Genomic DNA, 72089 nt, shown 5'->3' on the forward strand with positions numbered 1-72089 from the left:
AAAAACAAACTAATAACTTACTAAACTTACTTTTTCTATGCTAAGGGAAGGGGAGGGTTTTGGGAGGAACTTAGGGCACATTTTAAAGGTCTAACAGCTTATATTTGCATGTTTTACTTCACTGCATGTTTTATGATTTTAAATTTCTGCTGGGGTTATTTGACCAAGGAGTACTTGCCCCCAACCTGGGATTTTGGTTTCCATTGAATTCTCTCTTTCATACCATTCCCCACCACCACCCTTGCCACCAACAATCCACACTGTTTCAAGAAGCTTCCAGGTCCAGGAGGAAAAAAACACAGATCACTGCCACAGAATTTTTCCAATTATTTCAGCATTGACCCAGCATCCTACTTTTTTCACTCATTTTCCTGGAGGGCTGTGGCATTAGCTAATGTGTTTTTGATTGCGGATTTGCTTAGGCAAATGAACTAATGAAAAGTTTCAAAGCGCAATGCAAACAGCTAATTATGTATGCCATGATATTTTTATGTTCCTAATGGAAAATTATTGTGGGGGAGGGGGAGTGAAATGGGTTTCATCTTTGTTGTTTGTTGCTTCCCTGCTAATTAGTTGCCATTTAATAAGAGAGATTTGATGTCTCAATAAAAGCTGGTGGGAGACAAATTAACTCCAATGGTGTCGGACGTTTGCCCCCACTGTTTTTAAAATGAATCTAGGTGGTTGGTGCTTTATTGTAATGTGTTGACGTAAGATATAAACTGCCTAGTCCTATCACTATTTCATCGCTTCATAAGTCACTTAAGGGTGAAAAATTATTATCGATATCATCTGCCTGTTGGGCAATTTTGGATTTTGCATTGGGCCTCAAGGTTGCCTCACAGATAATAGATGCATGGCACTCACATCATCTGCAAAAGATTCAACTCACAGAAAAAAGCACCCAATCAAGCATGAAAGAATGGGGAAACCCTGAAGAACCTCCACTGTTGGTCTCATAAGATACCACAGTTTCACTGTGCCTCATTCTGAAGGAAACATGAACCCAGGGTAAGCAGTGGAACCCCTGGAATCTCACACCTCTCAGAGATTGGGGTGCTGGACAACAATGCATTATTAGGACCCATTGTAGTTCTGATTATAATTGTAAACCTTTCGAGTTTCCAATGTTGTGTTATTAGTAGCAATACTCTACCCATTGGGCAAATAGTTATTGTACAGTCGCAGAAGCAAACAGAGCAAATTTATGATTGGTTCAGTAGTGTATTAATATCATTTGTTAAAGACGTGACAAAAACAAATAGGGCCTAGCTTCCCCAAAGCCACTTCTTTGCAGTTACATAATAGGCCTGTACATCTATAAAGCAAATTTTGCAGACCACTGGGCCATGCAATAGAATGTAAGTCAATTTCTTCCTGGATAATTGTTCAAAACAAGAATAGCTTATATTTCATATGTTAGAATTCTTCTTCTCTGAGTTCATGCACAGTGTTCTGAATGACCAATTACTATCTCTGGACTATGAAAGAATGAATCCAGAATGGTCGATTTGGATAGATACTGTGACAGAATTTAGCATATCTATGGCTGAAACAATGCTACAAGTGAGCTTTGGAAATTGACCTGATCTCTGATAATGCAATTGTCTGAGATAATACTGTGCAGTTTTCTGGATATTTGTAATCCTCTGAAGTGTATAAACGTAATTTTTCATTGTGGTAAGTTTAAATTGGCTTGGCTGATGGCTCATGAAGAGATGGGAAACTGGAGGGAACCGATATAGAATGCAAGCTCTGAATAACAGTGAATTGGAATTAAATTGCAACATGCAGATAGTACCCCAATGGTGGGCTTAAACCTGGCTAATACCTGGAGTGGGTGGAAGTTGGGAGTGATTTGGGATAAAGAAAGAAGCAGACTGGGGAAACTTGAGTCCAATGAAGAAAACAAATGCTACCAGTGCCAGCTGCACACTGCAGATATCCTTAATTTCCTAACTTTTTGGAGGCACAGGAAAAAATGTTTATGCGTCTACAATGGTTCAAGTGTTTTAATGTAGTTAAATGTAGCCTCAAGTGCAAAACTCTGTCTATTGATGGTAAATCATCTATGCCCCAAGACTGATCAGAGCTGCATGCCCCATAAATGAGCTCAGAGTCTGATCCCTTTTCCATACTTGACATGAGCTCTGGAGTGATGTCACCACTGGGTTATCTGTTTCTTATTTATGTAGAGATTTGCTAAATATCTCCCACTTTCAACTTCTGGGTCAAAACCAACAGCTGATCCTTCAGAATGTTAGTCTATACAAATATTGTCCTTTTCAAAGTCCTATTCTGTGCAAGTGCTTCCCCGGACTACTGTTCCTTCACCATCATTTATTTTCCCAGCTGTTTACCCTCACACTTTCCAGGATTAATCACGTGAATGAGCCATACCACCAAATCAGGATTCATACAGTGAAATGGGATGATGTCACAATGCTATGTAGCCAATGTATTTGGCTTTAAGCAATAAAGTCACTGACTGCAAATACGTAAGGGCAACTGAGAGTTTAAATGCTAGGAAATGGCTGGAAAGCGGAGGCTTTTGGTTTCGTTTTGCCCTACTTAAAAATGTTTGGGGAAAACAGTGAGTAATTTCAGTTCATCCCTCGATATAAGTAACACAGAAATATGTTCTGGCCATGAAATTTGCAGTGTTTCACTAGAGAAATCAGGTCTATGTGAGCAGCAATTGTTTCCTTCCTAGTGTGGAGCACATGGGACACTGGACAGATGGAACAGAGTACCTTAAGCACTCTTTCTAGGAATGCATCTTAGAGGGAATTGGACCCTTGGTCCATCTACCTCAGTATTATCTACATTGATTGACAGCAGCTCTCCAGGGTTTCAGTCAGGTGACACTGCCAGAACCACCTGGAGATTGAACCTGGTAAATTCTATGCATGCAAAGCATATGTTCTACCATATGTGACAGCTCCTAGGGGCCGAGGCAGTTCCCCACCCCCGATGTTTTTTCTTAGGGAGCCAGGATCCCTCAACGTTCAGAGGGCATTCAGCTCCACCCCTCAGCTCCTCCCTACATTATGCTTGCAACATCAGGACATTGCATCAGGCCCCCCTCAAACAACTTGAGAAGATGGCACCTCTGAGCTCTACTACTATGTTATTACCTTTCTCAGAGTTTCCTTCCATTCCTTCCAGTGGAGCCTAGACAGCTGACGATTCTCGGAATCCGTGTTCCTTGCAACATGGTGTGCACAGAGACTAACAGAATACTAATCTCCTCATTCATATTCTTTTTCTTAAATCACAAAGAAATATTAAATAAATAGACACAGCTGTATCCCACTCTCAGCTATTATTTGTCCTAAAAACAAACAAACCTACCACCTGAACTTCAGCAAATGATCATTCACTAAACTTGTGGCTTCCCCCACTGGGTCCAAACATTCAGCACACATCAGAGCTTAAGGTCATGATACTCAGTGTGGTTTTAAACCCCTGGAATGTGGGGTAGAGGGTTAGGAATGCATTTTTGCTTGATCAAATGACCTGTACTGTATTGGTACTTCAATCACATCTTCCCAAGGTTGAATTTCTTTAGCACTGTCTTTGAAACTCAGCAGGATCCTTTAATATTAATAAAGCACAACATTCTGTCCATAGTATAGGAGATTGCTTTTTAAAAGGGGGAAAGAGAAAAAATATTGGTGCATAATGCCAACCCATTCCCTTTAGAGACTGTCTTGATCTGAATAGCATAACCTTCCTTGTAACACTTAATTAATCTTCCAATATAGTGTTCTCCCAAAGACTGTTTTTCCTTCCCTTTAGCAATGCAGTCAAACTAACCTTGCAAAGGCTGTACACATAATAATATACTTGGCTACTCCCTGGGCTCTTGCAGAACCAAAAGACTTGAATACTGCCTGTATTGGTATTGCTACATGCCACATCAATCTCCATGAGTGCTGTGACGTTCCAGAACCCAGGCTCTGTGTTTCCTTTCAGATATATGGGTTATTGACACATATATACAACCTGAACCTAGATGGAGGTGTTCACAGCATTAACACCCCAAAAAGGTCTTGCTTCTCCCATAGCCACAGCCTTGGAGTCGAACAGAAATCAAACCTTTCTCTCTACCCTCCGCTTGCTGCTTTTTCTCCAGCTTCTAGCTCACACAACAGCAAACTCTGCCCTCAAACTCAGGCTTTGTCCTATCTCAGAGCTGGAGAAGGGCCCCCACCCATTTTCCATCTGGCACCCCAAAAGGCCCTGCTTCTTTCATAGCCATAGCCTTGCACTCAAATGGGCAGGCAGCCTCATGCCTGGGCCAACTCTTCAACATACATCCATGTTAACTCCAACCCGCAGGTCTAAACTAGGCATCCCCAAACTTGGCCCTCCAGATGTTTTGGGACTACAATTCTCATCATCCCTGACCACTGCTCCTGTTAGCTAAGGATGATGGGAGTTGGAGTCCCAAAACATATGGAGGGCTGAGTTTGGGGGTGCCTGGTCTAAACCCTTGGCTTTTATCCCTTGTGGGAGGGAGGAAGCTGATTCAATTTGCACTTTTCACACCTATCCCCTTTGTTGGTCTGAACTTGTCCCCACCCCACCCCCCGCAAGAAGCTTGCCTGATTTAATTGGTGCTTAACGCATGTGAGTTTCTAGGATTAAGGAAGGGTCACAATTTAAGAAATCTGCCTGATTTAATGAGCTTTCACATATGCTGATTAGAGAGACTTTTCAGTGGGTCCACCACATCTCTTACTACTTCCTAATATACCCTTGTTAATATCTTAAATACACATGATTCTGACTATTTCCCAATTCTATCACCCTTAATTAAGAATTCAGGGAGTCTTGTACCCAGAGATTAATAACATTCAGTTCTCCTTCATCTAGCTTTTATTCAGGAGATCTAGAGCACTCTGAAATATTGTTAAGAGCTTATGTTCTCAAATGTGATGTATCCAGACCTAAGCTTGATGAGAATTATACCCAGTCCTCGGAATGTCCTTACCCCTAAACCCAGAAGCGTTGGAGACAGGTTGGGTCATTCTTTGATGAGAGAAAGCAACTCTGCTCATTTTCAAAGGCAACTTCTCTTCCAATAAGATTATCATATCTCACTAGTCTATATTTATTTACAAGGGGTTGTCACCACTTGTTGCATTGGTCAGCGACTCCTCCAACCCACCACCCTCTGCCAAAACCAATACTTGGCCAAATCTCCTCCTGTTACACTTGACAAACCCTCTCCCTTTACAGCATTTCCCAATCCCTCCCTTCTCCTCTAACAGCTCCCTCAATCCCCCTTGCTCCACCCCTTACACTTAACCCAACCCCCATCCTTTCAAATATCACCCTACCTTCTTTCCTTCCCAGGCGAAGGAGCTATTGGCAGCTATGGTGGTGTCAGGAGCTGCAGTGATTGAGGGGGCGGGGTGAAGGGCAGACTTTCTCCCCTTTGTTTCCCCACCACCAGCAGAGGCAGTGACAGGGGAAGCACAGCTTCTGTTTTCAGGAGAGAACAAAAAGTCTTCACTTTAATGCAACCTTTCTTTTGACCTTCCCATAACAGCAGCTGCAATGATCTCCTTTGCCCCCCACCATTCCTGCCAGCAAATGCTGCCATAGCCTGCCGTGCTTGTTCTTTTTTGGTTAGGGCTGCCATATGTCCGGATTTCCCCAGCAACCCTATATGTGGTTCACCTGGGCTACCTTCCCCCCTTACAGTCCACTCACTGCAGCTGCCTCCCCCCACCCCACCACTTGCTTACCACCTTGCCTGCCTGTCTGGACTGCTCACCTGTTGTTCTATTATCACACTGCAGTTCACATGGTTGCCTACTGGTGGCCACATGAATTGCAGCATGATGACAGCCTTACAATTTTATAGTATACTAAGGTGTGTGTGTGTTTTCTTTTAAAAGTGTCATATATCACCCTTCAGCAGAGCTTCTGTGGTAATTTACCAAAAAAGAAAGAAGGAAAAAAGATACTGGCATTTCTGAGGAATAAAAGCATAGTTGAGGATTGGGCAGGGAGAAGAAAACAACTTTATGGTGTTATAGTAGTAATAAAATCCAGAATCTAGAGTAGAATGCCAATGAACAATTGCAACTCTAGCTTATCCAATTATATATTTCCAATAATTTTATTTAAACAGTTTGGTTTGCTCCATTTGTTTCTATTCATAAATCATCAAGACCCAAACCCATGCTTTTTGGAAATATATTTTGTTATTCAAGCTTTACACCTTGTTCAAACAAATAATTGTGTAGTCTTCCAGCACAATCCCCTCACGTGTTTAATCGAGTTATTCAAAATGGCATTTGGTGGTTAATAGCGGCTTAGCCTTTTCTTTCTCTGGGTACATTAAGGAATATTCTCTTCTTGTCTGCTAGAAGCTATAGAAACTCTTGAAATGTTCAAAGATAAAACACAAAAGCGACAAGATTTTGGTGCTTCTCCTGGCCTCTTTTCAAGCTCCTGCACATCAAATCAATGGAGAATAACAATTTTGTTCACTTGAGCAGTCGTGCCAGTGCTATTCCGCTGCCTATGGTTCAAAAAAGGGAAACACTGTTCGAGTTTATCATCCAGCTGAATAAACAAAAGGAAGCAATGCTGTCAATTCCAAACAAAAAGCCCTCGGGCCAAGAGAGAACAAAAGGCCAAGAGTACATTCGAAACCTTAACATTTATGGGTACTGCTGCACGTCTGCCTCTCTTAATACTGCGACTGAAAGTACTTCTCAGAGCAAATGACAATCCCATATTCTGTAGACTCTGAGAGCTTCCTGCTTCTGTTCATTGCCAATACAATTTCTTTCATGCTGGCCCTTTGTCCAGCACATTATTGCTAAGGACCAATCAGGTCAGCAGAGCAGATAGCTTTGGTGACCCATTCCTCTGACTTCCATCACAAATCATCATCCCTCTGCTCTTCCTGTCTCTCTTTCAGAAAACTCCAATAAGTGATGAGTTTGAATCACAGTCACCAATTAGGGGGGGTGTTAAATATGCGGATGCCCCTTCAACAAGGTGAGTCATGGCATATATGTCATCTAAAGTGAGTAAAAAGAAAAAAAACCTAAATATGTAGTCAAGAAACTGCAGGGAGAAATAGAGCAGCAGCAACATTCTTCCGCATTCAGTTTGTGGCTCAGGCTGCATATACACCATACATTTAAAGCACACTTCCCTCCTCCAAGAATCCTGGGAACTGTAGTTTGTTAAGGGTGCTGAGAACTGTAGCTTTGTGAAAGTGAACTACAGTTCCCATGATGCTTTAGAGGAAGCCATGTGCTTTAAATGAGTTTCAAATACATGGTGTATATGCAGCCATAGTCAATAAAATCATATTTTTGGAAGAGCTCTATGGGTGTTTTGAAGCTCAACATCAAAAAAACGAAGATCATGGCCACTGGTCCCATCATCTCCTGGCAAATAGAAGGGGAAGAAATGGAGGCAGTGAGAGATTTTACTTTCTTGAGCTCCATGATCACTGCAGATGGTGACAGCAGTCACGAAATTAAAAGACGCCTGCTTCTTGGGAGAAAAGCAATGACAAACCTAGACAGCATCGTAAAAAGCAGAAACATCACCTTGCCGACAAAGGTCCGAATAGTTAAAGCTATGGTTTTCCCAGTAGTGATGTATGGAAGTAAGAGCTGGACCATAAAGAAGGCTGATCGCCGAAGAATTGACGCTTTTGAATTATGGTGCTGGAGGAGACTCTTGAGAGTCCCATGGACTGCAAGAAGATCAAACGTGTCCATTCTTAAGGAAATCAGCCCTGAGTGCTCACTGGAAGGATAGATCGTAAAGCTGAGGCTCCAATACTTTGGCCACCTCATGAGAAGAAAAGACTCCCTGGAAAAGACCCTGATGTTAGGAAAGATGGAGGGCACAAGGAGAAGGGGACGACAAAGGCGAGATGGTTGGATAGTGTTCTCGAAGCTACCAGCATGAGTTTGACCAAACTGCGGTGGAAGACAGAAGTGCTTGGCGTGCTCTGGTCCATGGGGTCATGAAGAGTCGGACACGACTAAACAACAACAACAACAACAACATGGGTGTTTCTAAATCAGTGTTCCTCATGCTTCCAAGTTTTTTACAGTACACACAGAATATTATTAGCATAAAAATGCCAGCCCTTATATTTTACCCTTTCTATGGTAGATCTGATTTTTAAAAAACCTATTGCCAACCACCTTCTTGCAATATCTTAGTTTCCAGTAGTAAACGCCCCCTCCCCAAAGGTCTCCTGGATGCCCTATTAAAAGAAGCCTGTTCCCCAAACATTTGATTATGGAAAGACAAGAAGGAATCTGCAAAAATGTGCATAGCAGGACTCTGGGAGGTGCCACAAAATTATTTGCCCCTCTCTTTCCCAGACTGCCATATCCTACCCCTCCAATCCTTCCTAACATTTTTTTTAATTGAATTTTAATGCATGATGTAAAAAATACCCTGCAACAGTTCCATCAGAATCCAGAAAAGGTAACAGTTTTGACATTTCTTGATTTATGATGGCATCCTCCCCTGATTGCCCTACCCAGTCGACATTCCCCAGTGAATTACAATCAGTGATGGAAAGAATAAAAATAGTTTTAATGTAATGAGAAAATTAAATGGGGGGTGGGTAGGAAGAGAGAAAGGGAATGGGGGCTTTAAGCACATGAGATTCCAGTAAAAGATTAATGTTCAATTAAAGAACCGTTTTAAGAAAGGCAGCCAAATTACATTGAATTTCTCTGATTTATCCTTCTTATAATACGTGATTCATTCTTGAATGGACAAACTTCCAAAGGTCTTCAACCCAATTCTCAGATACAGGTGCAGAACATGATTTGCAGAATGATAAAATTGTATGCTTTGTTAAAATTTACAAGTGGCACTTTGGAATCCAAAGACTGGCAGGTTTGAGATATTCCAGATTGGAAGGATGTATCCCAGTATCACATGATTAAATGACAATTCCCCCCCCCCACAGGAAGATAAATGTCCCCTATTATTCACAATCTTGGGCCAGCTATACTCACACACACATACACCAGCTTTCAGCATCCTCCGAGTCCATTTGACAAGCTTCAGCTAGTAGGCATTTTGGTGATTGTCAAGCCAGCCATGTCAACAAGTTTGATATACGCGGGTGGTGCTGTGGGTTAAACCACAGAGCCTAGGACTTGCCGATCAGAAGGTTGGCGGTTCGAATCCCCGCAATGGGGTGAGCTCCCGTTGCTTGGTCCCTGCTCCTGCCAACCTAGCGATTCGAAAGCACGTCAAAGTGCAAGTAGATAAATAGGTACCACTCTGGCGGGAAGGTAAACGGTGTTTCCGTGCACTGCTCTGGTTTGCCAGAAGTGGCTTAGTCATGCTGGCCACATGACCCAGAAGCTGTACGCCGGCACCCTTAGCCAGTAAAGCGAGATGAGCGCCACAACAGAGTCGTCTGCGATTGAACCTAATAGTCAGGGGTCTCTTTACATTTACCTTTACTTTTACCATACAAATATATGGCAAAGTGATAGAAATGCAACACCCCACACTAAACAGTCCCAAAAAATCTGGAATTGTCAATTGTGCTTCAGTTCCACTGGTCTATTTGTGAATCTGACCTGGGTGTTACATTTCATACATTATGTAAACCTATGGTAGGTTGACTTCCACATCTACAAAAACACCTCATGAACCATTCTATTTCCCATACATACTAGTGGTGGATCTTGGGGTCTCAAATTTCAGTGGTTCCCTGTGTGACGCCAAAATTTGGTGCCAATCCCTCTGCCAGTCATGCTCAATTGAAAATAATAGTTTTACAATGTGCCCCAAAGGTGCAGGTCCAGTGTGACCAACCAAATCATGCTCTTCTAAATTTGCCTCTGCAGACACATACATACAAGCATACACACAAGGTTCAATGCAAACATTTAATAAATAGATGAAAGAATTCAAATTCTTGAAATATCACATGCTCATTAGGCATGCTTCTCATGCAGTTATATCCTTAACTGAATGAGAAATCACCTGTAATGTCCAGCTCATCATCATAAAAAGTCTATGGAACCTGCAGATATATGATGTGTAGTGGCATAAAATCAAAGTCATCTGCACTTCAGTAAGGATCTCAAAAACCATTGTCTGGCATTCTTTTATTTTAGCCTTAGGGCTTTCTATTGAAGGAAGGGATCAGTCTGCCCTTCCTGATGTTTTTTCCTCCCCAGTCTATGTGCTTTTGCTCTGTGTCGCACTTTCCTTTCTGTACTTTGCCCTGTGCTGAATAATTGACTTGACATCCACTTCATGGCTGCAATGCAAACAGATCCTTTTGTGTTCATTCATGTATATTAAATTTCACCTGAGCATCCCTGTTCTCTGTCCCTTTCCAGATAATTAAGAAAAGCCAGCAATATAAATTAGCCTCTGGGGCAAATTAATCTCCCTAAATACCAAACATCTGTATTTTGCCAAGTCCCAGGATTTAGCTCCTGGTTTCAAAAGCCTTTAAGAAGTGAAAGAATTTGAATGATGCACAGAACTGGCTTCTCTAGGGACATATTTTTTAAGTGTGATTTTTTAAAAAAGAAAATTCATTAGTTTACCTCTAGGAATGCATAAGTGATTCAATTTTTGCAACTTCCAGTGCAAAATGATTTGATCTTGCATGGCTTTAAAAGAGGGGTAGACAAATTAATGGAGGATAAGGCTATTAACAACTTATCAAAGAGCCATGAGATACCTGCTTTTTCTGCTTTGAGCTTTCTATTTTTATCTAGCAAATAAACCTATTAAACTAATCAACTTGGTGTTTCTTTTATTGCCTATCTGATTCCCAAATAACCCCTTGGCTCTTGGCATGACTTCTCTCTCCCCTGCCAAATTACAGACAAATGGCTTACAGGGACATCAAATAAAGTGTTGTCATAAGATTAATGGTTGCTGCCTTCTAGGATCCTACCTGCCTATTGTTCTAGGATCCAAGCTTAGTACATAACAGTGAAGATGCCAGAATTAGGGGATGCAATAATTTCTGAGGAGCTGAATTTAATCTCCTCTGAAATTTGGTTTATGAAAAGCTTGTCCTCCTTATGTAAGGATTGCCCAGCCAATCCTTAACTTTCCCCCAAATTTACGTGACTGTAAAAAGGTAAAGGTACCCCTGCCCGTACGGCCAGTCTTGACAGACTCTAGGGTTGTGCGCCCATCTCACTCAAAGAGGCCAAGGGCCAGCGCTGTCCGAAGACACTTCCGGGTCACGTGGCCAGCGTGACATCGCTGCTCTGGCGAGCCAGAGCTGCACACGGAAATGCCGTTTACCTTCCCGCTAGTAAGCGGTCCCTATTTATCTACCTGCACCCGGGAGTGCTTTCAAACTGCTAGGTTGGCAGGCGCTGGGACCGAGCAACGGGAGCGCACCCCGCCACGGGGATTCGAACCGCCGACCTTTCGATCGGCAAGCCCTTGGCGCTGAGGCTTTTACCCACAGCGCCACCCGCGTCCCATTACGTGACTGTAGCTACATCATATAGAGGATGTTGTGGAAAATTTATTCCTTCCCTGGCACATTGAACACTGAAAAGGAAGAGTCCAAAAGATCAGTGACTCAGGGGACAGTGGGTTCTGAATAGTTTGCTCCCATGTGCTTACATTCATGGCCCCTTTTTTCTGCAGATCATATCCTGGGTCTTAGAGAGGGGGGAAATGTCAAGGATGACAAAGTGAGGGTGGGAATGGGAAAGGCAAGTAGGCAAGAGAGGAAATGTAAGGAAACGCAATTACAAATTTTACACAAAAAAAGCAATGGGTGAGATTCAGCTAATGAGTTCCATCAGCAGAAGCCTTGTGCAATGACTTCTGCTTGCACAATGGGACTTTCCCCTTTCTCCTCCCTCCGCATGCTCCCACAGCCCCCACTGTTGGCTTAGGGGAGGTAGGAGTACCCCCAAAACACCACATTAGGGGAAGATTGGGAGAATTATTGCAAAGGGCAAGCCAAAATACTTTCTCTCATGGAAAAACCAGAAGAGCACAACATTTTATTTCTCCCAATGTTCTTAAGAGGGCCAAACCATACAAATGAAATAACTGTCTCTCTAGCTGCTGAGGGGCTGCAGAAAGCAATAAATGTAGACATACTTCAGAGTAGCAATATTGTCAACAGATAGTGTCAGATTACAGCAGGCTAACTATTACAAGCAATTGAAGGGGAAAGCAATGGCATTAAGGGATAAAAACACCCTCAAATGTAACCAGCTTGTCAATAAACGTGTCTGTGATTATCAAGACAATCAGATTGCAAAGGGAGCTGACAGTGAGATGATAGAAGGGTTTTTTTTAGGAAACAGGTCCCTCTTGTTTCAAAATTAGCAGATTTGCTGGTTTGTAATTGGCAGTGATGCTGCCTGAATAAACATAGCTTCATCCAGCGTCTGCTGGCTTCAAGTTAATTAGCCATGAGTTCTCTTTCTTGGAACGAGAGCTGTGCGCTGTGAGCTTTCCCAATTGGAGCATTTGAACATGGCTGGAAAATTGCTCAGGTTGGGAAGAGCCCAGACTGCCCACTGCTCCTTGTCTAATACTCCATTCTTCAGCACAAGGCTGGTCTCTCAGGGGTGGAACCATGTTTAGGCCCTCATCTTGGAAAGTCCTCAAAACATTTGATTCTCAATCTGTTGGAGAGCGTTTTTAAACAAAATTGCTGCCAACCCCTCCGCAACAAAACCTAGGCTCTTCCTTACCAATTCACACTGTTAGGCAGCATAATACCGTTAGCCATCTTAACCCATGGTACTTTCATTGCCTGTATATGGACTCAAAGGCTGTGAAGGAAATCTCATTTCAAAATACCTTTAAAGTGGACACACACTCACACTGGTGGCCAATATCTTCTCGGATGAGAGAGAAGTCATCTCACATTGATGCTCAGTTTCTTCTTGGGCTCTTCTGGACCAAGTTGATGAACCAGGTGCTCTTCCTAGGTCATCAACATACACACATATAGTAAGAGTGTGCAGCAACCACAAGACTCGCCCATCTGTAGCATTCGGAACCACCTCATCTGTTTCATATCTGATCTGTGTCACACAGTTCAGTTCAGTATTTGGGTCCAAATCTGATCTGTTGAATCTGAATCTGTTTCACTCTCAATGATTATAAGAATAACAGTGACCTCATTGTGGGAGTTTACTATAGATCCCCAAGCCAAACGGAGGACATAGATGATGCCTTCCTGGAACAGATGGCCAAGCATGCAAAAGGAAGGGAGATAGTAGTAATGGGGGACTTCAATTACCCAGATATTTGTTGGATGTCAAACTCAGCCAAGAGCATAAGGTCAAACAGATTCCTCACTGGCCTTGCAGACAACTTCATTGTCCAGAAAGTGGGAGAAGCAACAAGAGGAACAGCCATTTTAGATCTGGTCCTAACCAATGTCGATGACCTGGTTAATGGGGTAGAAGTGGAAGGATCATTAGGCGCAAGTGATCATGCTCTTCTGAAGTTTACTATACAACGGAAAGGAGCAGCCAAGCATACTAGGACTCAATTTCTTGACTTTAAGAAAGCCGACTTCATAAAACTTAGGGAAGTGCTGGGTGAGATCCCATGGACAGTAATACTAAAAGGAAAGGGAGTTCATGATGGCTGGGAGTTTGTTAAGAGGGAGATAGTAAAAGCACAACTTCAGGCAATACCAATGAGACGGAAACATGGAAGGTGCCTAAAGAAGCCAGGGTGGCTATCTAAAGAACTTTTAACTGAGTTAAGATTAAAAAAGGATGTGTACAAAAAATGGAAAAGGGGGGAAACCACCAAAGAGGAATTCAAACAAATAGCCAGCACGTGTAGACACAAAGTCAGAAAAGCTAAAGCACAGAATGAACTCAGGCTTGCTAGAGAGGTTAAAAGCAACAAAAAAGGCTTCTATGGGTATGTTCGTAGCAAAAGGAAGAACAAAGAAACAGTGGGGTCACTCAGAGGAGAAGATGGTGAAATGCAAACAGGGGACACAGAAAGGGCTGAACTCCTCAATGCCTTTTTTGCCTCAGTCTTCTCCGATAAAGAAAACAATGCCCGACCTGAAGAATTTGGAGGAAATGATTCAGCAGAGGAAACACAGCCCAGAATAACTAAGGAGATAGTACAAGAATACTTGGCTAGTTTAGATGTATTCAAGTCTCCAGGGCCAGATGAACTGCATCCAAGAGTATTAAAAGAACTGGCAGATGTGATCTCAGAACCACTGGCAGTCATCTTTGAGAATTCCTGGAGAACAGGCGAAGTCCCGGCAGACTGGAGGAGGGCAAATGTTGTCCCTATTTTCAAAAAGGGGAAAAGAGAGGACCCAAATAATTACCGCCCAGTCAGTCTAACATCAATACCAGGGAAGATTCTGGAGCAGATCATTAAGCAAACAATCTGTGAGCACCTAGAAAGGAATGCTGTGATCACCAATAGTCAGCATGGATTTCTGAAAAATAAGTCATGTCAGACTAACCTGATCTCATTTTTTGACAGAATTACAAGCCTGGTAGATGAAGGGAACGCAGTGGATGTAGTCTACCTTGATTTCAGCAAGGCATTTGACAAGGTGCCCCATGATATTCTTGTAAAGAAGCTGGTAAAATGCGGTCTTGACTATGCTACCACTCAGTGGATTTGTAACTGGCTGACTGACCGGACCCAAAGGGTGCTCATCAATGGTTCCTCTTCATCCTGGAGAAGAGTGACTAGTGGGGTGCCACAGGGTTCTGTCTTGGGCCCGGTCTTATTCAACATCTTTATCAACGACTTGGATGATGGACTCAAGGGCATCCTGATCAAATTTGCAGATGACACCAAACTGGGAGGGGTGGCTAACACCCCAGAAGACAGGATCACACTTCAAAACGACCTTGACAGATTAGAGAACTGGGCCAAAACAAACAAGATGAATTTTAACAGGGAGAAATGTAAAGTATTGCACTTGGGCAAAAAAAATGAGAGGCACAAATACAAGATGGGTGACACCTGGCTTGAGAGCAGTACATGTGAAAAGGATCTAGGAGTCTTGGTTGACCACAAACTTAACATGAGCCAACAGTGTGACGCGGCAGCTAAAAAAGCCAATGCAATTCTGGGCTGCATCAATAGGAGTATAGCATCTAGATCAAGGGAAGTTATCGTGCCACTGTATTCTGCTCTGGTCAGACCTCACCTGGAGTACTGTGTCCAGTTCTGGGCACCACAGTTCAAGAAGGACACTGACAAACTAGAACGTGTACAGAGGAGGGCAACCAAAATGGTCAAAGGCCTGGAAACAATGCCTTATGAGGATCGGCTAAGGGAGCTGGGCATGTTTAGCCTGGAGAAGAGGAGGTTAAGGGGTGATATGATAGCCATGTTCAAATATATAAAAGGATGTCACATAGAGGAGGGAGAAAGGTTGTTTTCTGCTGCTCCAGAGAAGCGGACACGGAGCAATGGATACAAACTACAAGAAAGAAGATTCCACCTAAACATTAGGAAGAACTTCCTGACAGTAAGAGCTGTTCGACAGTGGAATTTGCTGCCAAGGAGTGTGGTGGAGTCTCCTTCTTTGGAGGTCTTTAAGCAGAGGCTTGACAACCATATGTCAGGAGTGCTCTGATGGTGTTTCCTGCTTGGCAGGGGGTTGGACTCGATGACCCTTGTGGTCTCTTCCAACTCTATGATTCTATGATTCTATTCTATGATTCTATGATAATGGGGAAACTAAAAATGGCTACAACATTCCCCCCCTTTTTTTCACATAAATAAATGAAATTTGTAGGTTAAGAAGCTCATCCAGGGTAGATTATGCCAGCCAAATTTCAGGCAGATCTGCCCAGGGGTTTTCATGCATAGAACCTTTACATTTTGTTTATTTACTGTACTGGCAAAAAGATAAAGATTAAGGATTCTAGCCAGCAAGCAAAGGCATATTAATACGCACACTTTCCTTGCCTCTCTCCCCTCACCCACTAATAAGTTAAAAGACATGATGGAAATATATATCTCTATGTCTGGCATATGCTGCAGGCTCAGAAAGTTGAACACTCATAGGAAGAATGCATGGTTCTGATTGGCTTAGGGTGGGCTGATTGCCAGGTGAGTGATCAGAATTTTTCCCACCCTACCCAAGCCATTTATATGAGAGGGAGGGAGAGAGAGAGAGAGAGAGAGAGAGAGAGAGAGAGAGAGAGAGAGAGAGCGTTACCATAGTTGCTGGAGACAGGGTTGGGCCCTGCTAGGAGTGATTATTTTGATTGGTTAAGCAAACGAGGTGCACAGAAACATCTAGGAAGGCCTCTCAGTCAGTGGAAATACATTAATCAGTGTTGCTAACAGGAGAAGGCTGGACTATGGTTTTGGACACTCAGAAATTTAGAAGGGCTACACCCCACTTTTCCCAACAGAGGAGCCCCCACTGCCACACCTAACACATACCTGCACATGCAAAGCTTAGCTATATTAAGTTACTTATCTGGCCAGCAAAGTAGTTCACACCTAATCAAAGATTTGAGCCTGGATTTCCAGTATCAGATGCAACACTATGCCTACTGTAACATATGGTACTCAAGTGTCCCATTCTTTCAAATCTGTAAGTATAATTAGTCCAAGAGAGGATGAGGAAGGTAAAGGAGACGGGGGGGGGGGGAATTCTGCTTAGCCTCTCTTAAGTGGATTATGATGCCCTTGCACAGTGCGAGCAGTCTTAAACCCACAGCATGTCTGCCTCTATTTGTCAAGTTATTATGCACACAGCCATAAGAGGCAGCAGGTTTCCAGTAACAGTCAATTTAAGCGGATGTTAGTTTCAAGAGATTGTATGTTCGGAGCATAATAACTGTTTGCCGCACAACTGCATTATTCAAGAATAAATAAACAAGCGCTAAATAAAGGACATTAGCACAGCTTCATTTTCCATTTGTCGGGACAATGAAGTGCAGCTGATTCTTATCTAATCGGTGATTTCATGAATGTCCCGATGCAGGAAAGCCAGATGCAGCCCAAGCATCTTCTGTGAGCAATAATGATGCACTTGAATACACAATGGATAATTACTTACTTTGCTATGGGATAAGATACAGTATTGTTTTCTTCAGAATGAAGCCAATCCACCTTGCAACTGGTGGGTCTTGAAGAGAAGACGACACAAAAGAGAGCAATCAAAAAAGTGAATCCTTTCCAGCTGCATTTATAGGGTGACAAATCCACATTAGCTAGCCAGGTGTCCGGAGGGACACAGGGCAACCAGATCCACTTATGTATGTTTATCACTGAATAGATGAATGTGATGCCTTGCATCTGTGAATGAGGCCTCACTGACAAAACTTCAACAAAACTCAGTTTCATCTCAAACAGTGGAGGTTGTATCTTCAGTGGAGCAAGTTCCTCCTCATCAACACAGAGTAAGGGCTGAAAAAATGAGGTGGGTGCTAATATAAAGTAACCCCGAGACCTTTTCTGGAAAAAGGACCTTTTTATACAACTGCCTCACTAGACTCTGTTTTTTCTAATACCCCCAAGGACCACTTGAGGGTTTTTAAATATATAAAGGTAAAGGTAAAGGGACCCCTGACCATTAGGTCCAGTCATGGCCGACTCTGGGGTTGCGGTGCTCATCTCGCTTTATTGGCCGAGCATGACTAAGCAGCTTCTGGCGAACCAGAGCAGTGCACGGAAATGCCGTTTACCTTCCCACTGGAGCGGTACCTATTTATCTACTTGCACTTTTACGTGCTTTCAAACTGCTAGGTTGGCAGGAGCAGGGACCGAGCAATGGGAGCTCACCCCGTCGCGGGGATTTGAACCGCCAACCTTCTGATCGGCAAGTCCTAGGCTCTGTGGTTTAACCCACAGCGCCACCCACGTCCCATATATATATATATATATATATATATATATATATATATATATAATCAAGCAGTATATAAATTTTATTAAATAAATAAAATAACCAGACTTGATAAGGCAGCCCCAACAAGAGACTGGATGTTGAGTGCTAAGGCATTGCACCCCTTAAAAATGTTAGATTTTAGGAACTCAATAGAAGGTTTTCCACTGTATTTAGAGGGCAGATTTTTTTCCCTCTCCTTAAGCATATGGTGTGGACAGACTTAGGAGTTGCCTTCTGCGATTTGCCTACAACTGTTGCTCTGTAAGCAGCTTTCAGCAGAACTCTTTGCTTGTGGAAAGTGGGCTATGGGTTGTGTAAATTAATCCATGGATGCTTATCTTACCATATGGCAAAATATTGGGCAGTAGATCCCAACACTGCAGCCTCTTTCATTGCTTGCATTATTATTTCTTTGTCAACCAGCATTTGAATCTGTGAGACAAGGAGGCAGGGATGAACTTTTGTATCAAATTTTAGACTATAAGACTATGAACAAGGAAGCCAAAAATATATTCCCATTTCCCACTGAGATTCGCTATTGTTTTTTTCTGCCCTCTTTTCTCTTTCCACCAACCATCTTATCATCACTATAAAAACCCTGCACGTGTGATGTCTGTTGGAGAGAGAAGTGCCTGCTAGTGCAGGAGTTAATCAGAACATGCTCTTTTGAAATGTGAGCTCTCAAGAGAGAACGTGAAGTTTCTGCTGCTGTTTTCTTTAACAGAGTCAGAGCCCATGACAGTTCTGCTTACTGGATAAAGTACATATTTTCCAACCATTCTGACGGATGGGATTTTGGACAGGCACACAAGCCATGTGCATGCATGCAAGGCTCTTATTCTGCAACTTCTACATGTTTAGTATAAAAGGTATTCAGGGTTGTGAAAGGGGCAAGCAAAATGATCAAGGGCTGGAGATCGCTTTCCCCACAAGGAAAAGCTTGAACGTATGAGACTTATTAGAGGAAAAAAGTCAACTGGTTGCTAAAGCACTACCAAACCAGCCTTGGTGAAGAATATTTAAGGTTTGCATGCCTCAAACAAAAGGCAATCTTTTAAAGCTTCTAAACTATTTCCTGGGCTTGGATCGAAATCCAATTTACCCTCCCCACATCCCTGCCAGCCCTTCCTGGGAACTTTACTTTGTTAATGGTGCTGGGAGCTGTAGCTCTGTGAAGGGTAAACTACAGCTCTCAATATTCTTTTTTGGGAGTGCTTTAGATGTACTTTCAATGTATGGTGTATATGCTGCCAAAATCTGGCACAATTTTGGTGGACCTTGATTCTTCCACCCCTGTTTTCATTGCCTTATTTTTACAGGCAGAAAATGGGAGGGGGGAGAGATGGGGTAGATTTTCAAGGCTGGGGGGTTGAATGGGGGGAGGGATGAAATCTACCAATCTGTAGTTAGTGCTATCTAGTGGCTGCCACAACCCTCCCTGCCTGATGCTGGAAACTTAGGAAGTTACTTAGCACCAAGACAAACCAAAATTGCCTGTTCTTGTTGGAATAAGCTTTCAGGGTCCCTGGCATTGGTGTTTTAGCTCACTTGCTACTGGAGATTACAGGGATTGGGCTTGCAGCCTTCTGTAGGCAGTGCTAGTGTTCTGCCACAGAGTTATGGTCACTCCCTGTCAGAGCTCAAGACATTTTGCTGAAGGAGGTAGAACAGCAAAAGGTGGACCTTCACCACCACACCCAGCTCAAGGTGTGGTGTTCCCAAGGCTGGTCCAAGCTATTTTGGGCCAGAGGAAGAAAATAACATACAAGCCTGCATTATGTTAGGGGGAACTGCCTGCAAAATGTTGTTTTGACAGAATTGCATATGAAATTGTGCATATCGGGAGAAATGTGCCCTAAAGTGCTGATGAATTTCCCTGGGGGCTTTTAAAATAATAATAATCTCAAACTGATGTGGAACTTGGGTGAACTACTCTTAAGATTAGAAAAATGAGAAACTGAATTTGACAGATTTTCCCGGCCCTACAGAGCCTTCCAAATGGAGACAGGAAGCATATTAAGCAGATAATTAGCAAAACCCAGAAGTGAGGTCCAAAAAAAAAAATGATTTGGAGACTGGACACACACACACACACCTTGTTTAGGAGCATCAATATGACAAGCCAAAACTGCAAATTCAGGTATGTCAGAATTTGATGCATATAACCCAGCAACCTATAGGTTTCTCCCAATTCTCCAAAGTACTTAAATACATGTCTAAATTTAAACTCAAATGCTCTCAAAGAATTCACTAGGGCAATCCAGGTTAAGTGGGTTTTGAACTCTCACACAGTTACTGAAGGTCAAATTGCTCAGGTCTTTTCATTAAGGCCCAAGAGTACTAAATGATGAAAACATGTCAGTGTCTCTTATCTTACATAAATTTCTAGCCCTGAGGGCTGTGCATAGTAATGAGCATAGCACTGGCCAGCAGGGACACTTAAACATAAAACTAGGCCACATGGATTGACATCACTTCTTCTTGCTGATTGGACTGCCTTCGGAATCTCACCCCCTCTCAGTCACAGCTGTCAGCTTACAAAGCGGGAATGACAACAACCATGTTGGGGAATAACAATAGCCTAACTATAACATAGATGTGAGTTCTTCTGAGGATCAATGTGGGCTGCTGAGATAACTGGTTAAATAAAGATGATACAGTCTGTGCCTTTAGCTACCTTAGGCTCTTTTAGTGAAAGGGCAGGATAACAGTATTTATTTTTTAAAAAATACTTACAATAAATAATCATCTTAGTAAGTCACAGCTGGTGAACTTGTCCGGTAGCAGCAACCACTGTGGCACTGAGGGGAGGGGAATTCCCATCTGTAACAGAAACCAGAAGCAATGGTGGAAGTAGGGAACCCTTTGAACATAATGGAAGGAGCCAGACTGCAATTGTCCACCATCTGTCAGTCAGTATGAAATAGCAGTGAGTGGTTCTTCTTAGGAAACCATTTATTTGGTGGTACTTTTAAAGACACAGGCCTTCTAGCTCTTACTGCTGATACCACTGAGAGTAGCAGGTCAGTCAGCAGTGCCACATTTGTATGAATGGTTGAGTTAGGTTCATCCAATTTCTTGATCTGATGTGGCCATTTCAGGGCCCCCTGCAACAAATGACAGCCCCCAAATACTGCAGTTTATTTGCCTCCACCCAACCACTTGAAATGTCAAAAATCTAGGGATAAGAGAGGCAAATTGGGGGAAATTGTACTGGGGAAAATTCCGCCAGAACCCCTTCCCAGCTCTTTATATCCCTTCCTTTTTGATGGTCCTGCAGCAGATTTAATGAGTGAACTGTTTCACTCTTATTTTGAGATATTTTATATTGTAAACCGCCCTGTAATCCTCAGAAGAAGGAGAGTGTAGACACTTAATAAATAATGACATAATAATAAAATATCCATGCCCAGAGCAATTAAGAATGGACAATAAGTGTATATCCTTTTTCTTTTCTTTTTTTTTTGTCTGGAGAAAAAGTCTGCATCAAAACCTCATAAGTAGCACAGACCTAACCTGTAGTGAAATAAATGCATATATATCTAGGGCTGTGAACCAGATCCAGCTGAAGCCCAAAGTCTGAACCAAGTTAGGCTGTTTCGGGGAAATCCAGGTTTCAGCCAAGTATGATGATGACAGCTCTGGATCACCTTAGGCTGGGTTGGGATGCCTAGAACAATCTGCAGCTGTCAGGGGGGTGGAAAGGCTGCAGGCAAGGGTCTGCTTTAGCAGGGAGCATGCAGGGAAAGCAGATCCCAGCAGGAATGAATCTCCAGCCACCATCTGGTGTGCATAGCCCTACATATAAATGTTGTTTGAATTATGACTGAAGGGACATTAGAAGGGCAAAGGAAGAGCAAGAGGCAAGCCTGCCTACAAGCAGATTTAAGAAAAGAGTGAAAGCATCAGGAAACCAACCTCCTGCTGAGGCTCAAACAGGTTAGGAGAGCAGGTTGGATGCCACACTACAATCAGAAACAGCAGGATTTGAGGGCGAATGCTATTGATAAGAGAGAAAGGTATGCATATTATGATTTGTTTATGTACTTATAAAAGGCATAACATGTCTTGCTTGTTAAAAAACAACAACTCATGCAACAAGACTTTTTCCTCTTTCACTTTCCAAATTTTAAGCCATGGTGCAGAACTTTCTAAGTGTCCAAGGCATTAATTACAGTGGTACCTCAGGTTAAGTACTTAATTCGTTCTGGAGGTCCGTTCTTAACCTGAAACTGTTCTTAACCTGAAGCACCACTTTAGCTAACGGGGCCTCCTGCTGCTGCTGTGCCGCCGAATCACTATTTCTGTTCTCATCCTGAAGCCAAGTTCTTAACCCGAGGTACTATTTCTGGGTTAGCGGAGTCTGTAACCTGAAGCGTATGTAACCTGAAGCATATGTAACCCAAGGTACCACTGTATATTCTTAATTTAGGACCTAAGTGTTTGTTTTCAGGCACATCCACCCTTTCTCCTTGCACACTTATGTCAAGCATCCAGTTGTTTTCTGAAGACAGGCTCTTCATGACATTTTTGAACATCTGCTTCCCATCACAGCAGGTATCTATGACCACAGCTCTGCAGACTATAAACAGAGCTATGGATGAGCAGCCTTCGAAAGCTCCATATGGCAGAGAATTTTTAACACAAGATAATATGCCGAAAATGTATTGTATACATCACAGGGAATATCAGGTCTGTTGGTCTGTTCTCTGGTAAATCCCACGTGTTGGGACCTTACGTGAAGTGTCTTGTTCAGGCTTCAAGGCTGATCTCAGGAGAGAAGGAGTAGTATGGAGAAGACTACCTCTTTCAATGGAGGGATAAGTTAGTTTCAAAAGGATGAATAAAAATGTTTTTTCTTGCAGTCTCCTCTTCACTTGGGATTCTGCCAAAGCTTGTTGAGCTGTCAATGGAATACCAACAAGCCAATCCTGAATATCCAGTAGGTGGCTATGAGTCTGCTGAAGTCTAAGAGTGCTTTTATAAGGAACTGCCTCAACGACAAAGGTCAGGCTGCTCTTTTGGTGATATAAGACTCTAAGGCTTGAAGGAAGTGGGTTCATGGCAGGGGGGTTAATAGAAAAACAGCTTCATCAGCACTGATGCAACCTGTTTTTTGAAGCTTTCTTGTGAGGAGGCTGCAAACCAGCTGGGATGCAACTGGCTTGTGGTCAAAAGTCTACCACCCTTGATGCACACTGCTTCACTGATTTTAATGGGATCGATAGATGAAGTCAGGATGAGACCTCAAGAAAGTGGGAAATGGTAACAAAAGCATTAATCAGGCTGAAGGTGAAGAAGAGCAAGAGAGAGTACCTTGAGCATTTATTGGAAAAATATTAAGCACAGCATCTACATAAAGCTCCCTGCTGTGGAACTACCCCCAACTCTTACTTGATGTGAACAGCAGCTGATCTGGAAAGTGCAGGAGCTAAAGGACAATCAGCTCAGGTCTATGTAATGTCTTTGTTCTCCTGTTTTCAAACATGAGGGGTAGCCCAATAGCATCCAGGGGCCACAGAATCCCTGGCTTTAGATTGCCCTTTCTGTTTCTCAGCAATGTTCTTTATGTAGGAAAGGTATTCTTATGCAATCCCTCTAAAACACATCCACCTGCAACAAGCAAAATGGGGAAACGGCTTTCATCGTATGACCTGGACACAATGCCTTGCCTGTTCTACCTGTGTGGTGTGGCACTTTCCCCCCTGCAGTACTGCAAAATGCTATTGATTTCTCCACCTAAACTTTTAGGTCAACAACTCGGACAAAAGCCGTTCTTCCCATCTTCCTCCTCGAGACCTTTCAGAACGTGATAGACAGCTGTCTACAATGATTTTCCACACTTGTCAGCCTGTCTCTCTGAATACTTTATATGCTGTTATGTCAGTCATATCAGCTCATAATGCTTTATGTATGGAGCAAGGTGAGCACAGAGTGCAACCTTATGGTGCTTAGACTTATGAAGAAAAAGAGATAGGGAAGGGAGGGGGGAATTCACTGCTGAAATGCCCAGTTGTCAGAATGTGCACTGTGCAGAAAGTTAGACTTGCCTCAATTACACAGGTACTCAATAAGCACAAAATAAAAATTAGATCAATCCAGGTAAAATGGCAGCCGGCTTCTATGCCCAGAGCATCCTAGTTTTGTAAGTAGCAGGCACCTGAAAAATATTTACAAAACAATTCTTAAATTTAAGCTGCTTTTGTCCCTATGACTTCAATATGCCCAAACAAGCTGGAATCTATGCTAAACAGGCTCATGAACCGTATAATAAGCATGCACTGAATCATATTTTGCAGGGGCTGAATTTTCTCATTGTCCATCATACATAAGCAATAAGGACATCATCTTTAAGGCTAATCAAGAATGGCTTTAGTGTACCTTAAAAAATTGTCCAAGGCAATTTTAATTCAATTTTTAATGCACAATTGAAAACTTTCAATTCTCTAAAATATGGCTTTTAGTTGTTATAAAATCCACTCACATCTTGCCTGATGGTTCTTACACACATACATATACAAACCTAATAAACAGAGGGATTATTTTTTGACAGCCAAGAAGGAGACTAGTAGATTTACATTAAATAGTCATCTTCATATAAAAGGTGGGTATAATTATATTCTAACTGCATTCTCCTGGTTCCTTCCTCCTGTAATGCTCAGCCATGCTCTCTAACACTTCCCTGTGTGCCCCTCCCCTTAAAGACTGTGTACACATAATACATTTAAAAACATTTAAAAGCATATGGCTTCCCCCAAAGAACCCTGGGAACTGTAGTTTGTTAATGGTGCTAGGAGTTGTAGCTCTGTGAAGGGATAAACTACAAATCCCAAAATTCTTTGGGGGAAGCTGTGTACTTTAAATGTGATATAAATGCAGCCAATGTTTTTCAGTCATTTTTCTCACTTGCAACTCTTTTTAATTTTCTGACTGTACAATTGCCTCACTCAAATAATTGCCTGAAACTGTACTGAAACTATTTTAACTCTTTGTATATATAGCATTGTTTTAATTGTTTTATATAGGAAATTGTTTTTGTTTTTACCTTCTTATTAAGTGTTTTATATCTGTATATTTTATTGTTGCAGAACCCTGTTACATTGCCTAAGTATACAGTAGTAAAGGTAAAGGGACCCCTGACCATTAGGTCCAGTCGCGGACGACTCTGGGGTTGTGTCGCTCATCTCACTTTACTGGCTGAGGGAACCGGCGTACAGCTTCCAGGTCATGTGGCCAGCATGACTAAGCCACTTCTGGCGAACCAGAGTAGTGCACGGAAACGCCGTTTACCTTCCTGCCAAAGCGGTACCTATTTTTTCGAACTGCACAGTAGAGACCTTTGAAAAATGTGTTGGACTGATAGCTGCTAGATCTGGATTGAATACTCAACCTCTTCGTGCTTATTGATAGCTGTGGATAAGCCCCTCTCAGCAGAAGCCTCAAATCTATACTGTTAAGAATAATGTCTTAATTTGTGGGATTAAAGTTGGCTTTGCAATCCTATGGGCTGTATGCTAAATTCTTAGGTAGTGAAATTAATGGACTTAGGCTGCAACCCTAAACTCAGTTATAAGAAACCCAGTGGGATTTACTTCAGAGTAAACATGATGGCAGTGTTTCCCAAGGATGTTTTTTTTTTTTTAAAAAAAAAACAACACCTGTGTGTTAAAAATGGTATATCATGACTCAGTAATCAATGACATGTTTTTTCTTTTTCTTTGTGTGTACAGTTTCAGCTCTTCCCACCAGAGCTTTTAAAGATGCACATTCTGTGCTGTGAAACTGCCATGCTGTTTGACCTCGGATTTCCTTTGCCTTGTGTGCAGGCATTCACTGAGTCTTATCAGCATCCTGAATCAAAGGCCATGGCATGGGGTGCTGATGATGCAGCTTAGGCGAACAAGTCTCTTCCCTGACAAGATAGCTGCAGGCTATATAATCAGTATGTGTGAAAAGATCAATCCTCTTACATAAAATAAAGCAAGAATTTCTAAGACTAGTCCTCCAAGGAGAGGAGAGAAAGGGAGAGAAGTTTTGGAACTCATGAGGGAAATAAAACAGTGATTAAATAAAGGCCAGCAAAAGGAGGAGAAAAACAATGAAATGAAGGGGGGAAGAGCTGCTTTGAGGAAATCTCAGGAGGAGAACCCTGATGCCACAGTCTTATGACAAAAAATGAAGATCAGAAAATGATTGTGTGCATTTTAAAGACAGTGTCTGCTCACAGTAGTAATTCCCAGGCATGGCTCAGGCACACTAGTGTGCTATGCAAGGATGGCTAGTGTACCATGAAAAGGAAATTGAATTAGATCACGAAAGGTGCTGGTGAGACTAAAATCAGGGCCAGTCCCAAGTCTGTGGGAAATTTAAAATAGCAGGTGTCTCACAGCCATCTGTCATTGTGTATAAACTAAGGTAGGTGACAGGTGGGCTCAATTTGCATCAGTCATCAGTACAGATGGGCTCTCAGCAACTATCTGAAGATGTTGGGTGCTGACATCCAGCCCGCCTGAAGTACTCACCCACAGAGAGTGCTGTAGATACATCTGCTTGTCTCTGTAGGCCAGCTTTGGTTGTCACAGCCCTTCAAGGTATCCACATCCCTCCTCCAAATCAAAATTAGAGTATGCAGAAATAAAAATGATCAGAGTTTGGTAGATGCCTTTGTTTCCAGGAGTGCCTTCTAACTAAAATAAGGCAAACTCAAAGCAGCGAGTGGCATGATGGAGACCCAACGGTCAGCCTCCTCAAAAGACAGGCAAACTCTTCTGCATTGACATTAGGGTTGATTAATTTAAACTGAATTGTTCCATTCCCAGGGGATATTATTAGAAGTTAAAATGTTTTTGTCCGATTTCATATGAACACAATCCTATCAGGGACAAAACAACCCAACAACAACCTTTGTTGGTCCTTTCATATGGAAGTGGTTGAATACTGAGCAGAAATGGAACCTAGAAAAATACCATTCTTCTAATCGAAGCTGCTGTCATCCCTCAGCACTGGACCAAACTGCACATGATATTAAGCACACAGGTTTAGCATTGAAAATGTCATTTCAAAACAACAACCACAAACTCTGGCCAGGACCATGGCAGTGTGGAGATGGCTAGCAGCCAGTCAATGCAAAATAGCACATCTAATAAACACATGTTGCCAGGCTGACAAGTGTGTGCTCTTGTGCAACTTAAACAGTGGAAAATATTAAAAGAAAAATCAATTACCCTACTTTTCCATTATTCCTTTTGTAGACTTTGCATTTATAGTGGTGCTTGTGCACACATCAGTATAAACTTTGGGGCCTTGACTTCTTAAGACAGGAAATGAGAAACACATTGAGTGCCATGGGTATCTTAGGGTTCAGATGGAGAGTGCAGCACATTGCAGATCCTTAATGCCCTTTTATACATCCAAACTATTTGAGGACCCTCCACAATCCAGCAAAAACTCTGCTTCTGAATCAGAGCATATGACAATACCAAGCAGAGCTTCCTGCTTTCACCCTTACTCAACTAGCATCAGGTTGACCCAGTATGCTCCAGAAATGAGCAAGAATTGGGCCCTCTAACCAATAATGTTGACTTGCATCAGAGTGCCAGATTCTTGAGTCTTCTTGTGCTAATCACTAGGCATGTTCTCCATCTCCACTAGCTCTCCTGTGACTAAGATTAATGCTGGGGGACAGATTTATTTTGGGAAAATGAGGGAAACCAAACAGTACAGCACCTTTTTCCTGCTTGAAAAAGACCAGACCCTGGTGGAGCTTTACATCAGCAGGAGACAAGGAAGAGAGTGACGTCTGTTTGGGCCACACAATTCCCCTGAGCGAATAGCTCTGCCATGGTAGACAGTGGTCTGAAAGAGAAACATTTCAAGCTAGGGAATCTACCCTTAGGATTGCCATATGTCGACAGCAGTGTCTGGGCAGAAATCAGCTGAATATCCAGGAAAATCCGGCAGCCCATGTCAGCAGTGCCATTTTTGCCAATTTCCCATAAAAAATAGATCAAAACCACATTTTTTGCTATTTGCCAAACAAACAAACACAGCTCAACAACTTTGGCTCAATGACTTTTCTGTCCAGATTTTCACTCTTTGAAATATGGCAATCCTAAAGATGTAGACCCCTTGTACAGCACATGGGATTTTGCTGCCGAAAGAAGAACCGAAGGCCCCTGCTGCTTACTAGTGCCATAGCTTTCAAACACCTTGCTGTACCATTCAGTCATCAATTCCTGCCTCCATTTACACACACACACACACACACACACCAACTTATGGTGGCACCTGGGGCAAGTAAATTCACCTCTGCTGCATGGCAGGGCCAGAGCTGGTCGTAATGTTCTCCTATCACTCTGGACGTATGGAAGTTCCAATCTGGTATTTGCACCGATGAATTCATATCCTCTTTCTGAGCATGCTTGCTGAGTGCAGATTTTTAAATATTATGATTACTATTATTCCTATGTACTGTTTGGCATAAAGAAGGAAATGAGAGTGACCTTCTTGTTAGAATGTTGCTGCGTACTGTAAACAATTTAATCGCCAGTTACATATGGAGATAAAGGGGGAAAGAGTGTAATTGTCTGGAAATAACCTAACCACATGGCCTCTGTTTGTGGTTTGGAATGGATACTGCCGTGACCTTTCTGTCTGCCCCATCTAACTGCATGAGTTTAGCACATTTGCGCTGCGGGTCACTAAGTGCTTTCCTATTTCTCAGCATGAATCACGGTGGATTACTTCAGACACCTGAAGAGGACATTTGGGGATCCTGGCTTTTTCCGCAAGCTGGGTAGATGCTTTTAGCCTGAGATTTCCCAGGTTGCATACACACGATACCTTTAAAGCACATTCAAAGCACATCCCGTAGTCTACTCCTGCCAGAGTTACAAATCCCAACAGCCCTTATCAAACTATAGTGTGCAGAATTCTTTTTTTCTCTTTTTTTCTTTTTTTGAGGGAGAGCTTTGTATGTGCTTTAAAGCTATCATGTGTCTTTGATGATGATTGTCTCTGTTCTTCGTTAGGCAGAACCAACCTGCCTACTGGCAAACTTGGAATATAAAAAGAGGTGTACCACCCACTGTTTCACCAATATGATCATTTGGCTTTATCAAATCAATATTGTGAATTATCAAGCACAGTTGTCAAGTATGATGGGTCATTGGTAAGCCCCAGTGGAAGCTAGGGGAACCTAGACCTGGTGGGACACCCATGAAGTCACATAGGTGCTGCCTAGGAAGTCACATGGGTGGCACCTGAGAGGTCTCTACTGTTCTTCCTTGAAAAAGAAACAGTGGCTGCTTCAGCAGTACAGTTGTACAACTGCTTAGCAGCTGAAGTCTCTTTGGTTCAGATGCCACAGTTGCTTCTGTGCTGGGAGAAGAGTTGTGTGGCCCTTGCCTGTTCCGGTTCTCTCCCTCTCCTCCTCCTTCACAAATAAACAGTTAGGCTTCACTGTGTTCAGTGGGGCTTACTCTCTATTACATGTGTTAAGGGTTTCAAACTAACAACACAATCCTATCTCATTAGAAGTAAGCTTCATTGAGTCCTATGGGATACTCCAGGAAATGGGCTATAGAGTGCATTTCTTGGGTCTCAGTATGGATGGCATGTTGTGATTTTATTCCTCCTTGTGGTGCTCATGTATCCTAGTTTACAGAGAACAGTTCTCTATTTGAAAGGCCGTCAGAGGGCAGTATTCTTTTTGAAGGGCTGCCTCTGGTTTAAAGACCCATAAGGAGGCAAAGCAAAAGCCTTGCAGTTGCCCATCAACATTTGGCATCTTGCACAGCTCACTGGGTCACAATCTTCCCCACAATGGTGAGATGCAGTGTGCTTCTGTTCAAATAACAGAAAATATTTTGAAGTGTGTATGCATACGGATAAATTCACATATGCAAAGGTGATGAAAATCCATGCTCTTTTTTGATTTCTTTTGTTCGCCAATGCAGAAGTGGCTTTCCAGCTCTCTATCCTGCGCACACCTGCACACAAATAAAATTTGGCACAGTAGTCAGATTATACACATGGGACTGGAAATATAGCTGAGTGTGACCATGGATACTGCACAGAAATACTGACAAAAGAATTAGTTTAAGCCACCTTCCATGTCTGTATACAGCACTGCATATATCTGGAGCACACATTACAATGGAAGTACCAACAAAGAGCCATTAGTTCTTCCTCCTCCTGTGCATCCATTCTGCATATGAAACTTCACTTGATCTCAAAGCAAAAGAATGACTTGCATGGAATTCATACAGCCTCATAGGATGTAAAATTCCTCTCCCCTTCCTATAGCTGGTTTAGGTCACATTCACATGGTTGTACAATGATACAGGTTGAACTGATCCCTGCCGGCTCCATGCATATGGAAAAGTGGTCCTGCTATTTCTTCCCCACCACATCCAGGTACTGGTTTTTCAGCACCTAGCTATAGGCCAGTGTGCTGTCTTTTTTTTTTTCCCTTCCTTTTTTTGCAGCTGGCATACTGAGGTTACTATTCAAGATGGGGAAATTTCAAGATTTCCTGCCAAGCTAAGAAATGACTTGAATGACTCATCCTTAGAGATGGACAAATCAGTCAACCTTTTTTGTTTTCATAGCTTTTCATTCTTCCAGTCTTATATTCAGTTCTCCAGATTTTTGCAACAGTTTGGAAACAACAGCAATGAATATCTCCTAATAAGTACATCTTTGTTTGCGGTTTCACCCAACATGCACATTTCTGCAAAGCGATTTCCCCTAGAATAATGCATCTTTGTGTGTTATTTTCACAAATGTGCATTTTCTGTGCATTTTTCTGTGCAGCATCTTATCAGAAACTTGCAGTTAATCAAGGATGAGATTTAAGCAAAGGCAACTCTTAAAATCATACTGAATTTGAGCTGTACAGATGCAATAGCACACCTGATTGCTAGAGGGATAAGATCCAAAGTTCTGTTACATACTCAAAATCTACTGCCACAGGGATCCTAGAGTGCATAATCTGAAAACTTCTCAAAACAACTTGGTAGCAATGGATGGTGAGACCTCTAGTGGCAAAAGTCAGTCTTCTACAAAAAATAAAAATAATAAAAATAATGAGCTGCTTAGGAAGCAGCTGTTTCCTGAAAGCACTGAATAAACAAAGAACAACATATCAGTTATGAGAAGCCAGGCTGGGTGTGTCTTCAGAACATGTTGACATAACCTAGTCAATACTTTTTCCTTTGCCCCTGGAACAGGTTTTACAACATGTGACCTAACCTGCCAGAATAGGTATTGTGGCCCATTAGTTGTTTAATAACTCCATGGTTTTGTAGTCTACAAAGCTTATTTGAGGTAGAGTGCACATAGCCATCTGTGAGTCAAAGACAGGGCATCTCCAATTGCTATTTCCTCAAGTCAGGTAGCTTAGAGGTTGTAAGAGAGTTGTTTCTCAGACTTGGTGCTAATAAAAGAGTTGGAAACTTCACCCCTTCTTGGCCCTCAGCAAAGCTCTGATCCAAGCACACCATGCACTTCCTCCTCCTAAGCAGCCTTATTTGTTGCTAACTGGGCACGTCAATAGCTACACTTCAGGTTCCTGTTTGGTAAATCTACTGCTCCAATTGCCATGAGGTGTGTGTGGAAGGGATCTGGCCAGGAACTGAAGCAGCTGGTGTGGGCACAATTGTGACAGTGGCAAGAAAGAGACAGGGAGTGGATAATCCATGGAGGGCAATATGCCCAAGCTGTGTCTTTCTCCAAACTGGTGCTGGGAGTACAGTCGTATTAAATGTTAAATGGCTCCCGTATCCAGAGATATCACAAATAATTTGCTTTGAGAAACACCTCGATTTTACCTCATGCTTAAATCAGGACACAACATCTCAAGTGGTTTTGTAGAATCTGAAAATATCATTGCTGTGGCATTTGGCACAAGAGGAAATGACCATATGAGCCAGGTTGTGTAACAATATTTATAAAAGGCACAGAAAAGGAACCTAACGTCTGCCCACGCACCTCCACAAAAGAATTCAAAAGTGCAAATATGATTCACCATCAGAAAAACCCTGACACCCACACATCGATTGCTAATTCTGCTGTAATGGTTCTGAAATGAATGGTTGGGGGAGAGAATGTGAGTAACAGGAGGAGGTGGCATGGGTCAACAAATGGAATAGCATTTCAAGGCTAATGGACACAATTTGAAGGCTATTGAGTTCATATTTTTGTATTACGGTCATACTAGAGGAGGACTGTGAAAATGTATGGAACGCTTAAAAAAAATACTCCATATTTATTTTTCTTTCTTTTCTGTTTCCTGTTACATATACAATTCACCCTGCATTTACTGACACTCCACATGCATCCACAAGCATCATCTCACTCAACTGCAATGAACCATTCTTTTCCAACCATTTCATTATTATGCCATTATTTTATTACTAATTACATTTATTTCTCGCCTCTCCTCCAAGGAACTTTATCCCCCCCCCCCCCACTTTAAGCCCATTTAAGGTGGAGTTGTTTATTTTTTATTATGTTGCTAAGCCACCTCTCCTCCAAGGAGCTCACAGCTCCCCCCATTTTATCCTCACAACAATCCTGTGAAGTAGGTTAGGCTGAGAGAAAGAGTGAGCGGCCCAAAACCACCCAGTGGGGATTTCAACCTGTGTCTCCCCAGACCTGGTACAGTGCTCTAACCATTACAGGCTCTCAGCTGGGAATGGTAGACAAAAAGAGAGGCAGCTGACATTATCTTCCCATTTCCCACTCTCAAGCACTAGAAATTTATTAGAGGGGGGAAAGAGCAAAGACACCAGAAGGCCTCTTTCAGCTCAGCTGACTTAAAACCCTGGTTCCAAATGGAGTGCAATGCTAGGCATCAGGCCGAGATTATCCAACAGACTCACGTGTCTTCAGGCAGCAGCAAGAGGAGCAGCTGGTCTGACAGAGCAAGCATCTTAAAGCAAAAGATACCCACAGTGAATTGGCCACCCTGTGGCATGCATCCCCAAATGGTGTCCCACAGAAAGGGAGAGCCACTCCTTTCAAGCTGGTTCCTAATATCAGCACTGAAGAGACGTATTTCGTTTGGTATCCTCTGTCACTCTATCGTCTTCATTGGGTTCTGCTTCCACCAAAATGTTTTGGCAAAATGTACCCTAGAGCCTAGGGACACGGGTGGCGCTGTGGGTTAAATCACAGAGCCTAGGACTTGCCGATCAGAAGGTTGGCGGTTCGAATCCCCGCGACGGGATGAGCTCCCGTTGCTCGGTCCCTGCTTCTCCCAACCTAGCAGTTCTAAAGCACTTCAAAGTGCAAGTAGATAAATAGGTACCGCTCCGGTGGGAAGGTAAATGGCGTTTCCGGGTACTGCTCTGGTTCTCCAGAAGCAGCTTAGTCATGCTGGCCACATGACCCAGAAGCTGTACGCCGGCTCCCTTGGCCAATAAAGTGAGATGAGCGCCGCAACCCCAGAGTCAGCCACGACTGGCAGTGGCGTAGCGTGGGGGTGCAGGGGGGGCCGGCCGCACTGGGCGCAACATCTGGGGGGGCGCTAATCTACTGGAAGAGACTCGAGTGCTAAAATCCACGGGTTAGGGGGCGCAAATTACTTGCCTTGCCCCGGGTGCTGACAACCCACGCTACGCCACTGATGACTGGACCTAATGGTCAGGGGTCCTTTTACCTTTACCATAGAGCTTATCTCCTAAGAGCAATGAATGATCAACCATGAATTACCTGTGGTGTATACCTGCAAGTTACAGAAAGCCCATGCTTTGACTACCTATCTGTACTTCTTAGCTTACATAAGGGAAGGAGAAAAAAGAAAGCACCACTATAGGACAACATAAGAAAGCACCACTATAGGACAACATAAGAAGAGCCCTGCAGGATCATGTGGACCTGGTTTCCCACAGTGGTCAACCTTTAAGCAGGACCTGAATGCAATAGCCACCACCAGTTGAAGATCTCCAGGAAATGGTCTTTGTCTGGAGAAACACAACATATGGATTGAACTGCTCTGCTATCAACAGGACTGTTCCAGCTGATGATTCTCAATGTGCAGATAGGCTCTAAAAATCCAAAGAGCAAAGACTTTGAAACTGCTGAAGATATTAATGGACTGAAAAGACCTATTCGTTTCATCTTCAATTCATACATAACTTATAAAGGTTTAATAGTAATCAATAGATGTTATATATGATGCACATTCATAATATATTAGAGATGATTACAGACACATCAATAAGTGGAGTATCAGACTGTTGTGATTCTCAACCATAGTTATCTACTGCCTGTGGTTCAGTCATTCACTGCAGCAATCAATAAGAATTGATTCGCTGTTACAAATATGCAGATTCATTTTCAATTATGTTAGTAGAAACCTCATGTCCAAAATAAAAAGGTTCAATTCAAGTAAGGCATCAGACAGACTCTGGATTAGCAAAGTACAATTTATCAATTTGTAAATGTGTGAAGCAAACATAGATAAGTCTACTTCTACTGCTAAAGCTAAGCAGATATTTATATACACATGAAACAACTAAATTAAGATTCACATACTAGACACAATCCAAAATATTTGTTTGGGATTGTATGGTGCAATATTTATATTTATTTATATTTTATAAAGACGGAATATCATCTGAAGGACATCACATAGGCCACTTCTGCCAGAGTTCCTTTCTACATTAGCTGTCCATAGGCCATTTCATTAGTGATAAACAAGTTGACCAGCAACAGCTGGTCTGTTATGTGACATGCATAGATGCTATGCTCTCTGGGGCTTACAGCAACCATCCAAGTGGATTTAGAAACACTCAGTGCAACAGGAATGCTTCAACCCGTTTGGAGGACCAGCAACCTGGAATGCACTTTGACTCACTTTGCGTTAATGGATGGTCGAAACCAGTTTTGCTTGCTCTAGCAGAACTGCCCAAAAATCCCTTTTGAAGGAGATCCCTGTGGCTTTTGTTGTAGTAAGAGCTGGCTGTGGCCTTTGTCCTAGCCTGTAGTGCTACAGAGCTGCTACATCCCTTTAATGTTGGGATGGCTACAGGTTCTTGCAAAGATACCATAGATTCTCCAGCACTGTCTCCACCAAAGGAAACTGTACCATCAGATGCTGTCCTGAGCATCCCACCCACCACTTGGAAAAGGATTGCAGAGCAAAATAATGACTTTTGGAAAGCACCCTGGGATACAGTATGACTACTTGGTGAGAAGGGATAATGGAAAAGCTGATGGGCACACTGCCGCAGGAACCGTGTTTCATAAAGCAAAGCTAAGGATTGTGCCTCTGCTACATGATGATGATTACAATGTGTGTACAATTGTGTGCAAGTTAAAATAGGCAACCTTAAAATAATGCTGCTTAAATTGTTCAGCCCATGGAGGACACTGTGTTCTCTCCAGCTGGAATAAACAACTCCCCATTAAACAAATGCCATCAATTAGAACTAGTTAATCTTCCTATTTGTTTCCCTCCAAGCTTTTAAAAGGCCAAGATGAGTTTATTTTCCCAAAGCGATATGTCAGCTCTGTATAGTTGTCCAGTGTACTAGGCACGGAAGATGAAGCCTGTGCTAAAATATTACAGGGAGCTTAATAGAAGAGAAAGCGAGAAAAAGAGAAGGTATATTTCTCTAGAGGCTATTAGTGTGAAACTATATAATCACAAGCAATATATAATGACGGGAAGCTGCTTGCACATACGGCTTTCATACTGCATTGCTTCATTGATGATAGAGGGGATTTGAGGCTTCCTTGGGAGAGTGGGGTGTTGCAGGCCCCCTGTTTCCATGAACTGTGAGATGTTTCAGGGACAGCACTGCCTGGGTTTGGGTTTGGTTTCCTTTGGATTAAAGAGCAATGGTGTTTTGTTTCATAAATTTTTTTGCTTGAATTACAAATATAAAGGGGGGGGGACCTAAGTTGGGGCATACAGGAACTCCTACTAAACAACAGACCTGCTTTGGGAAAAGCCTGCATTCACAAAGGGCAGATTTGCTATGCCCACAAGTGGCTTGCAAAATACATTAGGCCAGCGCCACTAAAATGAAGGCAGTATTTCAAACTCAGAAGTGACACTTTCTTGGCTACCAAAGCCACTTCTCTTCTCTGAAGGGGGTACATGGAGGTGTTGCTTTGCAACCAGGCAACTTGGCATGATGTTCACCGAATGCTCTGTAGTTCTAAGGAAAGTTTCCTCTGTCAGTCTGGCTGAATGTCTCCCTGCAATGTACAGGGCCTGACCTAAGAAAGACAAAAGCTCTTGGTTCCTTTCTCCTTAAACTGCACACTGTTTTTGTTTTGGTATGTAAGGTGTTATCAGGATTTTCTTCTCTCTCTGGACTCAGTCTCTGTTATTTAAATGATTTTGTTAACAGTATCCTCCTCCACTGGAGGAGGATAAACAATGGGAGGGAAAATAATATTTTACTCAAGGGGATAGAGGGGGTATATGTGGTAAAATGAGGGCAAAAGCAATGTATAAATGCTGAGACCCAAATATCTGGACCTGTATCAGTGGGGGCCATTTCAGCTATGGGTGAGTTGGCCCTGTTCCTTTTCCGAGGAGAAGGTTCCACCCAAAGTGGAAATAGAGTGATTGTCTAGGTCCAGCAGGATGAGATTATCTACCCTGCATTAGCAGATTACTGAATATCCACTTCTATATTCCTTGTGGAAAGCCAATGTCCATTTCTTTGAAAGGCCTCCTTGAGAGAAGGCTTTATTAGCCATGAAATTGCTCCTTCATGCTCTCTTAAGTCAACAGGCCAGCACTGGGACTCTTTATCTCGTAGTTCACCCGCTACCGGCCATAAGTTCTGATTAGCACATCCTAAAAGCTACAGTCTCTTTAAATGCACAGTAAAGCTTCATGTGGAGCACTCACTCAGAAAAGGGGACACTGCTGGGAAATGTACAGCAGAAAGCCAAACATAAGCTTGAAAATTGGACATCTTGGACATCCAGAAAGGCAGGGTAGAAATGTTTCCAGGAAAAAGAAAGACATACATGAATAAAGCTATCGGATTTTGCCTGCAGGTTCCAAAAGTTTGCCGAAAAGGGGAAATGAATCTTTTTAAATGGGTGTAGATAAACACTATTTGCCACCACAATTCAGCATATTCATATAATATATTTTATATATCGCTTTATTGTAAAACACACACACATATCTCTAAGTGTATAAAATAAAACATATTCAAATGATGGTTAAAATCTGCAGTAGCTAAAAAGAAATAAAGCACATGTCAACATTCCACATGTCTGGTTGGCTTGCCTAAACAAAAATGTTTTAAGTAGATGCTGAAAAGAGCACAGCAAAGATGCCTGCTTGATGTCAATTGGCAGGGAGTTTGAAAGTGTGAGTGCCACCACACTAAAATAATGATTTCTTACAGGTGCAGAATGAGTGTTATGTGACACCTGCAAAAGTCCCAGTTCTGCAAATCAAAGCTCTCATTTGGGTATATATGGAGTAATGCAACCATTTAAGAATACTGGTTCCAAACTGTTTAGGGCTTTATATACTAATACAGGTTTTTAAGCAGAGGTTGGATGGCCATCAGTCATGGATGCTTTAGTTAAGATTCCTGTATTGCAGGGGGTTGGACTAGATGGCCCTCAGACTCCTTTCCAACTCTACAGTTCTGTGAACTCCTTGACCTTGACCCAGTAGCACATGGGATACCGATGCTGATCTGTGAGCAGAGGTGTTATGTGCAGATGGAGTCCCATTCCTGTCAGCCATTGTGCTGTAGCATTCTGTGTTAACTGCAGCTTCCAGATCAAGTGCAAAGGAAACCCCACATAGAGTGCATTGTGGCATTTCTCAATCTCCCAAACAATGCACTCTATATGGCTATTTTCAAAACCTTGATCTAAATCAGCTGGGACTTGTCTCACTCACACACACACACACACACACACACACACACCAGAACCATGCCACCCCTGTTCAGAAGTAAACCGAAAGCAAACTTGGGATGCAAGCTGACTTCAAAATGCACAAAGTCAGCATTTCAAATTAACTTTTTTTTCCCTTGGCCAGGTAATTGCAGCAGAGATGAGGGAGATTAATAAAGCAGAGGTGCTTCTAATATGTTTCAACAGAAGCTGCAATAATTTACCCTTAGATTCAGTGGATGTCAGAAAGACAAACAGGACTAATTTTCTACAAGGGTCCCACTGAGGGACAGAGTCACTTTTCACATTTGCTTGTTCAGTTGGCAATGGCACAACAGGGGTTGTTGTTTTTTCCTGTGACTTTTACTGAAATCACTCACCACTTTCTCCCAGAAATAATTGTTCCGTAAAAGGAACTCTCCTCTCTCTTGGCCTCTGTTCTGGACATTTCAAGAGATTTGGTTCCCAGCTTGATTACCAGCAGTCAGAGAATCCCTTGACTGAAATTCTGCTCAGAGTATGCTCCCATTCGCAAAAGTGCAGGAGGCAACTGTTGCCTCATTCAAAAATATCGGCGCCTGGGTTTGAGGAGACCTTCTGGAACAGGGATTAGGTAATTGTTGGTAGAGAATCAGCAAAACCTGCCTCTCCCATTCCATCAATAGCTCCTGCATGGACAGGAAGAACCCTTCCATTCTTTAAGTTTGGATCCAAGACAGAATCATTCAATATTCAACAAGAAAAAAGCCTTGCTGGATCAAGCCAAAACCCATCTAGTCCAGCATCTTGTTCTCTCAGTGACCGGCCATATGCATATGAGACACTCTGCAGACAGATAGTTTCTCTCTCAGAGTGAGAATGCAGCAGGTACCAAGTCAGACCACTGTTCCATCTCTCCAAGCCCTACCTAGAGATGCCAGGGATTAAATTTAGACCTTCCGCAAGCAAAGCAATTGCTCTTTCACTGACCTATGGTTGTAGAGGACCGCATCATCTCCAATACTATTCAGAGTGAAATGCTTTGCAATGTCTCTCAAAGACACCAATATGGCCAATTGCAAATTTGTCATCAGGCTGTTTTGGTCATGATAACTTTTATTATGACTTTTGATGTGAGCAACCTGGTTGCTGAATTCTACACCAGCTGAAGGTTCCAAATCATCTTCAGAGGCAGCCCCATGGATAGCGTGCTGCAGTAATCCAACCTACAGGTTACCAGAGCATCGACAACAGAGGTAAGGCTACCCCTGTCCAGACAGGGACATAGCTGGGCACCAGCCAAAGCTGATGGAAGGCACTCCACCACATTAAGACCACCTGAGCCTCAAGTGACAGCTATTGATCGAGGAGTACCTCCAAGCTCTAAAGCCATCAAGAGCAGGCAACCTCCCATTCATCCAGCCTAGGGAGCCACCCACTAACAGTGTCTCAGTCTTATCTGGATTGAACTTCAGTTTCTTGGCTCTCATCCAGTCCATTACCAAGGCAAGACAACACTCCAGTTCATCCACTGCCTCACCTGCAGATGTAAAGGAGAAGTAGAGTTGTGTGCCATCAACATATTGTTATATTGTTTACAATGTACTCCAAACTTCCAGATAACCCCGCTCAGCAGGTTCATGTAGATGTTAAACAGCATGGGGGATAAAATCAAACTCTGAGGAACCCCACATTGAAAGCTCCACTATATATTTTTAGTTTTTTATATATTGTAAATCACCCTGTGATCTTTGGATGAAGGGCAATGACATGAAATTTTCATATAAAATCAATTTGCTTTTATTGATAATAATAAAAATCCATTGTTTTTTTCTGATTGACTTTGAAACATTTATAAATTTGGGTAGACATAGGTGGTCTGAAATATACCAGTATGTGTGTGTGAACCACCATGAAGTTATTCACATAATTCTGCAGAAGGGAACAGTGAATGAGAAGGCACCCACGTTGACCAAAAACAATTTGCACTGCTCTGGACTGCTAAATTCACACTGCTGCTGATGCATTTGTAGGTGTCTGTATGCGTGTGAGAGAATGTGACATGGTTCAAGCAGTTTATCTTGAATAATACACTGTCAAGGAGAGCAGGCGAACTGAATTCTTCACCGCAGATAACGAGAGACTTTCTGTTCCTAACAGCCACCTGATTTCAAGCACAGAATGCAACCTGTAACATTTCAAGGACAAAAAGAGAGGAGGAGACCAGCGCTCCCAGCAGGGGTGATCCATCACTGCCCCTTTAGAACTACCTTTCAAGGCAGAAGAGGCTATACTGACTACTGATTTGAAAAAAGTCATGTTCACCTTCTGGCATGCAGCAAACTCCTGTGTGTAGGGTGGCCAGCTCACTAAAACAAATGGCCTGGCTGGGTGTCCATGCCCCACTTTTAGGTCAGTTGTCAGAAATGCAAGGGCCAAGGCTATTTTTACCTTCCACTGTTTGGGGTTTTGTTTTGTTTTTTCCCCAGGTGTGATTGCAAGTGAGTAATTGCTTTAGATTAGAGGCACATGTGAAAGCAAGAATAACCTGTAAATAGACCAAAGGGCTGTTCCAACAAAGTCATAGAATCATAGAATTGTAGAGTTGGAAGGGATTGCAAGGGTCATCTAGTCCAACCCCCTGCAATGCAGGTGTCACTGCAGCTAGAGCATCCAAGACAGATGGCCATCCAACTTCTGCCTAAAACCTCCAAGGAAGGTGAGTCCTCTACCTCCCAAGGGAGTCTGTTCCACTATCAAAGAACCCTTACTGTCAGAAACTTCTTCCTGGTGTTTAGTCGGAATCTCCTTTCTTGTAACTTGAAGGCATTGGTTTGAGTTCTACCCTCTGGAGCAGGAGAAAACAAGCTTGTTCCCTCTTCCATGTGACAGTCCTTGAGATATTTGAAGATGGCTATCATATCTCCTCTCAGTCTCCTCTTTTCCAGGCTAAACATACCCAGCTCCTACAATTGTCCCTCATAAGGCTTGGTTTCCAGACCCTTGATCATCTTGGTTGCCGTCCTCTGCACATGTTCCAGCTTGTCAACATCCTTCTTAAATTGTGGTGCCCAGAATTGGACACAGTATTCCAGGTGCGGTCTGACCAAGGCAGAATAGAGTGGTACTCCTCACACATTCAGTGAACACATGAGGAGAGCACAGAACAACTACATGTGCCCCATTCCTGACACTGGCATGCTACTGGCTGTGCTTCTTCAACACATAATTTTTCTATTATTGCTGCTACTTCTATCCCACAAAGTCATATAAGATATATATCTATGTGTTTATATGATATTTATCTATGTAACAAATAAAACCAAGCAGAATACATTAAAGCAGGGGAGCTGAAGCCATTTTTCTTGCCTGAGGGCCACATTCTCTTCTGGGCAACTTGCCAGGGGCCGGCGGCGAGCAGGGCCAGAGGCAAAGCAGCAGAACAACAAATGTTCATTTTCCTTCTGTGCAGTCGGCTACTTTCCACACACTTTCGCATATGCCTCTATCCAGGCAAGCGAGACATATCACCAGAGTTTAAGGACACATTCCAGCCAAGTGAAAACACTCAAGGTGTTGTCTCAATTTGTTTGCCTCCACTCACTGTCTTTTCGCAAGGACAAACAGAACAACAGAACGAATTAAGGCAAATTACAGGAATGTGAGGGAATTATGCACATTAGGATAAACAGGACAAGGCTAAACCACAGCAAATTGAATTATGTGGAGTGAAGGTAGATTTCTCAGAGGGTGACAAGTGTGAATTGGAATGTTAATTTTAAAAACAGATTTTTAAAAAGATTAAGCTCATAGTAACAATATGTCTCTGTGATTTCAGTACTGTGCACTGCTTCTGAATCCAAAAATACTTCCCCGTTATATTGAAATAGTATGCTATAACTTGGTTTCACATAGGGGTTTGCATGTGTCCCAAGGCTCACACTGCTGTGCTAGTGGAAGTCCTGATGTGTCGTTTTGCTGGTGGGGTTTATTAGCTGAATCCTGCCCCATCTAATTCTGATTAGCATTAGCTCAGTTTCACAAAGAAGTCACAAGCCACATTCCAGACAGCCTAAGAACTACACAAGGTCCCCGACAACAGGCATATCAAGAAGCAAATGTGTGAATATCAAATCTCAGTAATAAATATAATTTCCAGCACTGTGTTCCTCAATAATATTTGAAAGGCCTCTTTAAAAATAAAACCTAAATAGATTGGGAAAACATAGGAATGCACAGGTTGAATTGTGAATTCTAAAGCTGTTCAGCTGAGCAATCTTGACAGCAGATTTTAGGAATATGTCATTTCTTAGATAAGTTAATACAGACAGAAGGGGAAAAAACAATTTTTAGACTCCATTAGCATATACAGTACAAAAAAGCCCCAGGCAATTCAATTAATTCTAAACCATAATTATGAATAAAGGGGGAAAGTGTATAAATCAGCAGGCTTCTGCATTTAAAAAAAGAATTATAATGACCATTTAACTTTTCCAATTGGATTTGGGACTCAAGCTTAGGCACATGAATAATGTTTGTTTCACAGTTCTCTCGGCTCCCACATCAGTCAATAAAGTTTGTGCAATGTATCTTGTATCCATTATTTGATGCAACTTAAGACACAACATGCATTTTTATCTGCATTAATGAAATATTCACAGCAATCTCAGGCCATTGCATAAGAGGGATTTAGAATCATAGAATTGTGGAGTTAGAATGGGCCCTTGGGGACACCCAAGTCCAACCCCCTGGAGTGGAGGAATCTCAACTAAAGCATCCATAACAGATGGCCATCCAGCCTCTGCTCACAAACGTCCAATGAAAAAGACTCCATCACAGTCCAAGGGAGTCCGTTCCACTGTTGAACAGCTCTTACTTTCAGAAAGTTCTTTGCTTCAGGTCCTACTCCTTTAGGAATGGCCATGATTTTTGGACTGGAAGGTGGAGATGGGCAATGGTTTTATGCAGAAAATTAGGCTATAGCAATTAAACGAAAGGCGAGTTCTGAATCAACACTGCCCATATTTTTAGCCAGTTCTGATCATTTGTTATACTCTTCTTTTAAAAGGCACGTGTGTGTGTGTGTGTGTGTGTGTGTGTGTAATGTTTGGGGGAGGGGTTTCTCTCTCTGCTGTGGTTGCCTTCAAAAAAATACTAGAGCTGATGTTTATGGTCTGTAGAAAAAAACTGAAACTGATGCTATTATTAATGCTTAGGGACCAATTTAATATAAACTAAACCTTGTTCCATTCATTCCAACATATTTTGGAGTTTTTTTTTTCTTTATTAAAAAAATTCTTTTGAGGAAATAAAGTGTCGAGTTCAAACCTCCTCCCTACCTCCATTAAAACTGGCAGAATATCACACTAAGGGTGGCAGAAAGACCCTTATCTATGAATGCAGTCATTTAAAAGTTGAAAGTCCCATTCCAAGCCACAACTCAAAAGCATCTAATCTTTCCAGATATCCAGCTCAGCTTTCTACTCCAAAGGGAATCAGCTAAGCTTCTAGCCCTCCATACTTATCTGTGTTCCAGAACAAACAACATTTTAAAGTTGCCCTTGTCTACCTGACTGGGAAATAAGCAAAATAAACCTTTGGTACAGTACACGGGAATGACTTACTATTATTGTTAAATAAAACCATAACCAACTTTCAGTGTGAAAGGAATGAGAATGGGCAATTATGTACGGCTTAAATCCTGACCTGGAAGCACAGCCACATCCGCACCCTACATTTAAAGCATTATCAGACCATTTTAAACAGTCATGGCTTCCCCATTCTCCTGACAGGGTGACAATTCCCAGACTTCCCTGGGGAGAGGGATTGCTTGCTGACAATTCTGGAAACTGTAGCCCTGTGAGACATCTCCTAATGACTCACAACACCCTTAACCGACTATAGTTCCCAGGATTCTTGTGGGAAAGAGCTATGACTTTCAAAGTGGCATAAGAGCATTTTATATGCCTGGTGCAAATGTGGCGTATATATGAATGAACATGAAGAGAAACTGAGTGAATAAATAAGAATTCTGCTATCTTTACAATTGAAGGCTCAGTCGGTAGAGCATGAGACTTTTAAACTCATGGACCTGCATTGGGCAAAATATTCCTGCGTTGCAGGAGGTTGGACTAGATGATCCTTGGGGTGCCTTCCAACTCCACATATATCCTATGATATAGCAGAGCAGGGCTCTGAGAAACCTGTGGCCCTCCAGATGTTGATGGACTCTCCAACCCTATCCATGGACCATGCTGGCTAAGGCTGAGTAGAGCTGAAGTCCAACAACATCTGGAGGTCTACAGGATCCCAAGCCCTGCATTAGGGCAACAATGCGGCATAAAACAGGCAGAATGCTTTTTGGAACAGGGTGACCATACCCTCCTTCCCTAATGGGTGCTGGCTCAGCCCAGCAGATCATTTTGCTCACGGCACATCTGCATTTGCTCACCTGTATTTGATACAGGTATAAGAACAGGGAGGGAAGGCGGGAAGTAAGTTGGATTAACTGGGAAAAGAAAAATTAAGGGTTTTGAGAAATGAGCCCCAAGATTCCATGAATAAAATATAATAATGTATCTTCATGTTGCAAAAGCTGTTGTTCGCTCTACCATCACGTGTGAGATAACTCAGATAAAATGTTGCTGATTCTGTGGCTTGCTTGAATCATCTTGAGCTGTTTGCTCTGCAAACACATTTTTTGTGCTTTTATTGTGCAACACTGTTCTGTGTTACGGAATGTGCAGTGCAGGTTTAATTGCTCAGCTGAGTAGCCCTGCCTTTGGGCTGAAGGGGTAAGACTAAATGGCCCTATGGGTCTCTTTAAAACAGGGATGGGTAACCTGTGGCTTTTCAGATGATCACAGACTACAGCTCCCACCATCCCTGACTATCTGTCATGGTGGCTGGGGCTGATGGGAGTTGGATTCCAACAGCATCTGAAGGCCCACAGGTCCCTCGTCCCTCCTTTACACCAATGAACTGAGTGAGGAGAAAAAAATACGGATCCCTCTTGAACATGCCTCGAAGCACAAACAGATACCCTCCAACATTTATCCAATGAAAATAGGGACATCCTAAGGGAAAGTGGGGCATTCTGAGAACAAATCAGAAACCGGGATGGCTTCTCTAAATCAGAGACATCCCTGGAAAATAGGGACACTTGGAGGGTCTGCAAACAGTTCTGCACCTCCCAACTTGTGAACACAATCAGAGTTGTTGTTTTAATTCAGTCACAAAACAAAATGCAAATGTAAGAGGTCTGGCTGACATTGACATTCACTCTTTGGAGTCTATTTCAAGCCTGATGCTCAGCATGACATTTTGTGGATGTGGCTAGAACACAAAGAGAAAAAATCAAAACAAACTTGGAAGAGCCCCAAACCTTGCAGTTTGCATAGATTCGTCTTACTGATATGACAAAAGGGGGGGTAGGGGGGGAATTACGTTTTTCTCCTTGAACGAGCAAGCCTCAAAACTAATCTCCCCTCAGCTAAAATTGAATTTAAATATAATCAAACTTGCATTGCTTCGGAGCATTCATTTATCTTGCTTAAAACTTATATGCAGTTCTCACTGGGACTAGCTCTAGGGCTGTTTGCTTTTGTTTTCTGAAATCTGCTGTCCTCAGCATTGTCTGCTTTTGAGAGAGATGATGGATGGGGCACCAAGTACATCCCTTATCCGCTATCTGCAGGAGCAGAACCCAGGCGCATGGCCTCTTCCTATCCTGCCGTCCTAGTTACAGCTAAGCTCAAGAGGAACCAACTGTTTGAAAGATAAAGCAGCATTTCGGAACAGGGCTAGGAAAGGAAGATTACGACACACACGGCATGATTGATGTGTTGGCAGCTCCATTGTTACAGCTGCTCTTCTTACCTAGGGGTGAAATTCCACACAGACCAGAGTAAGAAGTCATCTCTGCCACTCCATCTTCTTCCGGCAGTCTGCCTGTGAAAGGGATGGAGAGCTAAACATAACGTCTTATGCTTCCATTTAGCAGAGTGAACAAAGTTTCTATATTTATTTAGAAGATTTTATAATCTGCCTTCCTGCTGAATGATCCGTGAGGCAATTGACAACAGATTTTGTTAACAATGCATTCGCACAAACACGTGAAGCAGGTTTTTAAACACCTGGGCTGAATTGATGGTTTGGTTTTGTGTTTTCATCAATAGGATTGCATCGTTAGCCACTTTGGATTTACAGGGATAAAGTAATGAGGAAAGCTTCACTTGCGTGAGAAAACTAACTTTTGTGATGATGACAAGAACGAAGGATATGGCAACATTCTATACAATGCCAGCAGGACTACAGAAAGAGAAAGTTCCATGGTTGAAAGCGGATGCTTTGCATGCAGAAGGTCCTTGGTTCAATCCCAAACTGGAAGGTTCAATCCCCAGTAGAGTTGAGAGAAACACCCATCTGAAGTCCTGGAGAAGTCAATGAAAATAATCACTGAGAGAGGTGGGCCAGAAGACAGCTTCCTATGTTCCTAGCATATCCACATGCAGTCAGTGGTCAAATACAGTAGTTACTCCTCCCCCTGGGTAAGCACCTATTACATTAATGTTTCTTGCATTAATGTTACATTAATGTTTCTTGCATTTATCCTTTTGTCAGATGATGTTGCTCTACAGCTTGGATGTAGCCTGTCTCCAGCCTCTCCTGGTGGTACTTAAGACTTGTGTGCCCTGAGGGAAGGCAGAGGAAAAGAAGCTCAGGCCAGGGAGCTCAGATCATCAGCTCTTAAATCAACATCAATGGCCTGACATCATTGTTGGGGCAACCCACCACTACCACCTTTCCAGGTGCTATGTAGAAAAGGTCCCACACCTTCCTCAAGTGTCTTTGCTTGGCTGGAATGTATCCCTGAACTGGGTTAATGCCTCTCACTTGCCTGGAATGAGTCTGGGGTATGTAGGTATAGAAACCTCTGACTTTTTCTGTACACACCAAAAGAGACAAATTAGGAATGACTTAAGGACTCTAATCAGTGTGAAGCTGCTTTGAGAAACAATGCATCCAACAGTAGTATTTTATAATGAAGTACAGAATAAATATGCATTTTGGGAAACGTGTGAACATGGATTAAAAACCCAGAGCAGGAAACACAGTGAGTGCACAGTAAATGGGAGTGTGTTCACAGTCTAAGAGTAGCATTCATTGATCTAGCTCAGCCCCCAGATGGTTGACCACAAGGGAATATGCCCTTCAGACTGAAAAAGGTCCCCTCTCCCCAAGGTAGATGACGGGAGGAATTTGCTGGTGCAGCAAATCTTTTTAAAAGCATTGCCCATAATTGGGTGGGTGAACAGGGACTATTTCAACTCCACATCCAGCAGTAAAACGTCTTGGGCTAGCACTGCTTGCCACACAGTGCCAGTTGTCTGCCATCCTGCTAAATTTGGAGAGGAGGGACTTGCAGTCTGCCTCTGCCCTTGTCATCATGACAAACATCTTGGAAATGAGGTTCACTTGTATCATTGCCAGGAAGGTTCATTTACCTGTGTCCTTATCACATTCATTTTCCTGCTGCTGATTCATTTCCAAAACATTGCTTTCCAAGATCATCATTAAACTGTTCGCCTCTTGTGTGTGCTTTAAAGTGTGAAAAAGGAAAGCGGGGTGGGGGGTATGACAACAAGGCATCACTCCATGTGGCAATTTCTGAGGGCTTGTCAAAGACGCGCAGCCAGGAGTTTACATGATCGCAAAGCACAACTTGATCAGCAACACTAATGTCTACGCAAGAACAAAGAACAGCGATGGAGATGAATTCAGAGAACTGTTCATCCCTCAAGTGCAATAAGCATTAAAAGAGCTTTTCTGGGTTGAAAATACGGGGAAAGGTTGTTTGTTTGTTTGTTTGTTTGTTTTTTAGGATGCCTTGCCATTTGGAGATTATGAGAAGAGAATGCAGAGGACATGGCTTTTATATCTGAGAACATTGGCAGCCGGTTCATTTCCGGGCTCAATTCAGGGTGCTCACATCAAGTGTTTAAATAATTTACACCCCAAATATCTGAAAGATGGCCTCCTTCCCTAAAGACTCTCTGGGGTGTTACATAGCCTGGATAGCTCATTTGGTTAGATTGTGGTGCTGAAAGCGCCAAGGTTGCAAGTTTGATCCCTATCTGGGACAGCTGCATATTCCTGCATTGCGGGGGGTTGGACTAGATGATCCTCAGGGTCCCTTCCAACTCTATGGTTCTATGATCAGCAGAGGGGACCTTGGTAGTTCCGCCATCTCATAAATTTGGGGGGTAGAGGCCTGGCGGTCACATTCTCTGTGTCAGCTCCTAAGCTGTGGAACTCCTTCTCCACAGAGGTGCATCTAGAGCCTCCACTGGACAGCTTTCGACAAATGCTGGAAAAGATTGTGATATGTTTTAACTGTTTTTAATACTAAATATAAAATTGTTGTAACTAGGCCTGAGTAATATATCATCCAAAACCGGTTTGGAGTCCATATCATGATATCGGTTTCGTAATATTTGACCTGGCAATATAACATGAGTCAGTGAGTGAGTGAGTGTATGCACGCTATGCAAAAATCACAATGTGTGAAAAAAATGTGAAGATAGCTAATGTTTCTCTAGATTCCTGCAGCCCCTATTAGCTCTCCCCTGCCTCATGCGGGGGTCAGTGAATCACCAGAGCAGGTGCCAGCAAAAATCATGATGCAGGAAAAACTGTGAAGCCAGCCAATGCCTCTACATGGCTCTATCCTCATTTTGGACGTTGTGTTATCATCAGTATATCAGTTTGGCTGGTGATCTATCACATTGTTGAAAACCCAATATCACCCAGCCCTAGTTGTAACCCACCCTGGGACCTTAGGGTAATGAATTTAGTAATAGTAATAATAACACTGAAACCTCCAAGCGCTATTTGACTACAACCATCCCAACTGTGCCGACTGTTGCTGGTGGTGGTTGGAATCCAACAACACATTAAGGGTTACAGGATAGCTACTCCTGACCTGATCTGGAGTGATATGCTGACTGCCATGTGCTGGTTGTCTCTGTTAGAATTCCTGCTCCGTGATTGCAGTCATGGGATTATTGTCTATCACATGACGGTATATGTTTTGACTCCACAGAGCGGGAAGTGACGGAGAAAGGATGTTTGTGTTACTGTGTTCCGTGAAGTGGGACTATTGTCCTTTGTTCTTTTTCTCTTTGCTGTCTGATGCTAGAGAGAGAGGGAGTCATGTTGCAGAGCTCCGTGTGTGTTTATATGTAAATAAAGTAGATTAGCCAAAATGCTGATTTGCTGATGTCTGTTACGCAAGCTGCGAAAACTCTGTGCATCCCTAAGTGTGCCGGTGTCTGTTGACATCGGTCGCTGTGATGTTTGGGCTGAAGAAAGCTTTTGAAGCTCCCGAACAAACAATCAGGAGGGAGAGAACATGCCAGTCGGGAATGTGTCTCTACCAGGGTCCTACTTGAGTGTAGGACGTGCTCCTGACAGTCTCTAATCCAATTCCTGGTAATTTATGCAATTGCTGACCAGGAAGCAGGAAGCGCTGGGTTCTAGGATGCAAAATGTTTTAGTCATAAGAGAGCTTGGCAAAAGAGTAAAAAGCAATCTCACCCCCCCCCCCCAGTCTTTTGCTGGGGGTGGGGTTCTGATTTACAAGGCTACCTTAGGCTCATTTGCTTGAGAACAGCAAGGTTTTTGTCTTCTGGTGTCTATAAGGCTTGTTGCCACGTTCTTCAAAAAGGAATGAAAAAGAAGTATATGCATAATTCATACTTGGCTAGGTTGTTGAAGCTTGCAACCATCAGCCATGACATATTTACATCTCCAGCTTCTCAGATGTTCAACACACTGAGTGACATATTTACTTATCCCATAAAAAAAACCCAAGCAGCTGGTTTAGCTGAGCATATAAAATGGAAGGCAATTGATATATATTAAAAAAAAATACCTAATGCACTTCAAATAATATCCCTAAAGAGGTGTGAAAGAGATTCAGATCAAGCTGTCATTTCCAAGACAGGCTCCATCTGCTTTTGGAATGCACTACTGGGGCTGGTGGAACAGGAGCACCAGACAAAACACCTGAGATGGGGCATCAAGATGTGCAGTGGCCTCATTCTCTAGTCAAGGGTCCCTGGTTTCCTTAAATTGCTTCACAAATATTATTGGAAATTAAGAAAGCAAGGAATGGAGAGTTTAGAAAATCTCTGAACAACCCGCTACCCTTCTTCCTGTGCAGAGCAGGCCACACACAGGACTAAGATGTACAATATCATAACAGACTCCCTTGGAAGGTGATGGTCTCTCCTTCTCTGGAGGTTTTAAAGCAGAGGTTGGATGGCCATCTGTCAGGGATGCTTTTTTAGTTGATATTTCTGCATTTCAGGGAAATGGAATAGATGACCCTGATGGTCCCTCCCAACTCTACAATTCTATGATTAAAACATCAATAAAACACCAATAAATACTGACTGGATTTTTTTTAAAAAAAAGCTCTTGTAAATGCCCATTTAAACAAAGACAAACAAAACTTATCTATATCTTAAGTGAGGAAACTTCAAAAAACAGCTTGATGAGGTCTGGGTATCCTTGGTAGGTACAAAATGATTACTACTTTTTTGGCGGGGGCAGTGGAAAATAGTTGGAGAGGAAATAGGATGGAGTACTGCGGAGTAGGGCATGGCTGGGGGGGTGGAGAAAGAAAAGGAGTAGGGCATGGCTGCTGACTGGGTCTGTGAACAGGAGAACTCCACATTGCAACATTTTGTTGCAGGTTCCACTTGTCATATGTAATAAGTTTCAAATAGGTTGGCCTTTCTTTCTTTTTTAATTAACATTCCTTTTAAATATGCACTGCAATCTTATTCGACCAGACCCTTCTGGGATATTGTTGGGATATTTCCGTTCCACCTTAAAAGGGAGCAGGATGTTTGTGTCACAGCCTGCGTATTTCCTGTTCACAGGATGTTTCTGTTGTGTCTTTTGCTTTCGTTTCTCTCTCACTGCCGGAAACTCTAGCAGGCAGTCATGGCTTTTCTTTGTTCTGATCAACGCTGAATAAACTTCAATATAATGCTCTCCTGTGTGCATCTTCCGTTGTGTGAACTCTGCTGATAGAGTGTGCAAGAGCTCTGGATCTTTGGGAAGCTATTTCTGGAGCTCCTGTCGCTAATTGCTGATACTGCGTGTCTATGGGAGGTTGATGGATGTCCGGAGACGACGTGGAGTCAAGATGGACTTTATCTCCCTGGCAGTATCTCCCAACAACAAGGTTTCGGGCCCAGATAAACAGCATTTACAGGAGAGTAAGACTGCGACAGACTGCTGAGGTATGTGTGGGAAAGCGAAAGTAAGGCTTTTCGTTGCCGCGGCAAGTCCCTTTGATGTCCGTCTGGCTTAATTGGCCTGGGAGTCAAGCCAAAGGCTTCGTGATTTATGGGCAGCAAAGATAAGAAGCCCCTGAAGTTGAAAAGGGCTCGGCTAGAGTGAAAAGCTGGGATGGAGTTTTTCCAAGCTTCTCAAACAGCTTCTGAAGCGGCTGAGTGCCCAAAGCTAAATCGGCAAAATTATGAGGCATGGGCAGAGTGGTGTGAGAGTTTGCTGCATCAGTTTGGAGTGTGGCATACTGTGAGTGAGGCCCCTCCAGTTCCTCTGACAGAGAGATGGAAGTCCCAAGATTCAAGGGCCATAGACATAATTGTCTTGTCCGTCTCTCTGGAGGAAATTGCCACGCTAGCTGGCAACACCACTGCTCGTGGGATGTGGAATGCTTTGAAGCTGGCCCATCTACCAGTCAACCCAGCCCAGAGTTTGACTGCATCGGAGGTCCTGGCTGTTTCCCGGAATGCAAGTGGATGCAGGGATGCCCGTGGGCACCGGTTGCAAGCTGCAGGGGGAGCTGACTGTGATGTCATCCCAAGCGGCATTCCAGCCTCCAGGGGGAGCCAAGGAGTCGGCAGCTGAAAGCTCTGTTTCTCGTGGGAACCAAGGTCATCGTCTTTGCAGAGGCCGGAAGGCCAGAGGTAAACAAAGACAGATGCCTGCAGATGGCCAGAAGCAGAGGGGGGGTGAAGAGACCACGCCAGTGGAAAACAAGGCTTTGTTTGCTGGCACAGCTTCACCAAAGGCTAAAGGCAAGCCTGATGGCCAGGAGCAGGGGGGCAAGCAGTTTAAGCCCACGCCGGTGGAAAACAAGGTTTTGCTTGCCAGAAAAGCTGCTCCAAAGGCCCAGCCCCGATTTATTGTGGATTCTGGATGCACCCGCCATCTCACGAAAGATAAGCATCTCTTTATCTCCTTCAAACCTCAAGATGGTGAGGTCCACCTGGCTGACGGAAGGACGTTGCGGATCGCAGGAGAAGGGACTGTGAAACTTGCAAGTCTGCATACGACCATCAAAAATGTACTTTATGTTCCCGGTGCTGTGAACAATTTGCTCAGTGTCCCGCAGCTGATTGGGCGTGGTTTTGAGGTTTCCTTCAAGAGGAACGTCTGTGTCATCAGGAAAGGCAAAGAGGACATTTTGCATGCAAAGTTTATGGATGGCTTGTTCTGTATAACTTATGATGACAATGCTGTTGCTGTGTCTAATGTTGATTCTTGTTGTGTTGCACAAACTAACAAGGTTCTTCATGCAGGATGTGTTCATGAAGCACACAGAAGATTTTGTCACATGTCTTGGCAGGCGCTGGCCAAGATGCCGGAATTGGTTGAGGGTTTGAACATCAAACCCTGTAAGTTTCACATGAAATGTGTATCTTGTGCAGAGAACAAGGTGAAGGTTGCTCCAAAAGGCAAGGAGTCTAGCAGGCAGGCTTCCAAACCCTACCAGCTTGTTCACGCAGACCTGGTTGGTCCACTTGCGCCCTCTTTGGGTGGAGCAAGGTACTTCATGGTTCTAATTGATTCTTTTTCCAGGTACATTCATGTGTTTATGCTGGAGCAGAAATCGCAAGCGTTTCCAAGGTTCAAGGCATTCTGTGCTTGGTTGGAGAATGTTCACAGTAAACGTATCGGCTGTTTGTTTACTGGTCGAGGCGAGCAATTCACTTCTCAGCAGTTTGAAGCTTTCCTGACTGAGAAGGGAATTCAGCATAGCCTCTCAAGTCCTGGATCCCCATGGGAGGTTTGTGAGCAAGCAAAGCAAACATTGCTTCAAGGCATGAAAACCTTGTTGCATGATGCCAATCTCCCTGAGAAGTTTTGGGGGGAGTCTCTGTCGACGTATGTTTACACGTTTAATCGCAGACTGTCATCACCTATTGCTTGTACCCCCTACGAGAAGATGTTTGGTAAGAAACCAAATGTCAAGCACATGAGAATCTTTGGTTCTGACATGTGGGTACACACCCCACAAAGCAACAAGCTTGGGAAGCGTGGGGCACATGGTTTGTTCATGGGGTACGACAAAGGAGCATACAGGGTATGGATGACTGACTCTAAGTCCATTAAGTTCACAAGGAGTGTTGAGTACAATCCTAAGTGGGGGGAAAATGTGGGAATTTTCCAGAGTTACCCAGAGGAGGATGAAGGTGATGTGAAAAAAGCAGATGATGCTAAGGAAGCTGAGGAAGCTCCTGAGGATGATGATGATAATGATGATGATCAGAGTTCGGATTCCAGTTCAGTGGGCGGCGCTGCTGCTGGTGTCAGTGACAGTGATGACACAGCAGACTACAAGAGCGCAAAGGCCTCAGTCAGACCATCTGATGCGTCTGACAATGAACTGGAAGAACCACTGTTCACCATTGGTCGTTTTTCTCCCAAGAAGGAGGAGATGAGTCCAGAAGACTTGCGTCTAGTACGCAGATCTGAAAGGGCGACCAAGGGCAGACCTCCAAAGAGATTTGCTGATGAGTTTGCTAAGACAGCAACTGCTGTTCTTAGTAGCTCAGAGAAGGTGTGGGAACCTTCAAGCTTCAAAGAGGTTCAGGAGTTAACCTCTAAAGATGCTGAGCCTTGGCTTGATGCCATGAAGGCTGAAGTTGATTCCTTGAACAGGAACCAAACTTGGGAATTGGTACCGGTAGTCCCAGGAATGAGACTGGTTGGCAGCAAATGGGTCTTCAAGGCCAAGACAGACCAGAATGGCAAGGTTGTCAGACACAAAGCCAGATTGGTTGCCAGAGGTTTTTCACAGGTACCAGGACAGGATTACCACGAGACCTACTCACCCACCGTCAAATATGAGAGCATTCGACTGATGCTCAAGATAGCTGCGGAGGAGAAACTGCATGTTTCCCATCATGACATTAATACAGCTTTTTTGTACGGGATTTTGGGGGAGGAGCTGTATATGCTTCCACCTGATGGAATGCAGATACAGAAGGGAATGGTCTGTAAACTGCGGAAATCCTTATATGGTCTCAAGCAGAGTGCCAGGTGTTGGAACACAAAACTCACTGAGACGTTGCTTTCTCTAGGTTTTCACCAGGGCAAAGCTGATCCGTGTGTGTTTGTCAAGGAGGAGGGGCAAAACAAACTGTATTGTTTATGTTTTGTTGATGATCTTCTGATGTTCTGGAAGAATCAGGCTTTCTACCAAAGCACCCTAGCTCAGCTGAAGGAGCACTTTGACATGAAGGATCTTGGTGAGGTATCCAACTATCTTTCTCAGCAGGTGGAGAGGGACCAAGCAGGTAATTTTCTGGTACACCAAACACAGAAAATTGCTGATGTATTAACCAGGTTGAATTTGGTTGATGCAAACCCAGCAGACACACCGATGGTGGCAGGTTACCAGGTAGATAGTACTGCTGAAGCGTTTTCTGACACAACGCTGTACAGATGCATTCTAGGCAAGTTGAATTTCATTGCTAGATGCTCAAGACCTGACATAGCTGTAAGCACTAACCTGCTTAGCAGACATGCTAATAATCCTACTGTTCAGGATTGGAAAGCTCTGAAGCGCATAGCCCGCTATTTGAAAGGGACTATGCACTACAGGCTGAGGTTCACCAGTCAGAAGACTGGAGGTCTTGAAATCTTTGCAGATGCAAGTTTTGGAAGTGACACCACGGATGGTACAAGCACTTCTGGAGTATGCTACATGTACAACCATTGTCTGTTTGACTGGCTGTGCAAGAAGCAGACGACAGTGAGCCTAAGTTCCTGTGAAGCAGAACTCAATGCTCTGTCATTCTCACTCATGGATTGTGAATGGTTGATGCAACTGTTTAAGGACATCAGAGTTTCTGTGAAATGTCCTGTACAAGTGTATCAAGACAATAGATCCTGTTTGGCTTTGCTGAACTCAGAGAGTTGCAAGCAAAGAACCAAGTACTTGCAGATTAAGTTACATCGTGCAAGAGAGTGTATTCAGAAAGGACTCATTCAGGTGTCCTACATGCCAGGAAATGAAATTCCTGCTGATCTGTTGTCGAAGGTTGTTAACAGAGAACAACTTAAGGTTTATGCACAAAGGTTGCAATTGGGTTGAACCACAGGTACTACAGGTTACACGGAAAGGGGGAGGATGTTGGGATATTTCCGTTCCACCTTAAAAGGGAGCAGGATGTTTGTGTCACAGCCTGCGTATTTCCTGTTCACAGGATGTTTCTGTTGTGTCTTTTGCTTTCGTTTCTCTCTCACTGCCGGAAACTCTAGCAGGCAGTCATGGCTTTTCTTTGTTCTGATCAACGCTGAATAAACTTCAATATAATGCTCTCCTGTGTGCATCTTCCGTTGTGTGAACTCTGCTGATAGAGTGTGCAAGAGCTCTGGATCTTTGGGAAGCTATTTCTGGAGCTCCTGTCGCTAATTGCTGATACTGCGTGTCTATGGGAGGTTGATGGATGTCCGGAGACGACGTGGAGTCAAGATGGACTTTATCTCCCTGGCAGTATCTCCCAACAATTGCAAGAGGAAGTAAGAACGGCCTTGTACAAAAATGAATCACTTAATAGGGAAATGTTCTTAGACAAGAGGCTTTAGATTTTAAAAAAGCCATTAGTTAATTATCTTCTTTGCACTGCAGAAATCAGCCAGGAATATATATATATATATATATATATATATATATATATATATAGCTATAGAAAGGGACATAGTTTGTAATGTCTGTATGTCATCAACTATTTAAAGCCTTTCTTTTCTTTTTCTTCACAGCCAGTTTGGTTAACAAGCTTCTGCACTGCTGTCTTCCTGCATTTTAATCTATATCATAGATCACAAAACCTGGAGTATCATTCAAGTCAAGTCTGTGCTAAAAGGACTGCAAAGTTTCATTTTGTATTAAGCTTCCTACAATCCAGACATATTTCCTGTTCTTCTTTATTAAATTGCATGCAAATTTTGCAATACCCCTCTTTCCCTGCCACCTCAGGCACACAACCCATTGTCACCTATTTTCTTTTCTGCAACAAACCTCAAAATAATGATTCCTTGGAGGGGTCAGCGCTTGTCTTCATTTTCAAATTGACAGTAGGAAACCTCTCCACAGGGGCCAACTTGGAGGTCAATGGGAAGTGCACAAGCAGGCCAACAACACAACAGTCCATCCTCTCCAGCTCGTGACCACTAATACCGTATTTTTCGCCCTATAGGATGCACTTTTTTCCCTCCAAAAATGAAGGGGAAATGTGTGTGCGTCCAAGGGGTGAATACAGGCTTTTGCTGAAGCCTGGTGAGCAAATTTTAATCTCCAACCCCTCTCCCTCTCCAGGCTTCAGAAAGCTCTGCGCAGCCCAAAGGGATCGGCGCAGCTCCACGCACCCCCCAACACATGCACCCCCTCCGCGCCGGGCTCCCGAAGGTTGGCCAGTTCTGGGGGCTGGGGTCGGGAAAAGCTCGGGTTTCCCCCGCCCCCAGCCCCACAAGCTGCCAGAGCACTCAGCTTCGGCATCGCTCCAGCTCCTGTTCTGGGGGCTGGGTTTGGGGGAAGCTCGGGCTTCCCCCACCCCAGCCCCATGCCTGTGGGGGGGCGGAATAATTTTTTCCCCTTTATCCCCCCCCCCCCAAATCTAGGTGCATCCTATGGGCCGGTGCGTCCTATAGGGTGACAAATATGGTAACTGGTATTCAGGGGCACATTGTCTCAGATGCTGCAGGTAAAATAGCCATCATGATTAGTTAACCATATTCTCCATGACTAAAGAACTACCCAGAGACCCAAAGCAAAAACCTAGGCTTGACCTCAGTAATCTGGAAATATTTATAACCAGATTTGGTTGCATGGAGTGGGGAATCCTGGACAAGTTAAATTTCCTGCAGCCAATTTAAAGGTACCCCTCAGGATAGTGCTTTCTGTAGCTTTGGATCACAAGAGTTTCTGCTTCCCATGCTCAGTTATCTATCTTTCACACCCATAACTAAACATTAAGAATACCCTCTGGGGGAAGCAGTCTTGGGGATAGAACAGACATGCATGGGATTGAAATGCTGTGGGTTTGTGGTGGTGTAAACTTTCATGGACTAGCGTGTAGTTCATCTTGCAGTCACATACAGACAAGGATGAAGGTAGGGGATTGTGGAGAGAAAATCAGACTAATGGGGCAGGGTCAGATATCATGAAAAAAGTGCAGTGAGCTAGCCATAATTTGTCAGATGAAAAGATAGTAACCCAATGCTAGAACAAGTGCAGCTGTATTTTGTAAGCTACTTTTAGGTGTTCATTTAATGCATGCAGACTGGGGGTGGAACTGCATCAAGAGTTCACCCTCTCAAACCCATGTGTGTTGATTTTGAAGGTCTGTACACCTACACCAAGGGACGCGGGTGGTGCTGTGGGTTAAACCACAGAGCCTAGGACTTGCCAACCACAAGGGTGGTGGTTCGAATCCCTGCGACGGGGTGAGCTCCCGTTGCTCGGTCCCTGCTCCTGCCAACCTAGTAGTTTGAAAGCATGTCAAAGTGCAAGTAGATAAATAGGTACCGCTCCGGTGGGAAGGTAAACAGCGTTTCTGTGCGCTGCTCTGGTTCTCCAGAAGCAGCTTAGTCATGCTGGCCACATGACCCGGAAGCTGTACGCTGGCTCCCTTGGCCAATAAAGCGAGATGAGTGCCGCAACCCCAGAGTCGGTCACGACTGGACCTAATGGTCAGGGGTCCCTTTTCCTTTATGTTTTTACACCTATACCATAGGTTCATGCAATCAGCAGCCTTGCATACAAGTAGTGATGGGTGTGGGGCTCAGTAATTCACAGCAATCTGGTGCACGCATATCAAGGCTTTGATGTATTTTCCGTTTCCATCTTAGGTGTGTCCAATATCCTCCTAAGTATTATCGTTAAACAAATGCAACAGGGGGGAAAAGCAAATGTAGCATGAAAGAAAAAGAATAAAAGGTGTTTTGCTTCACTGATTACAAGCTAAATGATCCCACCTGCAAAGGAAAACATGATGGATGAAAAGAAATAGAAGGAATTGGAAATGTAAGACATGCTAATGAGGTTCCCCCTCCCCACCGCCACCCATTTTGACAGTTTCAGTTTTGACTAAACAATAAACCGCCACATAAAAGCTGGAAGCGGTTGGATTTATTTATTTTTAGACAGAGAGGATATTGCAGTGATAGCGACAAGGGCAGAACTACTATGAAACTAACTGGCGGTTCCCTCATTGTGAGAAGTGAGGTTACAGGGAACCAGACAGAGGGCCTTCTCAGTAGTGGCACCCGCCCTGTGGAACGCCCTCCCATCAGATGCCAGTGAAATAAGCAGCTATCCTATTTTTAAAAGACATCTGAAGGCAGCCCTGTTTAGGGAACTTTTTAATATTTAATGCTCTATTGTTTTTAACACTCGATTGGGAGCCGCCCAGAGTGGCTGGGGAAACTCAGCCAGATTGGCAGGGTATAAATTATTATTATTATTATTATTATTAAGCTTAAGCTTCAGGGCCCCTAATCCTGGAGGGGCCCCAGAAATTACTTTAGTCCACATTGCTTTTTAAAAAATTAGATCTAGTAGGCTAACTCAAATTGATTTTTTTGTTTTGTTTTTTATATATTTCAACAATCCTAAAGTTTAAGTCTCAATAGCACAGATGTTGTAAAGGTGGAGTGTCACAATCAGTTGAACAGCGCTTAAATTCTTTATTTATTGTCTCTAGAAAATGAAAGGACAAGGAAGCTCTCTAAGGATGAAACAGTACACGAATAGGTTGCTAGAAAAACCAGAAAAGGAGTATTTTGTAAAATGTGCTGCAATTTTAATCCAAATCTGAGGTGCAGCAATTAATGTAAAAATGAAAAAAGTGATGATCTGTTGTGGAACAAAGTCACTGAAGAAGATAACAGTCATCACCTAGACCTCATTGCTGGTTGTGAAGGGGTCCCCATAACAGTTCAAGCTTCAGGGCTCCAAAAAGTCAGATACAACCAATACCATGCCAAACCCACTTACACCTTAGTTGTGCCTAATTTGAACCAAATACGCTCGTCTGTGTCCTTCTTCAATTGTCCCAGGGGATAAGAGGATGGCAGATCATATCGCCTGGGCACGCAACTGGGGTTTCACAGATTGCTATTAGTTCTAATTTATCGCTAAAGAGTGGGTTTTCTGGGGCAAAAGCAAAACCACTTGGACCCATGCCTACAAAGCACTGAACAACCGTAAAACCCCTTGGACCCATGCTTTCTAGCCATGGGGCAAGAGGAAGTGTGAATGAGCTCTCAATGTAGACAGTACTGAATAAGATGGGCCAAGAACATGGTTTTGTCTAACGTACCACCCAAGGTTCCTAATTTCTTACAATGCCTGCAATATAGTGTTACTCTGGGACAGCCTTTTTCCAGCCAGCTACAACAGTGTTGCTGCCCCCTACTACTGGCCAGGTAAGCCTGTTAGATGAAGCCCACCAGAAGAAAGCTTGCCCAGGGCTCTCACAAACCTGGAAGGAGAGACATACCACCTTAAATGGTTCAGTTTGTGTTTGCAAAGGGACAGTGTTGTCCTCCAGATAAAACAATAGTAATAATGGTTTTATTTCCCAACAATGAGGATAGAGGAGAGCAGGGCCTCAGGGAAACAGGCAGGTGTCAGGTGTGGTCAGCCAATAAAACTTAACATATCTGAAATTGTCTTTCTTGGAGAAACTTACTTCTGAAGTCCTTTGCTGTCTGAAAACCACTTAAACCAACTGCACGCACACACACACAGCCTTCCACCCTTGCTTTTTACTGTTCAGAGAAAGCAGATATTTCCTTTTCCTCCCTCCTTGTAAGAAATGGCACATTTTTCATCTTTATTGTCAAATGGAAAGAAACCCATTTCTAAGGAGTGAAATAGCTTTCAAAGGCCAACACAGTGGGAGTGCATAAATGAGCCCACCTCTGGCCCGGCAAGTGTCCAAGCTAGTTTTCTATCTGCCACACTGCCAAAACAGATAGAGGAATCTCTCAGCAGCACACCGGCACACTTCTTTTTATTGTCCTACCCTCAAATGGAGGGGTTAAAAAAAAACCCTCCCAATAACAACAACACATTTTCATTTGTCTTTCTTTTCACAAGATGGACCGCATTTCCCTTCATTCCTCTTCATTCCTCTCATTTCGTGTGGAAGTCTAAGTGGCAGGACAAACTGGCAAATGAAAGCTTCTTTTTATAAAAGGCATTGGTCTACCTAACTGGGGTTTTTTTGTTGTTGTTTTTTTGCAAGAGGGGGAGATGTTTCTTTTTCTTTTTCTTTGCAGGCAACTGTTTAAAAAACAACCTCACCAAAAAAAAAACAAGAGACAGTGTTGGTGGTTGCCTCTTAAATGCCCCCCTCTTTTTACTATATACCTTCAGTGAGCAGATAGAAATACTTCATGGCAGTGTTTCTCAAACTGTCTGATGTGGTGGACCAGCAATGTTCCAGGGACAGTTATCACGTTTGCTTCCTGGAGTATCCCACCCAACCTGGTCTGTGGTGGAGTTGCCATGGACAGGCAGCTGATGGGCTTGCAGAACAGCACCAGTCCCTTTGAGTAACACTGGTTTATAGTAGGTTGAACCTAAATAAACAAATACCTAAATAATGCAAAAAAATAACATTGTGGGGAGAATGTTTCCAGCTACCCCACCCCTTGCTTTTCGAAGGCTTGGAAGTTGCTGCTTCCTAGAATCATCTGCAACACAGGCCCTCTTCAAGTATCCTAAATGAAGAAGCCATGACCATGCTCAAACAGGCCCTACTCTTCTGACTCCCAGTCAGAAGGAAGACTATAAGCAGGTCAAGCTGTTCTCCAGGCAGGTGGAATCCCTGTGTGATCAAGGCTCCTGTTTGCAAGGAGGATTTTAAGTGTGTCAATTATCTATGCCACCTGTTACGCTGAAGCTGCTGCAATCCTGCAATTCACTGCCATGGCCAAGAGGGTGGCCCAAAAATTCATTTCCATACATGGTGATGTAGAAGGTTTGACTCGTGGATTATGAGATTAACCTAATGGATAAGAAGGAAAGCTCTCAAACAGATCAAGTGAAAGGAATGAAAAGAGAGTGAAGCCTTTATGACAGTGGATAATAAAGAGTTGCACTCCATTGGACCCAAACCTGTTCCAGTTGATATCCATTTTCAGTTACCACTAGACTCACAACTGAAGGTAAGGCATCTTAAGCAACAATTTTTCTGTTGTTCACAGGAGAAGGGAGACTATGAGAGAAGCAGGCTGGAAAATTTGAGGGGAGAAGACCGAGGAAACTGATACCCAGATAGAGGGTCCTATAACCTACCTCAGGTTAAGAAGTTAAATGGTCTTGTCACCTTCTCTAAAGAGGGAAAGTCCTAAATTCTTCCCCTTACCCTCAAAAAAATTCCATTGGGAGAGGATTGTAGTCAAGGTCTGCTAGTTGCCCACCTGCCCAAAAAGGAGGCTGCAGCAAGTAGTTAAGAATTGTCTTGAAGCCATCCTAGAAATAAGGAAGAAAATTATACTCTCACCGGTGCCCAATCCTGTCAAGATCAAATCCTAGCCTGGCTTACCTTGAGCCTCTTTTCAGTTAAGGGAAATCCAGCAAGGCTTGACTGACTCCAGTGTGATGGGATCCCTGTTTAGAAAAGAACAAACTAGCACTTACTGAAAGGGAACTTCAAGGATGTGGTGGAATTCTCCAGGACAAAGAAGTACAGTGGTACCTCAGGTTAAGAACTTAATTCGTTCTGGAGGTCTGTTCTTAACCTGAAACTGGTCTTAACCTGAGATACGACTTTAGCTAATGGGGCCTCCCGCTGTCACCACGCCGCCGCGGCAGGGCGATTCCTGTTCTCATCCTGAAGCAAAGTTCTTAACCCGAGGTACTATTTCTGGGTTAGCGGAGTCTGTAACCTGAAGTGTCTGTAACCTGAGGTACCACTGTAGTGGACTTACCTGGAAGAATCTCAGAGTAGGAAATGTATGAGATGTAGCATACCTCATGATCAGTGCTTTTTTTCTAGAAAAATAGGTGCCAGTACTCACCGTGAAGTTGTTGCAGTAAGCGCCACACTTTTTAACAACAACAAAAAAGAAGTACCAGTATCCCCTGCTCAAAACAAAAATATTCCTTCTTTGAGAATCACCTTCATGTAGTCCTTTGGGATGAAAAGCTGAGTAAAAGGCATAGAACTGATGGAACAGAGGACCTTTAACATGCCCTGCCCCCTGGACCACTCACACAGATGATCAGAAGTTACTTATAAGAAATTGATAGTGATCTTCAGTCTTTCTGACTTCAAAGCAATCAAATGTATTAACTTTTGTTAAGCAGTCCATATATATTCCAAACATATAATGGCAATGAAATGGCTTGTTTCAGTTTTTTGCACTATGCATGTGAAGGGTTTTTTTCTTTTATGCCAAGAATGGAGGCATTCAGATATTTTGTATTCTTGACCTGCACAGAAATTGTTTAATCCAGCAACACATACTTGTGATTTTCTGCTTTGCTTCTAGGTAACTGAGATATTTCAACCGTGGCCATTCTCAATAGAATTTTAACCACAACTCAAATTATGTGCGAGTGCCCTTATTCTGCCATTTTAAGCCACTTATTTTCTCCTTTTTTAAAAAAAAATGTGGTTTAAGAACTGTGAGGAATGGCATATTTTCATCTCCATCTTCACCACCCGACAAAAATATATCCACTTCTAAGAAGCAAAATAGCATAGAAAGGCCAATGCAGACAGCAATGCATTATGTTTCCCCACTATTCAAACACTGTTATATTGCATATAATCTGGACTCCTCACATCTAAGGATGGGGTAGAAATTCCACTTAGTTATCATGCAAAGGCAAATTACATAATTTGCACTTTAAGAAAGAATATGCAGACCAAAACACAGCTGTCCTTAGAAATTTGCACTCCTCTGAAGCTTGAAATACAGCTAACCAAACAAGAGAGTGTAAAAAATGCATTATCTAGAGTAAAGTGGGCATAAAACTGCATCTGTTAATGAAAACAGCATACAAATTGTCTACATTAGGAGAACTTTTCACAAAAATGCTGATTCACACATCCCTATTCATATTCATCCCTATACCACATATGTGGTATGTTCTTGGTCGGGTGGGTTTGGGCATCTGATTCTCCCTGGGTTTTACCTTTCATTGGTGGACCTGAACAGTGAAGAGCTTGCACAACAGAGTTTTCCACCAGATTGAGCCTGACAAGTATCATATGCTTTGCTGCACCCGCTAACTACTGCTTCCCTCGCTGGCCTCACTGTCATTCATTCTGAAGAGCAGGTGCATTAGCGCCGGGGAAGAGTTCCTCAGGCATTTATAAATAGCTGGATTTGCCAGGTATAATTGCTATTTTGTAAGTGTCTGTGGGAATAAAATATGGTATTTCCCTTAAACAGCTGCAAAGATCTCTCCTTCCCGGCCCTTCAGCCTTCTTTTTCTGAAAATCACCGTTCCTTTCACTCTCCAGCTTTAAGGCTATCAATCATTTATTGCCTGACACAAATTACTTCTTCACACAGGCCACAGCCATCCACTGCCCAGTAACAGCTTGTATTACTTGGTAATCTCTGTCTCTCTGATTCTGTCTCCCTCACACAGCCTCAGAAAGTAAAAACCTGGCCTCACTTTAAGCCTCAGGCTAGGCCCTCATCTGCAGGACCTCAAAGCAAAGAACTTTGGACCAACCAAGACCCCCTCCCATCATGCAGATCTGAGAACGTTTTCATGGGTCAAATAACCACAATGTGTATGCTGAAAATGGTGCTATTTTGTGTTAAAAAGCGGGATTTTCACAATTGGTTCTGATGGCTGGGTACTGAAATATTTTGTGGTAGGACTTTAGGCAGCTGCTTAGTACCAACTCCAGCCTGGAGGCACAACATGAATGGAACTTGTAGACCTTTAAGTATGCAAAATATATGCTCTGACACTGAGATACAGCCCTTCCCTGCAGGAAGCAGGGAAGCTAAGTTGCTGGAGTGGAGAAGAAGCCATTTTCAAGGTGTTGGGAGGGGGCATATTTAAAATGGCAGCAGGTCTTGCCCTTTCGGTAGCAGCATGAATGCAGGAGCGGCTGGCACCATGAGAAAGTGGTGTGTCATCACTCTTACCACAGGATGGGACTGCATAGGCACACCAGTGGAGCAAATTGGGCACTCCCACCAGTAAACTCAAACAGCCCTGACCTTGCCATCATCCTTTGCCACCCCAACCCAATCATCTTGGTAACTGGCAGCAATGATCGTGACTGTGAGGAGAGGGAAGCTGTGGATCAGGCAGAACAAAATTAATGGTTTTTTTCCCCAGGTTGCTACGTATGTATCTTGCTCATCTTACGCTGGATAAATGGAATGGAAAAGAAACTGGCTATTCAGAGAGAATGAAAACAGATTACTGGAAATCTAGGCTTTGGTGCATTTAATTAACAGGAGGAATAGATGTTCCAACTTACCAGTGATAGCCTGTGTGGTAGAGCAGAAATTCAGAACCACTCTCTCAACGCTAGCATCACTGCAGTGAGGTCAGGCTGCACTTGCATGCTGGTAGAGCCACTCTGGCACTCCCACTGGTGTGACTACTCAACACCAACTTTGCAGCTGCCCTGCCCCATCCCAGTAAGCTGCAGAAACACCAGTGTCAGGAGTGCCCCACCATGCAGACGACTGCTGCAGCCTACCATAATGGAGGACAGTGAAGTCATATCACATCGTTCAAAAAGTGATATCGTAGTGCCCCCTTTGTTATGAGGTCTGAACCTACATGCATGTCCAGCATTCACATGTATTCCACATTCAGCCCTGAGAGGGTTGGAACATTTTGTGCGTATGCATCCATACTGTGTGTATCTTTTAACTCTTATGCCCAACAAAGAATATGTTGCACCACAAAGCAGGAGAAGATTGGTTTATTACTCAGAAATGCAAAGAGACAGAGTATATGGATAGTTGCTTCAGACAGGCAGGGTACATACAGTGGTACCTCAGGATAAGTACTTAATTCGTTCTGGAGGTCCATTCTTAACCTTAAACTGTTCTTAACCTGAAGCACCACTTTAGCTAATGGGGCCTCCTGCTGCCGCCACACCACTGGAGCACGATTTCTGTTCTCATCCTGAAGCAAAGTTCTTAACCTGAAGCACTATTTCTGGGGTAGCGGAGTCTGTAACCTGAAGCGTATGTAACCAGAGCAGCAAATAATCATTAAACACACACACACCTTAGATCTAAAGCAAGAATCGGCAAACTCGGCCCTCCAGATGTTTTGGGACTACAATTCCCACCATCCCTAGCTAACAGGACCAGAGTTGTAGTTCCAAAACATCTGGAGGGCCAAGTTTGCCTAGGCCTGATCTAAAGAGTAAAGAGAGTCTCTAACTAACCCAAGAGCATAAAGAGTGAAGGCAGCAATGAGCCACAGACCCACATTAAAAAGAGAGAATAGTAAGAAGCAAGCAGAATGCAAAGTCAGGAATACGAAATCTGTGCCTTCTGTGAGAGTTAAGCTCTCCTCTTCAGAACCCTTAGCCAGCAAGGCAACAGTTTCTCTCTCTCTATTTTTTGGTCCATGGTCCAGCAAAGCATAGGATTGGTCCCTGAGATCATGGAGTAAAAAGGGGGTTCTGTTGGCACTGTGAGCTGGCTAATAATTGAAAATCTGGGTTTTAAGTATCATTTGAAGCTAACCAAAGTCTTTGGAGAAGGGAGGGTCTTCATGAGTGAGTGACTAATGTAATACTTAAGTCCTTTTTGTTTATTCCTGCTAGCTTACTATTTGTGTCTACTGAGATATGTGATAGTGAAGGGACATGACCTTAGTTTTGGGAAGAATACATCATTACGTATCTATACAGTTCCCGAATAATAAATATACATTGAAAGCAATTTTATTTGTGTGATGTCTGGTCCCTGCTTACAGGAGCTTGATAATTAAATTTTGCTGGTAAGCATGAAGATTAGTATGCTGATCTGTTCTTCAGCTATTAAGGTCGGGGTGTTAATTATTCCTCACAGGTCACATCTTAGATTGGAGCTTATACCAGGGTCAGAGACAGTTCACAAGGGGTATATTTTATATAAAACTTGTGCCAGCTGATGCCATGATCCACAGAAACAAACCATGTAAAAAGCACAGACTAGCACCCATTGTTACATCTGTGCTTCTCTAAGAATGCTGTGATATAAAGACTTTCCAAGCAGAGCTGGGAATAAAAACTAATAGACCTTCAGTCCAATCCAACCTGAGACTCCAGCAAACATGACTAACTCAGCATAATCTGCCTTGTGGGATTTGGTGGACCTACAAATGATTCTCAGAGGGTTTTTTGATCTCACAAGCATTGACTGCATTAAGGTTTCTGCTAACCCCACCCACCATATGAACATTTTCAGAATCTAGAGCATCTTTATTTATTAATTGTCACTAATAACAATAGTATTATTAACGAAAGTAGAAGCTATGGTTTTCCCAGTAGTGATGTATGGAACTGAAAGCTGGACCATAAAGAAGGCTGATCGCTGAAGAATTGATGCTTTTGAATTATGGTGCTGGAGGAGACTCTTGAGAGTCCCATGGACTGCAAGCAGATCAAACCTATCCATTCTTAATGAAATCAGCCTTGAGTGCTCCCTGGAAGGACAGATCGTGAAGCTGAGGCTCCAATACTTTGGCCACGTCATGAGAAGAGAAAACTCCCTGGAAAAGACCCTGACGTTGGGAAAGATGGAGGGCACAAGGAGAAGGGGATGACAGAGGACAAGATGGTTGGATAGTGTTCTCGAAGCTACCAGCATGAGTTTGACCAAACTGCGGGAGGTAGTGGAAGACAGGAGTGCCTGGCATGCTCTGGTCCATGGGGTCACGAAGAGTCGGACATGACTAAACGACTAAACAACAACAATAACAATAGTAATAGTTTACCTCTGAATTCCTTCATTGGGAATTGTAGCTATTGCAAAATTGTTGTGCTTTTGGGGGCAGAAGGAAAAAGACTGCAATAAATCTCTCTTCCGCCATGTAGGCAGTCAGAAGCTTGGTTTTCTGGATGTCCTTTGTGCAACAGATGCAACTCAATTTTAGCTTCCTTTCAGGTGACACCTGTCTAGCTCTTCTTATAAAGGTGCCGATTGAGGGAGGCTCTTAGCCCTTTTAATGCATCTGCATTCAGAGTGATTGTGTCAGTCTTCCCATTGCCATCTTCTCAGTTAATTGATGTAAAGAAAAGAGGGTGGTGAGGCAGAAGGAAAGTGAGATAAGCAGAAACGAGCGAAATGCACCAAATTAGCAAGTGGGTCCATGTGTACTATTACCGGATGTGTAACAGAATTACTTAAAACTCCAAAAAAATCTTTCCGTTTCTAAGAGATGAAATGGGATAAAATCAGTGTGTTCAGAGAAGAAAATACAGTGGTGCCCCGCAAGACGAATGCCTCGCAAGACGGAAAACCCGCTAGACGAAAGGGTTTTCCATTTTGGAGGTACTTCGCAGGACGAATTTCTCTATGGGCTTGCTTCGCAAGACGAAAATGTCTTGCGATTCCTGGGGGTTTTTTTTTTCACTCCCCACCCCCTTTTTCTAAGGCACTAAGCTGCTAATAGCCTTTTAGCAGCTAATCCGCTAATCCCTTAAACCTTTAATAGCCGCTAATAGCCGCTAAACTGCTAATAGCGCTAATCCGCTAATCCGCTAATGGGCTTGCTTCGCAAGACGAAAAAACCGCAAGACGAAGAGACTCGCGGAACGGATTTTTTTCGTCTTGCGAGGCACCACTGTACCCTATTCTGCAAATTGTTCTTCCTGAAATATTACTCCCTATGGGATTGAGAACCCCGATCTTCCCTCATCACATAAGGGGTCAGCAGGAGTCAGATGACCTCAGTGAAGAAGTTACATTCCTCATAAACCTATGTGGTTATTTTGTGTATATTTGTTTCATTCTTATGGAAGGAATAAAACATTGTGCTTTTCTAGACAGAACTATTCCCCTCTGCTCCCCCTGACTGCTGCTCTGAGAGTTCTCCCAACCCCTCCACAGCCAATTGCGCGGGTGTGTAGGGAGGAAGAGAGAGGAGAATGCACAAGCAAAATCCTTGCACAGGACTTCCACTGATGGGCTAGTTAAATGTATCCCATTCAATGAATATTATTTGTAGATTGTGTGTTATCCCTGTAAGTTGCTCTGAAACTTTTGTATGTGTGGAATGATACAGAAATTGAATAAATCCATTGTACCCCTATTGCTTCTTTGCCCCATTAGGCCTGAATAATGTCTGACTCATAAATGTTGGGAATTTTGTGAAGGTGCTCTCCCACATAAGATTGTTGTAATAACAGTCTATGACAATGAATTTGAAATACCTCAATCTACCACTAATGGCATGTGCCCAAACAAAAGGTACACTTAATAATAGACAGAAGAGTGGTATAATAAAGTGATATTATTTGCACTTATTATATGTTGTCTACCTGTGGGAAGAAATTGTAACTATAGTATTGTTTGGAGGTTCTTCTCATGGTGCTTCAACCACATAACACAAGGACAATGACACAGATTAATTAACACAATATAATTAGCAATCCCTAATGAAAGGATTAATTGTCATCTCCTGGATTAATGTGAGGAAGCAGGCAAGGGAGGTGTGTTAGTTCACAGCTATGCTTCCAAAGAAGCAATTTGCAGTGTGATTTTGGTTTCCGAGAAAAACTTTCCATTAGTTTCACAGTGTGTTCATGAACCTCTATGGGTGTCTCCAATTTGCAATGTCCCCCCACCCATTTTCTTAGCTTGTTATCTTGTCCTCCAGTTGGAACCCAGCCCAACACTCCTAGCTCTTTTGCATTACTGGAGAATAAACCTAAAACTGTACTTAAATTGCTATATGATTGTTTTTCATTTGTAAGTATATTTAGATTAGGTTGAAAGATGCTATCTCATCAAGGCATTTCACAGCTCTTCTACGTTCTTCAGACCCAATATTCTCTGAACAACAACACAAATTCTTAAAATGTGCCTGTCTGCCTTAAGTGGTTTTTAGCATCTACCCAAAACCTTGCAATGAAAACTGAGGATCACTTTCTTGGTCTCTGTGTTCAATCTTGGGGTTTGAATAAATGCAAAAAAAGCCTTTGCTTAAATTGCACACATTTTGTATGCATTTTGTGAACACATTAGGTGCACTTTGTACACACATAAAATGCATTCTTTGTATGCATTTTTAACATAAAATGCGCAATTTGTATACCAGTGCAAACAAGCGTGTTTCTGTGCATGTGTGATCAAGAACACGCATTAAGAACACAGCCTGCTTTACCATTTTTATTTCAGTTGTAGGTAGGTTATCTGACTCAGCAAATATCACCTTGCTGTGAATAATTAAAAGAGTGACTGAGCAAAACAGGTCTAAAGCCCCACTTAGGTTCATTCTGAGGTTCTTTTGATCCCAGCCATAATCAGGAACATCTTAAAGCATCTCCAAAACCCCTAATTTCAAATGAGGTTATTGTAGAGTGTCTGAGTATAAAACGGTTAATTAAATGCTGCTCTGGTTTTGTCCCAACTACAGGAATGAGATTGGGCAGTCTTCAGATGCAGTGTTTTGACAATAATTAGCTCTTCTCTCCTGCCCACTGCTGGCATTCAACAAGCTCCCTCTAGGCTGTAACGATGCTTCTGATGGCTGGTGCAAACGTGTCTTTAATAAATGAGCGGTAATTGCACATGACTGTATGTACTTCATTAGCCAATATAGAAATTACTTTTACTCATCAGCCTTTGCGAACTCCAGTCTCCATAGAGATTGCTGTGGCAGATAGATACCAGCGTTTAGGTCATTGCTTGTGTGAACAGCAGCAACATTCCTCACTACACCCTCTTAACCTTGCCGATACACACTGTGTACTTCATTTTTCCAACAGCACAATTGTTACAGAGGGAGTACCAAAGGAGTTTGTCACCAAGAGAGCTTAAGAAAATTCATTTGGGTTGACTTTCTTTGGGAGATAAACAAAAAAATCTGCTTGTGGCCATTTATAATTCCCACACCGGTATATGCACAGTCCCACCGCCCGTATCGAAATGGCAGAGCTATCTTTGGAGACTTATTTCATCTCACAACAAATACACAGTCTCTCCTAGGATGTACGTGTCCTTTGTTATTCGAATACCATGAAAGGCAGTAACATTGTTCATTCCTTAAGGAGGTTAAGGGGTGATATGATAGCCATGTTCAAATATATAAAAGGATGTCATATAGAGGAGGGAGAAAGGTTGTTTTCTGCTGCTCCAGAGAAGCGGACACGGAGCAATGGATCCAAACTACAAGAAAGAAGATTCCACCTAAACATTAGGAAGAACGTCCTGACAGTAAGAGCTGTTCGACAGTGGAACTTGCTGCCAAGGAGTGCTGCCAATAATTGTTTGTTCCCCTGCTTATACCTTCTTTGGAGGTCTTTAAGCAGAGGCTTAACAACCATATGTCAGAAGTGCTTCCTGCTGATGGTGTTTCCTGCTTGGCAGGGGGTTGGACTCGATGGCCCTTGTGGTCTATTCCAACTCTATGATTCTATGATTCTCTGATCAACAGAGAGCAAGGAAAAACCTTTGTCAGTGAAACCCAGAGCTGGTACTAATGCCAGACCTGAATCTGGGAGCCTAGGATTCAATTATCCACTTGGCCATGAAGCTCACTGGGTGATCTTGGGCCAGTCACTACCTCTCAGCCTAACTTACCTTACATTGTTGCTATGGGGATTAAATGAGGACAGGGGGAAGAATGTGTGCCATTTTGATGTCATTGACTGGTTTGACACAGAGGAATGGTGGGAGATACCAGCTGAAAAACCTCAAGGGAAGAAGGCTCAGAGCCTGGGAACTGGTGGTGGAACGACGATGAGTGGTCAGAAGGAAGAGGACGTGTCAGAAGCTGAAGAGTTAACAGGGTTCAGTGAGTAGAGAAAGTCCCATTAAAAACTTTTAATGGACATGTACACTGATACTGGTTTTTGCATAGAAATTGCACATGGAAAAACCCACACATTGCTAACATTCTTACCCCAATGCTCTACCAATTGGAAATAGGAAATTGAATCTTGATAACCAACCAACACGTTAATTCACCAGTTCTTTCTCTTCTCAGTTAAATCAAATCCAGGCCAGGATCTTCTCACTGCTCAGGGGAATATGAAACATGCAGCAATACTACCAGCCATTTCACTATCTACGATAGCTCACAAATTTACCTCATCTCTTGTCTCCTCAGAGGTACAGGACCAATTAACTCTCACTAGTAGCTTACATGAAAACAAATATAACATAAATCCATTAATTGTAGCCATATTAATAGCAGTTATTAGCTTCCAGCTAGGGTATAAGCAGGCTGACTGAAAAGTAAGTCCCATTGACCCATTGCTCTATTTCCAAGCAGGTAGGCTGACGACTTCAAGAGTTGAGGAATATTTCATCCCATAAGAAAAAAAAATTCCCTGTCTCTATTTCTCTCTTCTTCAAATCATGCTTTGTATCCTCACCCCATCCCCCACCCTGGAAAAAAGAAGAAAGAAACCTAACTTCAAATCTCATTGAGTTGATTCTCTGGAATTTATTTTGATGAAAATCTTCAATGATCCTGGGTATTCTTAAACACTCCAACTCTCTCTTCTTTCAAAGGGCATACACTTAAATTGTTTGTTCCCCTGCTTATACCTCCCTCTTCAGAGAAGTGATAGACTGGAATGACTATGGATTCCCTGTAGATAACTATGGTTGACATCAACATCCATTCACGTTCCACCTAATCAGACAGTATTCTGTTAAAGAGGGGAATGGAATTCCTTGACAGCTTAGAAGTACATTTTCTTAAGTTAATTGTGTTCCCAAGTTATCTCTCTTGGCATTTATGCTCACGATGTTAGCACTAAAGAGCTTGAATGAAAATTTGTTGAAGAAACATTCTCCTTTAAAATGTTAATCCTTCACCTCTTTCCAG

This window comes from Podarcis tiliguerta, assembly GCF_965153285.1.
Source record: "Podarcis tiliguerta genome assembly, chromosome: 1".
NCBI classification, from domain to species: Eukaryota; Metazoa; Chordata; class Lepidosauria; order Squamata; family Lacertidae; genus Podarcis; species Podarcis tiliguerta.